Genomic DNA, 71904 nt, shown 5'->3' with positions numbered 1-71904 from the left:
GAGGCTCCGAGAAAATCTCGCCTTTGTGACGGATGAAAGTGTGACTTCTGGCAATTGATTGAAAGCCCCAAGGTTTGGAAGAGGGAGACGCAGACTTGAGTGTGCTGCTCCGTTAGGTGAAAAGTTTTGGCCTTGATGAGGCAGTCGTCCAGGTATGGGTAAAATTGGACACCTTGGAGACGCAGGAAGGCAGCTACCGGGGCTAAGATCTTGGTAAAGACCCTCGGTGCTGATCGAAGGCTGAATGGTAAGACTTTGAATTGGAAGTGCAGCTGTCCGACTGTGAAGCGTAGATACTTCCTGTGTCTGGGGTGAATTGGCACATGGAAATATGCGTCTTGGCGGTCGATCATTGAAAAGAATTCCCCTGGATTGAGAATTTGAAGCAGAGTTAACATCTGAAAAGTTTTCGAAATGATAAATTTGTTCAGGGCCCGTAAATCTAAAATTGGACGCCATTCCCCCGCCTTTTGCTGACTAAGAAAAATCGGGAATAAAACCCCTTGCCGCGTTGACCTTGTGGCACGACCTCGATGGCTCCTTTTTTGATCATCAATTTCACCTGGGCCAAAAGTTCTTTGAGGTGGGGGTTGGGAGGGAATTTTGTGAACTCCAGGGTATGTCCTTTGGAGATAACGTCTAAGACCCATTAGTCGGAGGTGATTTCGGACCATTTGCAAAAGTATTTTGAGATGCGACCTCCAAGATTCACAGGCGGCAAGAGAAAGGAACTGAGACGGTCACTGTATTTTATTGTTTGAGCCACCTCTATAAGTTGTTTTCCGTTGGTATGGTCTCGTGGTGGACTGACGATTTTGGGATTGGTAGGAACCCCTCTGTCGGTTATCGTTGTAGGTGTTGTAAGAACGATATTGACCTGATCCTCGAAAAGTAGAGGAACCTCCGCCTCTACCTCTGCCCCCCGAAAGGGCAGTTTCTTGTACTGGAGGGTAGCTAAGGACTTTGCCGTGTCGGTGTCCTTCTTTATCGACTCCAGGGCATCATCTACGTGTTTGCCAAGCAAAGATTCCCCGTCGTACGGCAAGTCAAGGACCTTTGCTTGTACCTCTGGACGGAAGGTGGTAGACTTCAACCAGCCTTGACGCCTCAAGACTGCAGCCCCAGCCAATTGACGGAAACCCGTGGAGGAGATGTCGAGCGCGCAATCAAAAATTTCAGATGAAATTATCTCTCCCTCCTGAATAATGGCCTGCGCTTCTGCACGGACGGCCTCGGGTATTTGAGGAAGCAGTGCGGCAATCTCGGACCACATCTGGCGGTCGTAACGGACCAAAATAGCTAAGGTATTAGCCGCTCTCACAGTGGTAGCCACCATGGTTGTAAATTTTTTACCTATAGAGTCCAATTTGCGGCCTTCCTGATCAGGGGGAGACGTGAGTGGTGTTGCAGGATTGCGGGACCTTTTCTGTGCTGCTTGAGTTATAACAGAATCGGCCTTTGGTTGTGAAATCAAACAGGCAGGGGAAGACGGAGGAGCCTTGTACTTCTTGTCCAATCTGGGCAAAACTGCAGGTACAGAATTCGGATGTTCCATTAATTTAAGGCCTTCCTGCCAAATATGGTCAATGATTGGTATTGTGTGGGTTTGTCTTCGTGATACGTCCTTAAAATCGTATAAGAAACATTCACTGTCATCTTGTTGTCTTTCGATTGTGAGATGAAAACGCTTCGCAGCACGGACCATCAAATTATGGAAGTTTGCAATGTCCACTGGAGGCGATGCTAGTGGAGAGGTGGGCGGAGTGGAGGGTGTGTGAGCCCTGTAATCATCCCACTCATCCATATCGACGTCATTGTCGTTGTCCCCCGTGTTGTGAGGGTCAGGATCCTCGTTGTCAGTGTCTGGACGAGGACCCCTTGGAGACGCAGGTGCAACAGGTGCAGGTGCTTGAGAAAGGAGTGGTTGAGGTTGAGGAGGAGGAGGTGGAAGCACTGGAGAGGCAGGCATAGATGGTGGGAATCTACGGTTATAATCATCGAGCATGAGCCGCAGGTTTGTGACCAAAGACAAAGGTATTTGGGTAACCGGCTCCGAAGTAAGTGGTTCAGAGTCCTCAACTGGAAATAAATCGTTCCCGTCTTCGACGTTATGCACTTCGTCACCCTCATCACTATACTCCTGACATTTAATGTTCAAATCAGATGGACTAGATGCCTGATTGAAAATTTGCTCCACCTCTGAATCATTTCCGGATTCTTCCTCACCAGGCTGAAACAATTGTTCTGGAAGATGAGTTCCACTTCTCACTGGACTCAGTTGAATGAGAGGAACTGTTCATAAAGAAGAAGCAGTCACTACTGTAAAAGTGGTAGCTGTGGCTAAAGGTTGTTGAGACGACAACGAGCCCGTTGACGTCAATGCGGCAGTCTTAGAAACAACCCGAGGCGTCTGTGTCGTCGTCACTGATGAAATCGGCTCTGAAATCGAAGGTTTTTTCTTCGCCGACGAAGATTTATTTTGCACTGGGCCAGGGACAGACTAATTTGCATACAGCCAGGTTCTGAAACTGGGATGGTGCGATGAGCTAAAAAACGGTGTTGGATCTAGCCCTGATCTCTTGACTGGGTGAGAGTATTCTGCTTAATTCAGAGACTCTGTCCCTCACCACCCCTTGTTGTAAATATTTTTGTCCACCCTAAGCGTGGAAGGGTATACTCAGACATGAGTCCCTTGCTCATTGCACCATCAGGATTCAAGCAAGCCGGGCCGAAGACGGCTGTAATGCCAGAAACCGGTCCCCGGAAGCTTGTTTCCTTCCCAGTGTAAGAATTGGCTTTTGTAGTCTGGTCTGCCCTGTTCCCATGATGCACTGGGCCAGGGACAGACTAATTTGCATACAGCCAGGTTCTGAAACTGGGATGGTGCAATGGCTAAAAAACGGTGTTGGATCTAGCCCTGATCTCTTGACTGGGTGAGAGTATTCTGCTTAATTCAGAGACTCTGTCCCTCACCACCCCTTGTTGTAAATATTTTTGTCCACCCTAAGCGTGGAAGGGTATACTCAGACATGAGTCCCTTGCTCATTGCACCATCAGGATTCAAGCAAGCCGGGCCGAAGACGGCTGTAATGCCAGAAACCGGTCCCCGGAAGCTTGTTTCCTTCCCAGTGTAAGAATTGGCTTTTGTAGTCTGGTCTGCCCTGTTCCCATGATGCACAGGGCCAGGGACAGACTAATTTGCATACAGCCAGGTTCTGAAACTGGGATGGTGCAATGAGCTAAAAAACAGTGTTGGATCTAGCCCTGATCTCTTGACTGGGTGAGAGTATTCTGCTTAATTCAGAGACTCTGTCCCTCACCACCCCTTGTTGTAAATACTGCTATTTTATGTACCGTGGGACTCCCACTTCGACGACGGGGAATATTCAAGCATGTGAATCTATGAAATACACCCCTAATACTGGAGAAACTGAGTCTGTGCCCGACCTCCTCTCCACTAATGTGCAAGATGGGTCAGTGGAGGGAGTTGTGCTCTCTCCCAAGTTGACAGACCAGCAGCACAGAGACTGTAAGCAGGTGCTGGAGCAGTTTGCTGGCCTGTTCTCTCTGACCCCAGGCATCACTGAGTGGTGTCTGCACCACATTGACACTGGTGACAGCCGACCTGTCAAAAATAAACTGTACAGGTCATCTGACCATGTCAGAGCCAGCATTAAAGCTGAGGTTGCTAAGATGCTGGAGCTGGGGGTAATTGAACCGTCTGAGAGTCAATGGGCCAGTCCAGTGGTACTGGTACCTAAACCTAACCCTCACGGGGACCCAAGGAGTTATGGTTCTGTGTGGACTACAGAGGTTTGAATGCAGTCACAAAGACGGACGCTCACCCTATACCTAGAGCTGATGAGTTAATTGATAGGTTAGGGGCTGCTAAGTACCGGAGTACTTTTGATTTGACTTCAGGTTACTGGCAGATTGCCCTCACTGATGGAGCAAAGGAGAGGTCAGCATTCTCCACACCAGAGGGACATTATCAGTTCAAGGTAATGCCCTTTGGATTAAAGAATGCACCTGCCACCTTCCAAAGGTTGGTGAACAGGGTCTTGTCTGGGTTGGAACAGTTCAGTGCAGCTTACCTGGATGATATAGCTGTATACAGTTCTACCTGGGGGGATCACTTAAACCACCTAAGGGAAGTGATTCAGGCCATGCAGCAGGCAGGCCTGACTATTAAGGCAAGCAAGTGCCAAATAGGGCACAGTTCTGTGGTGTACCTGTGCCACCTGGTAGGTGGGGGGCATGTACAGCCTCTCCAAGCTAAAATCCAAACGATTCTGGATTGGACAGCTCCTGTTACCCAGACTCAGGTCAGGGCATTCCTTGGACTGACAGGGTAGTATAGAAGGTTTGTTCAAAATTATGGGACCATTGTGGGGCCCCTAACAGAACTGACTTCTAAAAAGGAGGCCCAAAAAGGTGATTTGGACCGCAGAGTGTCAGAAGGCTTTTGACACACTGAAAGCTGCTATGTGTTCAGCACCAGTGTTACTGGCCCCTGACTACACAAAAGAATTTGTAGTTCAGACTGATGCTTCAGAGCAAGGGATTGGTGCAGTCTTGTCACAGCTGAATGAAGGGGGTCTTGACCATCCAGTTGCCTTTATTAGCAGGAGGCTTCTTCCCAGAGAGCAGAGGTGGAGTGCCATTGAGAGAGAGGCTTTTGCTGTGGTGTGGTCACTGAAAAAGTTGAGACCATATTTGTTTGGGACTCACTTTCGTGTTCAAACGGACCACAGGCCTCTCAGGTGGCTCATGCAGATGAGAGGGGAGAATCCCAAGCTGTTAAGGTGGTCCATTTCCCTACAGGGAATGGACTTTACAGTGGAACACAGACCTGGGGTTGCCCATGCCAATGCAGATGGACTTTCCAGGTTTTTCCACTTAGCCGATGAGGACTACCAGGGTGTAGGTTAGTAACCCATCACCTTTCGTTTGGGGGGGGGGGGGCTATGTTGCAAAGTCATCCTGTGCCCTGGGCACCCCCCAACTTTTTGCTGACTAGAACTGGTGGTAACTGACTCTGACTGACCCTGGGCTGTTTACCCAGGCCCAGGGCCAGTGCCAAGCTAAAAGGAACACATTAGAACACAGTTAACATACACTAGGGTACACTATAGTATGGTGGGGTACCCCTGTAGTTGGCATGACCTACCACCTAAGCCCCTAGTATGTAATAGGGCAGGGGATTGAAACTACCTAGAAGTCTCCAGTATCCTGGGGCATGGCAGTTTAGAGGCCAGCAGATTCTCTGCATCAGCATGGGTGCAGTGCTGAAGCCTGAGGTCAGTTTAAAAGCTGCACTGGTGGCCAGGACAGTTTTTTAAACCTTAAATTGTGCCCAAACTCGACTTTGGGGGTAGGGCCCTTAAAAATTAAAAACCTACCATGTTTTTGCATATTAGGGACACCCAGGGTCACCCCTAGGTATCCCAGGGGTGGGGGGGGGGGGTCAGTTATCTATAAGGAGCGCCCTTATAAAATGAGTTTTTAGAAGCCTGGGTAAAGTGAAATTTTACATTTCACTCCCCACATTGTCTTAAAGAGGTGCTCAAATTCGACTTTGATGCTGGAAGGATTGGGTAAGGGTGATCTGCAATATTTCTGCAGATTCAGAACCCCTGAAGTCTCCCCTAGTTGCACAGGGGGTGGGGGTCCGGTAGAAATTAGGGAAATACTTATAAAATATGGTTTTATAAGCCCTGGTGCTACAAAAGTGGCGCAAGTCATTTCCCCCATTGCAAACCCCATGGCCCATAGGATAACATGGTAGGAAGTGATTGATTAATAAATACTGATAGGAGAGGACTAGCCGGACCATTCAAAGACTTCCCAAAATGGTCGTAGTAAATCCAACGATATTATATTGTTGAATTTCTCCTAAAGTGTACATACAATAAGTTATGAGACTTTCTTGTTTGGAAGTCCAAATTCAGCCTTTCAGTGGTCTGCCCTGATTGGTCAGAGTTAAGTGGATTAGCCAGGCTGCTGGGAGGGAAGTGATTTGTTCTATAGGAATGCCAGGCCAGGAGGTGGCGTCGTAAACTACGCTCTTCAAAGGCAAGAGGGGAGGGCTGGGTTTTAGTCCATTAAGCCTATTAAGAAAGGTATTTGCAGATGGTACTGGGAGGGTCCATGGAAATGGGATATCCCAGAGGGTGTGTTTAGCCAGCTCTTACCTCCTTGCTGGAAAATCAGCCATTATGGATTTGGAAGGATGATGCACTCTGGGTCAAACTAATGCCACACTCCACAGGATGTGGTCATAACTAGGAGGAGTTGCCCTGCTCTCATTGGTCAGCAGTGACCTGGTGCTTGACCCAGAGAATTTTGAACAAGTATCTGAGGGGCAGATCCCGCCAGATCTGCTGCTTGAAACTGAATGAAGCAAGAAGTGCCCTGCTGAAGATTTTGCTGTGTGCAAGGAACTCTAAGGCGTGACCTATGAAGACTGCACCATTTGAAACTACAGCTCTGTGGATTACCTTGCTGCCAAAGGACTCAAGAGTGGAAACTCCCTGAAAGCTACAGGTTAACAGAGCTCACCTGGACAGCCCCACAAAGAATTCAAAGCCTGGAGCACAGTGGATTTGTAAGGGGTTTTGTTCAAGTGGATTGCGGAATTGAAATTTCACACTTTCAAGGACCCTCTTGGAGATTCCAGAACCTGGGATTGTGTGTTGGATACTTTGGGACCTGCAAGCAGAACGCCAGGAAGGTGTTCTAACTGGACCCCGCTTGCTGAAGAAGGCGGCCCACTACAGTGGTGAGAATTCTTCAGAACAATTTATAAAGGTGTGTCCCTGACAGAGAAAACAAAAAGACTTAAAGGGGCACTGTTGGTTTCTAAGCACTAGAAAGTGACTAACCTTTAAAAATTCATATCTCTGGTTCCCTACAGTGGATTATTTTCGTTTTGGTGTCATTTAAAAGATAAAAATATTACCTATTTTTATAAATTGGTATTGGATTTTTATTTTGTGTTGTGTCTTCATTATTTACTGAAATGGTGTTTTTAAATGCTTTACATACCGGTCTTTGAAGTTAAGCCTGTCTGCTCGCAGCCACGTTACCAAGGATTAAGCAAAGGAATACTTTTCTAAGACCTATGCTGAGTCCGATCATGTGTTAGTGGCCTTATTGCCAGTGGCAGACCTACATTTGCCCCTACCAATAACCCACTTTCCAACACCTCAGGAGTGTTTGTTTTTATCTAATATGCACTGCAGCCTATCTTCTTCAGGTCCAACCTCGCACAGTCACTACAGTCCTTTAGGGAAGATAGCTGTGCGTGCCAAAGTACCACCCTATACTCCTGGCCACATCACTGCATACAATTTTGCAGGTGGGGTGCCCACAATGCAAGCTGCACTGTCACTGAATACTTATTTTATTTACATACCTTTGAATAGTGTGCACCGGATGCCTGAATTACTTCTAGGGGCAGAGAGAATTATTATTATTATTATTAAATGTGATTTGTAACCGCGCAACTTAGCCCAGTGGGCGTCAAGGCGCCTAACTCAATATCTAGCTGAATTCACCAGGTGACAGGAGCTTACTGATAGGCCTTAATGAAACACCAGGTTTTAAGGGCTTTCCTAAAGAGATCCAATGAGGGCTGTGATTTGATCTCCAGAGGAAGTGTGTTCCATAATTGGGGTGCCAAGATGGAAAAAGCCCTACTCCCCCATCTGGCCTTCCTAGAGCGAGGGACTACCAATTGGTTCAGCTCTAGAGAGTGTAGACATCTGCTCGGGACATACCGGGTGAGCAAAGACCCAAGAGCATTGGTGTGGCCAGCCATGAGGGCCCTGTAAGTAAGGCAGAGGAGTTTAAAAGACACTCTGGAGGTAATAGGGAGCCAATGGCAGCTCTTCCTTGCCATGGTAGCGGATGACATCCATGGCAGGGCCAACACAAATCGCGCCGCGGCATTCTGCACAACCTGTAAACGCTGCAGAAGCCTCTTGTTGGCCCCGGCATAAAGTGAGTTGCAATAATCGAGCCTTGAGCCAACAAGAGCAATCACGATCTGCTTGCGTGCCTGGGGGGAAAGATAATGAAGGATTCTTTTAAGGGTCCTAATGACACCCCAACAGTCCTGTGGTCCTGTGGCCACAGTCCTGTTAACCTGAAGCTCCATAGAGAGCGAGGTGTCAAAGATGACGCCAAGATTCCTAGCAGATTTAGTGGGAGTGGGGCAGGTGCCTAAAGATGAGGGCCACCACTCACCCGACCACACGTCCTGGTCCTTGCCAAAGACCAGGACCTCTGTTTTGTCGCCGTTCAACTTTAGGGAGTTGAAAATCATCCACTCAGCAACAAGTTGCATGCAGGACCTAAAGTTGGACGCGGAGATACTCACAGAGTGGGTCAGGGACACCATAATCTGCGTGTCGTCGGCGTACGACACCACCTCCATCCCCTGAGATCTTACTAGTCTCGCAAGGGGGGCCACGTAGATGTTGAATAGGGTCGGACTCAATGCCGACCCCTGTGGCACCCCACATTGCAGAGATTTCGCCGGGGAGAGGAAATCACCAAGCATCACACGCTGTTCTCTCTGCTGTAAGAAAGAGTTCAAAAGACTCAGGGCCGACCCTGTTACCCCTGCCTCCCTTAACCGAGATGTCAAAGTAGAGGGAGACAGGGTATCAAATGCCGCTGTGAGGTCCAACAGTACTAGCACAGTGGTTTGGCCAGGTCTACTTTTCGGCGAATGTTGTCTACAACCTTGGTCAATGCAGACTCCGTGCTATGAAACTTCCTAAAGCCATGTTGGGACCCGTCCAGGAACCCAGAAGAGTCCAGGAAGTTGGATAGATGACAGTTCAGATGCGCTTCCAACATCTTGGCAGGGGCCGGCAGAAGAGATATTGGTCTGAAATTCTTCAGGAGACCAGGATCCAGAGTGGGCTTTTTAAGTAGCGGTTTCACTATGGCTTTCTTCCATGCCATAGGAAAGGTGCCCTGTTCCATGGCTCCATTCATTATTTCCAACCGGGGAGGAAGAATGATGTCCCTACATTCCTTTAGAACTTTCAAAGGGACAGGGTCCAGAGGAGAGGCTGATTTCGTTCTACCTAAAAGTAGATTGAGACCGTCCAAGGAAAGCGCTGGGAAGTGAGTAAAGATTTGGGTGGGATCACCCGTCCAAGATTCAAGATGCTTAATTCGAGAGGAATCATTGTCATTCAAGATATTCCTCTGGGATTGTAGAGCCAGGTAGATATCATCCATTTTTTTTATAGAAGAAATCCGAGATGTTATTACATAGCTCCTGCGAACCTACCACAGGGTCAGGTGTCTGAAGAGAGCAGAGGGAGTCCACGATCTTAAAGAGCTCTTTGGATGAAGTAAGAGAACTGGTAAGGTTGGTGAAATATTCCTGTTTCTCCTTAATAACTCTGCTTTTATATTCTCGCAACAGGCACCTGTACACCCACCGTTCTGTCGGATTCCATGATTTGCGCCAGCCTCTCTCCTTCCTTCTACATTTTTGTCTGAGGAGCCTCAGTGTTTCTGTAAACCAAGGGGCTGTGGGTTTCTGTCGTGCCACATATCTGAGTGAGGTAGGGGCTAACTCATCAGCTGCTTTAGTGATAGAGTCGGCGAGTTCCTGAGCCGCCTCATCCACCGCCCTCTGAGATGAAATACTGGTGGTTTGGATAAAGGGGCCAGAGCCTCGTTGGTGATATTTCTGAAGCTTCTTTTAAAGCATTTATTGGTGGCAACTGAGTTACCCTCGATACGGGGAATATTTAAGTCCAGAGGTACTGCTAGATGATCTGACCATACCAGTGGCATAGGCGTACCAACTGTTAGTCTCAGATCATTGGAAAACACCCCGTCCAAAGTATGGCCAGCCCTGTGAGTCGGGCAATGTACCATTTGGACGAAGTGACAGGCTTCCAATGCGTTAACCAGAGTGGATGTATCTTTGGCTTACAGATCATCAAGATGAAAATTTATGTCGCCAAGAATAGTAAAGTGAGATCTCCCAAAATAAGGCTCCAGGATTCTAAATAGCTCAGGACAGAAGTTGGTTCTCGGTCCTGGGGGTCTATATAACAGAATTCCAGTGAAGGAAATCGAGGAGGAACACACAATACAGAAATATAAAGCCTCAAAGGGATCCGAAGGGACCGATAGAGACTTCACAGTACAGGAGAGTGTGGCCTTAACAAGGATTGCCAATCCACCTCCTCTGCGTCGCACTCTATCCTGCCTATGCAGCACATATCCTTCAGGTATAGCCAAAAGAAGATCATGACCAGAGGACTCAGAGGCCCATGTCTCGGTCACAAAGACCCAGTCGGGATGCCTCATACTTACAAAATCGTAAAAAGCTACATTATGCTTAATAAGGGATCGCGCATTAATCAGGAAGCCCTTTCTAAGTTGAGAGGTCGTCTGACAGTGGGAGGAAAGAACAGGTTTAATAAAAAACTGAGTGGTGGATTTAAAAGAGGTTCTACAAGCAGGGCATCCCTGAGCCTGCCGTAGGACCTCAGGAGAAAACCGATGGTAACACGAGAGCACTGGGGGTCTAAGAGACAAAAGTTCCGATAATAAATATCCCCGGTGCAGGGAGAGAGACCCATCAAGAGCCCCAGGGTCCAGCCCGTCCTCAGCGCGGATGGGCGCAGACGGGCTGAACTCTGGCGTAACTCCGGGGTCATTCAGGCGTCCCCGCTGCGCGTAACCGCTGCGCGTTTGCATGACTCTCTTTTATACACGTCTAGCATCCTTCTGACGACTAGAGCGTGTAAACTACCTAATGGCGCCGAAAAGCGGCACCGTCTACTCGCAAGATGGCGCAAGTGCGAGTGAATTACGCCGGGAAGCGGACCAGCCCAACAGCGGTGGTTTTCACCAATTTTAGAGTGCGAGTGGGGGCCAGGCAAATTAAAAGCAAGGAAAAATAAACAAAAAGAGAAATAAAATACAAAACCAGGTAAGATTAAAAATTAGCAGCAGCTCCGGCCACGAACCGCACAGAGCGCTGGTACGAGTCTGGTGACCAGAGAAGGATGCAAGAAAGTGTGGAACATGTTCTTGAAGAGATGTGTTTCCAGCAGTTTCTTGAAAGTGAGCAGGTTGTCTGCGTTGCACAGGTGTGGGGATTGGTAGGGGCGGGCAGCTACTTAGAAGAGACTTCTGGATTTGCCATTGGACTTGGGAATGCATAGGGAGTTCTGCATGTTGGAGTTTAGGGGTTAGGAGAGGGTGCATTCACAGTAAACATATAGCTGTGTAGCAGGGTTTCTGTTCTCCCACAGAGCTGTGCACAGAGGATTGGAACCTCAGCGAATTAGGGTGACCCAAAACTCACCTTAGTACCCAACAAACCCCTTACCGAGCTAGCTACAGTGTCTCATTGGTCATAACAAACTCCCAATGTTTAGACAAACCAGAACATGAACTTACAATACCTCAGGTTAAGTGGAACACATGAGCACTCTTTCGTTATACAATCATTTCAAACCAGAACGTGAAGTAAATGAGGAAACGTGCACATTTGAAATATTTATTTACTAATGCCGTTTTCTCAGGCGCAGTATCTTAGATAATACAAGGAAACATATTATCAGAAGCAAAGTTATCAGCATAGTTACTAGTCCATAGAAAGCAAATGGTGACAGCATGTTAACATGCTGTAATGAATAAGGGTTAACAACACTTATTTCTCACCCTCCCTAACTCATATATTATATTAATAGCTAGGAAGGTCTCTTTGGGTTTTAGCAGGGCGGGCCCATACCTCAGGATCCTAGAATGAAGAGATCACATCAGCATACACCAGCTCTCTCTGCATGCGAACAGCATCAAGTGTGTTTGTGTGCTTCAAGCAAAGCAATATAAAACCCGCCTAAAGCCCAAAGTTGGCAGAAGCTGCACTTATGTTATGTCTATGAAGGCGTGAAGATCAGACCTCATAACAATTCTGTATCGTGTTATTCCTGAAGCTTCAGCACTCTCTGTACAGACATAGTTTATTAAGCAAAGCTGATAGCAGAGCAATAACATATTATTCTCCTGTAAACCACAACGAACTACTAGGTTGAAAGCTAAATCAACAATTAAGTGTCGTGTGCAAAAGCAGCAAAAGGAAAAATGGCGTTTAAACATGTAATGAGCCTATGCTAACTTAACACATTATAAAGATATACAGTAGCTATATGACCCCCCCCATGATCCGAGGAAGGATAAGAGAAGATAAGATAAGATAAGGGCAACTTCAAGAGAGCAGAGTTCAAGAACTATGAACAACGTTATAATCATAAAAAACTTCATGGACCAAATCAAAAAACGTCAATTCCAGAATTCAACAGGACCCAAGTCAATAGGACTGGGAGGTGAAAAAACGCAAAAATATTTTTGAGCATCATCATAAACTAACAAGGGTCATCAAGGCAAGACCGAATATGCAAAATATGCAGCAACAGCCTCCAACAGGAAATCACCGTCTTCATCCGAAAACAGTTCAGCCATCCAATTCAAAAGAGGAAAAGAACAAACGTGTTCTCCCAGTACCGGAGCCTCTATTACCATCAGAGGACAACTCGGTGGGTTTTCAAGAAAGCTCAGTGCCAAGAAATCTTGCACTGCTGTAAGAATGTTCCAAGGACCCATTAGTCCATGCATCGCTGCTAAGGCCATAATCCTGTTGCCAGTACAAACCAACTCGTGAGTAACGATGGGACTCATCAGCTGATTAAAGTCGACTTCAGGAGAAACCGGTCCGCAGAGACACAAATCAATGGACCAATCAAAATCACAGCTTAGGCAGTGAAACACAGGCTGGGCACAGGTGAAGTAGGAAAATCGAAACGATAATCCATACGCCGTGCTTAAAATCGCAAGCGGCAGCGTGCCATAATATTCAAGCATCCGGTTGCGAAACAGCGCCAAGAGGGGCTGGGCGGCTCCTTCCACATGTGGGGCATCCATATTTAAGGAAGCAAACAAACACTAGAATGGCTGCCGCTAGTGCAAGTAAAACCGGGAATCCACCAAACAAACTCGAAAAAATGGAATGGAAGAAAGCAGGGATGAATCCAAAGATTTTTTCAAAGGAAGTTACAAGACCACTGCTAACAGTTTTAAAAAAATGCGCCAGCCCAGTTGTGGAGGACGCGTTAAAGATAGAATGTACCATCTCGCTGAAATGCAACGGTAAATCAGTATTTAAAAGGGCCTGAACCTCAGTCCGTGTATTAGCTATGTGAAGAACGAAAGTCTCCCTAGCCGAACTCAAGGCCACTTCTTTCTGGGACAATAGAGCCCTTATTCTGCTCATGCCGTTGAACTCTGCTGTCAAGGTTGGGATGCGTGGCCAGATGGAAACATCCCTATTTTCATGTGTGGGTGGGTACAGAACATTTCTGCAGCAAACTACACGCTCAGTTACGGTTACCACATAAGCAACACCTCTAATTAACCCGCAACAATCTTCATTATTCAAAAGCAAATAACTTCAGTTTCCCAGCAAGGTAAAAGTCGGGGTGATTGCAGGAACTGGAGTCCCTTATAAAACACAGGCTAAGTTTGGCCGGTCTTGGTTTTCAAGATCCGTGCAATTGTATATGCCTACACATTAGCGAATGGTCTGGTGTTTCTGTACACTCCTCCCCATTCAGATAAACCTCCTGTCCGTCTTTCAAACATCTATAAGTGAAAGGGAGGGACCAGACTTCATGGAGAAACGCACTACCTAAGGGCTCATAGCGACCTATGGCAACATATCTCATACAATTTGTAAACTTATAAAAAGCAAAAGGTAATGTTATCAAACCGTGGATAAGCCACGTTGCAGCGTTGGCCTCTGCCACAGAAAAAGGCAAGGACTCCAATCTCTCAATATGTAACATAGAAAATGAAGCATCTCGCATGGAAAGCAAGCGCTGCTTGTCAGTCAAATTAAAGGGGGTAAAGAGAGAAGAAACATTCATGTAGGGCCATGGCACCTTGCCAGATTTAAGCGTTTGAAGGGTCCATGCAAATTGCATGATAGAACGTAATTGATTCTGACTATGGTACAACACAGACACTTCATCATGTACAATATCCACTACAGAAGACACAATATTATCTAAAGTGTAAATGCGGGAAGAAAGCATGTTAATACTATTATCTACCACAGCAAGCACTTTTTCTAGATTGGCTTGATCTATAGCTCTAAGACGTGTCGCTGCCTCAATCTGTGATGTCTTCCAGATTTCATTGTAAACAGCATATATCCATCTTTTTGATCTACCACTAGCCGGGCCTTTGATGGAATCATTCAAATCTACATAATCATTTAACTTTGCAAGATGTAATTTAACTGCAGACAATTTAGAATGTTTCAGCCAACTTTGACATAATTTGCCCACAGAGTAAGTAGTGACAGAATGTTCAGTTTCAAAACAGGGATCAGGTCTGACCTGTTTGAAGCCATCAGATAAACCCAGAAAACGGTGCTGGCATGAATCAGCACTTCTGTGCCACACCAGCCAACCTTTTGGATCCAAACTGGATATATTAAAGGAGGAATTCAGCAAAAGGGTCTGTAAGTCCCTAATCGAAAACTTAGTATAATTACTCCAGCCAGAATATTCTTCCAACTCAGGGATGGTCGGAGAATTAAATTTTTTAGAAGTAGCCAATCCAAAGCATGTCGTCTGTGAAATAGAAGAATTCAAAAACAACATTTGATTCGGGATGAGACAAGCACGGTGCAAAGCCTCAAAGCCTTGTACCTGCCAGCTTTTAGAACCCGAAACAGATTTTAAGTCAATAGTTTCCTTCCATAATTCATAGCCGCCAACAGCCAGCTGATCAAGAAAGGACTTCGAGTACAATAATTTGGTATCAATTCAATTCAATTCAAAAATACTTTATTCGGATTACAAAAAATCCATAAAAGCCACACATTTACATAAAAATACATGTTTAAAATAATTAAACAATTTCCACAAATAGTTAAAAACCACAGATGTTTTCCAAGCATTAATGTAAACGATCAGTATAGTTCAGCTTCTAAGGTGCAATTCGGTTTACTAAAGTGCAAGGCAGGGGGGACTTTAAAGCACATAAGCATTTCATGGAGGTTCCATTGATTTTCGTGCAGAGAAGATGACTTTCAAAAAAGAACTTACACGAAAAATCAGTTCATCATTTTCTAATTTTAAAAGCATAGAATAAGATTGAATCAGGGAAACTGGTCTTTGTTTTTTGAAATATGGGACTAAAAACCACTTGATGTATCTTATAAAAAATTTACAATGAAAAAAGAAATGTAAGTCATTTTGTCTGCTATGACCATCGCAAGGGCAGGGGCATAACTCAGTTCCAAAATGCATCGTGCTGTGGCCCATTGGAAAGCAAAGTGAGTATTTTATAGTTCCAGCTCTTAAGCGATATAATAACGATCTTTCCCAGTTGGTCATAGGGAGTCTTAGATATAAAGGAATTTGTTGTGGAGATAGGTCGTTGTTTATGTTATTCACATATGATTTGACAGTTTGTTTTTGCAGTTCTATCTCCAACCTCTTTTCCCTGAAAAGGGCATAAAGTTCAATTTGTATATCCTTTTTATCTGTACTCTTGATCTTGGAGGGGTCGTTAAAAAGATGGATTTTGCCAATTTTGTCTAGGCTTTCCTTTATCGCCCGGAGCCACGGGATACTCATGCCTTTGTCACATGCTAGACAATCAGACACAATTTCCTGTGTTAAAATAGCACGATCATTGGTCCAAATCGCCAGCCAAAATAATGTAGGTCGCGTGGCAATAAAATCAGTTATATAAGGCAAATTGAGTTCAGCGTGGCAAATATACCCGGATGAAGAGATTGGGGCTCCAAGAAGTTTTCTACATAACCGATTTTCTTTTGTCTGCAGGCTGGATGGTTTCACTGTCCCCCAAATCTCAGCACCATATGTTGCTACCGGGACACATTGCAGTCTGTATATTTTCACAATTGCCTTGATTGTTTCTGACCTCTTTGGCCGTGGCAGGGAAAGAATTGAGTTTTTGGCCTTTGAGAACTTGCCTGTGGCGTGGGCGAGATGCCCACTCCACAGGCCGTTCGCAGCAAAGACCATGCCTAAGTAGGGGAATGATTTGGTAGAGTGCAGCTTCTCTTGACCAATCGAGATGGAGTTGAGTTGTTTGGCACCTGGCCCGCAGGTCATAATATACGATTTTTTAAAATTCACTTTCAGGTCCAAGTTCCCCATAAAATATGCAAAGTTCTTGACCAGGGCACATAGGGCATTTGATGTTAAGCCCATGATCACCGCATCGTCGGCATACAGAAGTGCGGGTAGCAATTTCCCTTGGATTTTCGGGACATCAGTTGTCATCTTTTTCAGGGAATCAGTCAATCCGTTTATATAAATGATAAACAACAGGGGTGCTAAAACGCACCCCTGTCGAACACCTCTTTCTACCTTGATTGCCCCTGAAATCTCACCCTCCATGCCAATTCGTACCTGGGCTTTAGTGTCCGCGTGTAGATAGGCTAGGAAATATACCAAAGATTCGTCAAGGCCATAGGAGAGGAGTGTCGCCCACAATTTTGACCTATTCACTAGGTCGAAGGCGGACGACAAGTCCATAAAAGCTAGGTAAATAGGTGAAACCCTAGCTATGGTGTATTTGCCTATTATAAGATTAAGATTCAGGCATTGTTCTGTTGTCCCAACCTTACTTCTGAAGCCCATTTGACATCTGTCCAGCACCCCTGTTTTTTCGGCCCAATCATTCACTCTATTATACAGCCCCCGGCCCAGGATTTTCAAGGTGTTGTCCAAAAGTGAGATGGGCCTATAGTTTGCAGGGTCAGATCTTTCACCTTTCTTGTAGATGAGCACTATTATGCTGGTGGACCAGGTGTCAGGGATGGCGCCCATCGGCAAACAATTGAAAACATTAACCAGAATGGGCCCCCAAAATTCTGGTTTGTGTTTGATTAAATCAATTGGGAAGCCATCCGGCCCCAGTGCTTTGTTCCCAAGGCTTTGATTGATGGCTAGAACGACCTCCCCCAGGGTTATATCTAATGGGCTCAGTTTGCCGTGGCTGTAATCTTCTGTAGGGTCGGTAGGATCGGTAGGATTAGCGTATATTTTGGAGAAATGTTGCTCCCAATGCTGGCTAGAAATAGTACAGCTAGTTACTGACAGCTGCTTCCCCATGTCCCGCATCTTCCTTACAGCAGGCCAAAAGGTTGCGCTGTTTCCAACAGCAGCAGAGACTGTTAGTTCATTCCAGTGGTCCTCTACCATAGTGGCCTTCCTTGTCCCTATGGCTATTTTATAAGCCAACCTGGCGGACCGTACATCTACTTGACTCCTCGGTTTGGAATTTAAAGCCCTACGAAGAGCCTTATTTGCCGCTGAACAGCAACTATCGAACCACCTAGGCTCGTCACTGTTTTTTCTGTTAGGGACTGTCAAAAGAGTCTTAATAACATTACAAAGATTTGCAAAGTCTTTGACTATCCTTTGGTGGTTCCCATCAGTAAGTGAGCATGAGTCGACTATTGATTGGTGGCTACTTGTGATTGTGTTCATGATGCATCCGCAGTCCACCCCTTTCCACTTTAGCCTTAGGTTATCAGTTGATGGCACAATATCCCTAGCTCCCAAGGTGCGAGGCGGTGCTTGAGTCGGGCCCAATCTTAAACTAATTTCCAATGCGTTATGGTCTCCGAAAGCTGTTTCTACAACTCCTGCCTGGGTAACTTTATCTAATAGTTCTGCAGACGTAAAAATATAATCTACCGTGCTGGAGAAATCTCTGCCTCTGAAAGTTGGAATATATACAGTTTCACTATTTTTGCAGGTGTCCATTATATTCAGTAGGGTGTGAGTGTTTATAAAATTTTGTAGTTCGTTCCCACGTTTGATTGCCCTATCTGATTGGATTGCGCCTGCTTTGGTTTTCGCCAATTTGGCATTAAAGTCTCCAGCTAGGATAATCCTATTGTTCGCACAGTTATTAGCTGATTCGGTTATTCTTGTAATATTCTCAAATAGCTCTATGTAATTCCTGTTAGGGGTCGAGTGAAAATCGTTATTATAGAAGTTAATAAAATATAACGATGACCTACAAGTAAACTCGATTATTTGAATGTTTGGGCTCTTAGTTGGTATTAATTTAGTAGCCCCCCCTAGAGTTATCCTGAATCCAATCAGCAGGCCTCCCATGGGGCGTCCAAAAACTGGCTTCTGTGCACTAATGCTGTGGCATTCAAAACCCTCTATAACTGTTTCAGAAGTAGCCCATGTCTCTTGTAACATTATTATGTCTCTGTTGGATATAAATTTTAACCATTCCTGGTCCGATACCCGCTGTTGGAGTCCAGCTACGTTCCAGCTGATGATCTTTAGTATGCTGTTAGAATTTTTATGGGGGTAGAGATCTGGGGGGTTAGATGTTACAGGCCTTATAATATTACCAACTACTTGATCTTCACTTGTTACTGACAGCCCCAAACAATTTTGGGCCAGTTGTATACTTAGGCTCTCCTTTTCATGCGCCTCTATGTGTTTAGAAAGCTCAGTTGGGCAACCCTGTTTTGTTCCCTCTAGTTCAATGTTCAGTTGCCGGGGTGTTGGTGAAAGTCAGTCAACCATCTCTAGGGTGCTGAATCTATTGAAGACTGGTATTCCCCAGAAGGCATCTCTACTTATTGTGTTTCTTGGGGGATATCTATGGTTATCTCGCCCCCGCTCACCCCAGTTGTTTCCCACATCTTTTTGCCCCACCTGACACCAGTCTCCATCAGAGGCATGGTCGTACTGGTTGAACCTATCAGAATTCCTAGATGGATAGAAAAATGAAAGATGCCTTGTCTCTATACCTCCACTGTACCCCTCACTTCTCCATGAGCAGATATGTTCTACCGTGCGTGGGTCATCAAAGTTGATAATCACACAGTCGCCATGTGTTTTCTTTGTCTCATGGCCCACCCACGGTACTCTTCTAACTGTTAGAATGTTGCTCCTACAGTATGGGGGTAGGGGTCTATTATTGTTTAGCCAGTAACTGACTTTATTTAATAGAGACCAGGTAGGTTCTTCAGTACTATCTGATAACTCGGGAACTCCCGTCATCACCACTACATATGGACTTGATCCAGGGGGCAAATTAGCAGGAAATCTTCCTTGATTTCCTTTATTACTGTCCTTATGGTTGTTAATAATACCCCCCTTTGGTTGTGTCGGGTTAGATTGTTTCCCCTGCGTGTTTGTATTTATAGTGGGTGGGTTCGGTTTTTTCGTGACTCCCTTCAAGGGTGAGGTTAACTTGGGTGTTTTACTAGAGTCTGTAATTGGTTTTTTCGCGGGTTGTCCCAAAGGTTGTTGAATATGCGGTTTAGTCGCCACTGAGGTTGGTATTCCTTTTGGGGATGGGGTTTTGACTAGGGCACTTAGTTCATTTAGTTGTTTTTCTATATTCCCTAGTCTCTTTTCTATGGTAGCAAGATGGACGCTTATACTTTCCCCAACCTTCGTTATAAGTTGGTTTGTTGAGGGACAATCTTTACATGATGACTCCATGATGGGCAAGTCTCCTTTATGACCCAACCCTGTATTAGATTTTTTGTTAACTTTTTTAGAGTTATTAAATAGGCTTTTCCCCTGCTTTCTCTGGGGTAGAGGGTTTTCCTTGGATGTAGATGTATTTAAACCTTGGGGCTGTTTCTGTTTCTGTATAGCTCCCTCCCTTAAACCTCGCAATACTTTAGACGTAGGGGTTGAGTCTGCAAGTATATGTGCAGTGACCAATTCTCGGGGAGGGGATAAATTAGTAGCCATCAAATCAGGATCTATAATCAGGATCGAGTCAGTGGCAAGAGCATGTGTGGTGTCTGTTATCGGGATGGATAGTAATTGAAGCTCCACAGTAGGTGTTGTGTGCAGGCTCTCAGGGAAGCTCATTGCTGGAATAGAGTTTGTGAGGAGATCTAATTGTGTGTTAAAGTTATCAGTGACATCTAAGTTGGGGGATTTCTCCAAACTCCGTAGTGAGTCTGAGAGTAATTGTGTCACTGATAAATCCACAGTTTTGGGCAGGGTGTGGATCTCTGCACTAACACTAACGACAGGGACACCAACGGCAGGGTTGTTCCTAATCGGTGTGTTAGCTGAGGCGAGAAGGCCCAATGAAGAACGTCTGGCTTCAGCCAGTTCCAGGGAAACTCTGCGTTCCAATAAAGATATTCCATGGTCGATGGCTTCGTTGGCCCTAAGGATAAAATTATCGATTGGGCCAGTAACCTTCCCTACTCCTGCAGCAGTTTTGCTGCGACTGCCCCTTGTGGACATAACTGTATGTTGACAATTAATGGCCTAATGGGGGTTGATCGAAAATATAAAGGGCTTACTCTCAGAGTATCTGATTGCGTAGAAATCAATAGGGTGGCCCGTCCCGTCCTCCGTCGTCCTCGGACGGCCTCAGACGGCCCGCCCTTTGCCCGGGCTTCGCCCGGCACTCCCGCGCGCTCCCGCGGCGCGGGTGAGGCTCGTTGGTTTTATGCGCCTGCAGCGCGCTCTCGGGTCCCGCCTCCTCTTCCTGGACACAGGGCAGCTGGGAAGGGTAGTTCACTCACCCTCTCGGTCCGTTTGATGACCGGCGCGGTACACCCACAGGGGCTCCGCCTCCAGCGGCAACACTGCGACGCTCTCGTGGACCTTTGGCAAACAGCAATCAGGAAAGCACTTTTACAGTACTGGTAAGTCCCCCGCTCTGCCAGTGGGGCTCGTGGGTTTTATGCGCCTGCAGCGCGCTCTCGGGTCCCGCCTCCTCTTCCTGGACACAGGGCAGCTGGGAAGGGTAGTTCACTCACCCTCTCGGTCCGTTTGATGACCGGCGCGGTACACCCACAGGGGCTCCGCCTCCAGCGGCAACACTGCGACGCTCTCGTGGACCTTTGGCAAACAGCAATCAGGAAAGCACTTTTACACTACTGGTAAGTCCCCCGCTCTGCCAGTGGGGCTCGTGGGTTTTATGCGCCTGCAGCGCGCTCTCGGGTCCCGCCTCCGCTTCCTGGACACAGGGCAGCTGGGAAGGGTAGTTCACTCACCCTCTCGGTCCGTTTGATGACCGGCGCGGTACACCCACAGGGGCTCCGCCTCCAGCGGCAACACTGCGACGCTCTCGTGGACCTTTGGCAAACAGCAATCAGGAAAGCACTTTTACACTACTGGTAAGTCCCCCACTCTGCCAGTGGGGCTCGTGGGTTTTATGCGCCTGCAGCGCGCTCTCGGGTCCCGCCTCCTCTTCCTGGACACAGGGCAGCTGGGAAGGGTAGTTCACTCACCCTCTCGGTCCGTTTGATGACCGGCGCGGTACACCCACAGGGGCTCCGCCTCCAGCGGCAACACTGCGACGCTCTCGTGGACCTTTGGCAAACAGCAATCAGGAAAGCACTTTTACACTACTGGTAAGTCTAACCTTGGACATAGGCTTTTGTGTCATTTTGAAATAAAAGGACTCGGGATTAGACTGATTGAAGTCAGTAAAATAAGTGTACTTTCTCAAAAAAGTACTTGAACTGCCTTGTTTAGGAGCTGGGCAATGCTCCCATTGTGTATAATTTACAGTATTCCTTCTGGAAGTCGTTTTGTGTAAGAAGTGATTGCCAAAATGTTGAAATGTATGTATTGCGACTTATATAGCGCACGTATCACCCGAAGGCATCAAGGCGCTTGCCTTGGGAACCCGTCCTGGCTTTTCCCTGTGAGATAACCCCTACTGGGTATCCCCAGGGTGAAAGCCAGGCATCCCGCAGCGGGTGGGCCGCCGTAGTGGAGATTAAGCAACTATTGCCCAGAGTTGCAGCGTGGGACCCCATGATTAGAATAGGCACCGAGGCGAGAATTATCGAGTCCGTGGACATTTTGGGCTCAGGACCCTGCCGCGTCGGGAATTGAACCCTGGTCCCGGGCCAGACCTCTGCATCAGGGTCTGCCGCTCTAATCAGTGAGCCACACTCCTCCAACAAAACAAATCACCATAATTAGCAGATTCTAAGTATAAATCCTCAGTATCAAAGGCAGCATAGTATTTCAAATCAGAAACCAAAGACTCTACGGCCTGAACATCCCAATCATCAGAGCGAATGTTTTGTTTCACTACATCCCCCATATTAACCCTAAGCACATTCGGGACATTAACAACCTCAGTAGGGCCATGAATTTGAAATCTAACGGCATCCCACACTATCCCATCAAGGACAGGCCAAGCAGTGATGTTAACAAAAGTCAAGTCTCTTCTCATTCTGTGTGCAGAATGTGATGAGGAAAGTGGAGCCAAAGTTCCATTGAGATGTCGAATGCATGTTCTTTCTTCGACATAGTGTCCATTCATAAGTCGAAAAAAATAAAACACAAACCCAATTGACATAAAAAGGTAAATTGAAAAAAGCACCAGCCAGATATATGTCCAAGGGGGAATCAAAAAATGTTTTTTAAATAAGCTGGTGTAAACCGCAAAACGTGAGGGTCTTTTCGAGGCATTGGAAACAGTGTCAAATGAAAATCTGGATTCTGTGGCCAAACGGGCTTGCAGGTCAGGCATGGACATGTCAGTGGGGTAAGTATAGTCTATTTCATCATGGTTTGTACCGGGTAAAGTACTTAATAAAGGACTGGAAAGTGCAGGTAATTCGATGGCCACTTCAGTTTCAGGATTAGAAGCAGTGGCCACAACTGAATTTCTCACAATGGAAGGACAGGAAACCGCCGGTGTCATGCTAAGAAGAATCGGCCACTCTGTGTATCTTGACATTGTCAATTGAGATAAACCTGTTTTCCTTACGACCAGGAAGTGGTGGTAAAATAACTGTTCTTGTGCCCTTCACTCCAAGCACTGGAACCGGAGCTCGGTAAGAAGGACCAAATTCTTTCTTGTTATCGATCTTCTCTCGAACCAGTTCTCCAACTTGGGGTAGCCAGCCGACTACCGGGATTTGCAACGCAGCATCCGACGTGGAGGGCAAATGTTCCTTTGCAAGACTGTCTCTGGTCTTTTGTAGATCCTGTAAAACATTACAATGTTCATCTACGTCAAAGGTTGTGGCGCGAGCCACGCAGTCTAGACCGTCAAGGTCAGGGACGTACATCTTGATGCCAAAGAGCATTTCGTATGGGGTCCGCCCACCCAGAGACCTTCTAGGGAGATTATTAAGAGCACGCTGCACGCCATAGAGGTGGGCTAGCCAGTTTCTGCCAGTGCCTATAACTCGAGCTGTCAAAGATTGCTTTAAATCACGGTTCATTCGCTCCACTACACTATTACCCTCAGGTCTGTAGGGAGACGAAAACTTGACTTGGACCCCCAACGAAGTCATGGCATCCTTATACGCCTTAGAGGCGAAAGCCGGACCCTGATCCGAATGGAAGGTACCACAGGCAAAAATCCCTACAAAGATACGCAAATCTCTAATGACAGTCCGTGAATCAGCGCTGCGATGGGGCCAGACCCACACAAAGCGTGTGCATGAATCAACTGCTACTAAGATGTACTTATACGCAGTATCAGAGGAAAAAGGACCGCAGTGATCCAAATAAACACAACCTAGCGGCTTATTAGAAATGTACAACTGTGTCTGTGGCGGACGCGTAGCAGTCGAAGATTTAATCTGCTGACAAATGTCACAAAGAAGGACATAATCACGCGTCTGTTTGTACAGTCCCCGCCACCAGAAACGTTGTTGTAATTGAGTTACAGTGGCCGAGACGCCCGCATGCGCAGACGCCACACCTTCATGAGCCGCTGTAACCAAGTCAGCCCTGCGATCCGAGTTGGGAATCAAACGTTCCCCAACATCAGGAATTTTTACAAAAGGAACCTTTTCGGGACTTAAGTGGTATGTGTACTTCGAAGGGAACCCCGTAGGATGTTTACCTCCCTTCTCAGTGGCAGCAACAGCCGCCAAGATGTCACTATCAATCTTACTTTTGGACCGAGTAACTGCTGCAACTAAGTATGTAGACACCGCTGATTTCGCTGCTTCATCAGCAAGCGAGTTACCGACAGCGTGGACTCCAACACGCTGGTGGCCAAGAGTATGAATTACAAAAACGAGCGGCAACGTAGCCTTAAGCTCCACCACTCGAACCCAGATCATCTTGTGTTTTATTGTGCTACCCTTGGAATCACGAAAGTCATTCTGAATCCAAAAGAACAAGTTTTCATTGTAAGACTGGACACAGTAGTAAGAATCACTTACAATAAGAGTAGTAACACTAGGATCAGCGTACTCCAACGCTAGTAAGAGAGCACGAAGCTCTGCCAATTGTGCGGTGCAATCTCCCAGTGGCAGCGTGTGCACTTCCCTGGATATGAACTCATTGTTCAACATGGCACCGACCACAATGGCGCACGCGGAAACGTAGGCATGTTTAGAGCCATGCGCAACCTGCGCCGAACCATCAGTGTAAATGATGCAATGGAAGTCCTCCAAAGGTCGCATAGCTAGAGGAGCAGGATGAACAAACTCATACTGCAAGTACTCTTGCGACCGCAACGAGGCGTCAAAGATAAACGTGACATCCGTGGACGTCAAGGACCACGCCCACTGAATCCACCGAGGGTGCAAAGCTTTTGAATTTGGTACACTGGCTTTCGTGACTGCCTCCAAATGAGGACAGGGTGTAACAACCAACATGCGTTTCCCCTGTGACAGAGCTCGTTCCTTAAGAATCGCCATCTGCACAGCTGTTAAAACCTTTTCCACAGTGGGAAACCGCATCTCAGCCGAAGTGTACAAGTGCGACTTGTAAGCAATAGGTACTGTGTCTCCTTCATTAAAAGTGAGGTACATGAAACCCACTGTCCCCGGTATTATTCTTATCACCAGGTTGGTATGGTTATCACGAGTCAGTAAGAACTTAGAAGCGAGCAGATCAGCCTGCAAGGACTGCAAGATGGCTGAGTGCTCAGGCAGACAGCATGATTTAGAAAAGGTAGGTTGTATCAAAGCATACAAAGGCTTGATACACTGGGCATATTCCGGAATGTATGTCCTCCCGAAATTTAAAAAGCCCAGTAAAGATTGTAATTTTTTCAGTGTGGTAGGAGCGCGCGACTGTGCGCATTTCTCCAAGAAGTGAGGAGCCAAACCTCTACCTTCATTGTTGATCTCATAGCCCAGGAACAACACAGTGTACTCAGGAATGTGCGATTTAGCAAAGTTACATTTGTAACCCATATCTGCAAAGTTACAAATAATTGAATTTACACAACACAGATGCTCCCAAATTTCGTCGTCTGTGAGATATATGTCATCCACATACGAACAAGCATCTGGGTCGATTCTCTCCAAAAGAGAGACTATGCGCACGGTAAATATACCAGGACTGTTCTTATAGCCCATTGGGAGACGCCGGAATTGTTTTTGGACCCAAGCGCATGTAAAACTGGTCCGTTGGGAGCTAAAGCTGTCCAATCTGTGGGCATAGAAACTGTTGGATATGTCAAGCGTTGTTTTAAAACGCTTACGCACTAGACTATCCACTAGGGCAGAGCCGTGAGTATTCTGTACTGCACAGTTACGGCAATGCGAGTTCAAATGCCGGTAATCCAATACCAAACGATACGATCCGTCAGGCTTGGTCACAGTAAAAAGAGGATTATTCATCGGTGACACACACGTTTCAATAACTCCCTGATATTCCAATTGTTCAAGGATTTCCGCGACGGAAGCCTTGGCTTCACGCCGAATGGGATATTGAGGTTGAGGCTGTGGCTGAGACCGCAATGGAATTTCGTGGCAAGGGGATAATTTGTCCCAACCACATTGGTTACGGTACAGAGCCGGTGCGAAAGCCCGAGCCCACTCTTCTGCAAAATGCTGCGCATGCTCTTTCGAGACAGTGTTCGCGAAACTGGGCAGGATCACCTCCTCCCCTCGCGGCGCCGCGAGCACAAAAGGTGGGGGCCAGTCAGCCTCCGAAAGCAAAATATCATACGTAGAAGAAAGATTTTCCCAAAATACCCCTTTGATGGTACTCTGTATGTCACCTTCAATTAACAGGACTATTACATAAAGTCTTTCAGGGGGAGCAAGTCTCGTATCGGCTGTTTCAATTACAACGTAGACATCAGTCGCTGTCACCCTCAGTAGTGGACGCAGCGCCTCTCTCACTATGGTAATCTCCGCCGCGCTGTCCAGCAAGGTCAGAGCCCACGTCAGATTCCGAAGCCGCGTTCTCACTATCTGTGGCATATCGATGCGCTGTTAAGGCTGCGACTTTCTTTTTCGCAAACTGCGGTCTCTTTGGCGTAGAATCCTCCTGCTTCCCTGCGCCTTCTGTCTGGCGGGGCTGGCCACGTCCTTGTTGGCCACCACGTCCCCGTCCGCCTCCTCCTCCACCGGTCTTTGGGGCCGATGAGTCCTGAAAGGAACGAGGAGAGCGTTGATCAGAAACCTGAAATCGATCAGGTGATTTAATCATCGCGCGATCGCGCAAATCATAAACTCTCTCTGTCGGCGCAGGAACTTGTGGCGCAGGATAAGAATCCTGAGTCTGCTGTTGTCGCTTCCCCTGTTTCTGATTTTTAGGCCAATTTTGTTTTTTGGACTTGGGCTGTACATCTGCCGCAGCAGACTGCCCTTGTGGTTGTTTTTTCTCCTTGATAGGAAAATATTTCAGACCTTTACTTGTGCGACCTATAGTTTTATATGCGGCCACAACAATTTTCGCTAACTGTCGGGGTTTTTCGGCATCGGGTAGAGCAGCCAAAGCATTCGACACCTGAAAGTTCACCGCATCTCCCTTTATATTGGAGAGGATGAGATCGCTAACAATCTCAAAAGAACCACACAGGCGCATACTCAATTCAACCGCTGCTTCCGGTCTGTGATCATCCTGAACACGCTTAACGATCGTAGGCAGTACGGACGTAGACGGGGTGCCGAAACACCTCGTATAAACGGCCGCAAAAGTTTTCCCCCAGCTTTCACAGTCAACAAGTTCAGGAGTTAAATCCTTAGGCAAAGTAATCGTCAAAATTCTATGTTTATCAGCAGGAGTAGAATTCGGAAACACAGCCTCCAGCTGGTCAAATTTCTCGGCAAGCCAGAAAGGGAATTCATCTTTATCATCGGGTCGCTTACCAAAATCCGAATTGACCATAACCGGATTGAGCCTTAAACCGCCATGTTCCGTTTGAACGGCCAGACCCCCCGGAGGACCCCCCCGGGACATGACGACCTATGTATTGTACTAATGAACGAATCACGGCAATCGAGACATGTAGTCTGCGAATATCCGCAAGGGGACAAGCGCCGTGATTCGGGTGCAGGGTGAATCACCCAATGCAGGCCAATTTGTGCCTGGAATGGACAAAGAGTGGGGTAGGGCGCCACCAAACGCGATGCTGCCAATGATCAATAGGTATTTCCAGTGCCCTGTACGGTGTATACTCAGCCGGTACAAGGGAGGGTGTGTAGGTGTGGAACACTCCAGAATTTGCGTCCACTCCCGGAAACGTTACCCACGAATAAAACAGTTCGAAAGGGTACGCCGGATCTGCACACACCACTAAAATCACAGCCAAGCTATCTAACGGGACTTGGAAAGCCTGTAAATGGTTGCGCACCGCAATGCGACTATGCTGCGGGATGGCCACAGCCTGCGCCATGATTACACCGGAACTACTGAAAAACAAAGGAAACTTTGTAGCACAACTGGGTAGTAATTCAAAGAAACCGTTTTAGATAGATTCAAGCTTGAAAAGACCTATTTAAAAAAATAGGTAGGTTTCTCCGACACCAGCGTTTTCCGGAAACGACAGTGAAGGGGTTAAGGTTTGAACGATATACTACTCGAGTGTCATGATATAAGACCACCAACGTATGGGCGCCATGTAGCAGGGTTTCTGTTCTCCCACAGAACTGTGCACAGAGGATTGGAACCTCAGCGAATTAGGGTGACCCAAAACTCACCTTAGTACCCAACAAACCCCTTACCGAGCCAGCTACAGTGTCTCATTGGTCATAACAAACTCCCAATGTTTAGACAAACCAGAACATGAACTTACAATACCTCAGGTTAAGTGGAACACATGAGCACTCTTTCGTTATACAATCATTTCAAACCAGAACGTGGAGTAAATGAGGAAACATGCACATTTGAAATATTTATTTACTAATGCCGTTTTCTCAGGCGCAGTATCTTAGATAATACAAGGAAACATATTATCAGAAGCAAAGTTATCAGCATAGTTACTAGTCCATAGAAAGCAAATGGTGACAACATGTTAACATGCTGTAATGAATAAGGGTTAACAACACTTATTTCTCACCCTCCCTAACTCATATATTATATTAATAGCTAAGAAGGTCTCTTTGGGTTTTAACAGGGCGGGCCCATACCTCAGAATCCTAGAATGAAGAGATCACATCAGCATACACCAGCTCTCTCTGCATGCGAACAGCATCAAGTGTGTTTGTGTGCTTCAAGCAAGCAATATAAAACCCGCCTAAAGCCCAAAGTTGGCAGAAGCTGCACTTATGTTATGTCTATGAAGGCGCGAAGATCAGACCTCATAACAATTCTGTATCGTGTTATTCCTGAAGCTTCAGCACTCTCTGAACAGACATAGTTTATTAAGCAAAGCTGATAGCAGAGCAATAACATATTATTCTCCTGTAAACCACAACGAACTACTAGGTTGAAAGCTAAATCAACAATTAAGTGTCGTGTGCAAAAGCAGCAAAAGGTAAAATGGAGTTTAAACATGTAACGAGCCTATGCTAACTTAACACATTATAAAAATATACAGTAGCTATAAGACAGCTGCAGAGAACCGAAAGTGCACCGTGCATCACGACGAGGCATAAGTAGGGCTGTGAGCCAAAGGGTGTGCATCACGGTGGACTCGGGTGAACTCTGCATTTGACATCTCGCTCGGTCACGCCATCACCTACTCCAGGTCTGGTTCGACAACAAGCAGAGCACGCACTTCAAGAGACCAATGGTGTGGAGTGTCCAACGACGTCACGCCCCTGGAATACTTCACCACTTCATTTCCCCACGACCAGCACCAGGATTTGACACGTTGAGAATTCCCAAACCATATCCAGAGATACACTCGAATATCTGTACATGCTTTGAGGGAAACGGTGTCTACATTGTAATTAAACCAAATATACATAGCTTTTTTAGTTATTTAACCCCTTCGGGGCTGATGACGAGCTGGGCTCGTCATGGCGCACACCGGTCGTGCGTGGATGACAAGGCCAGCTCGTCATCAGCCCCACCCTCGGGGGAAGCGCTGGCGCTCCCCCCGAGGGTCTCCGATCCTGTTCGTTTTGCTGGGGGCGGCAGCGGAAGAGTTTCCGCTGCCCCCCCCCCCCATGGGAATCCCTGATGACGTCCCCACTAGCACCAGGGTTGTTTTTTGGTGCCAAGATGGCGGGCATGTTATTTGTTTACGTTTTGCCCCCCGGGGGGACAGAAAATGCCCACTAGCACCAGGGATTTTGTTTTTAGCTTTTAGGAAGCGACCCCTTGGGCAAGGGTCGCTTCCAGGTGGCCTCACAATTAACTTTTTGTTTTTCTGCCCCCCCTGGGGGAAAATCGGCCTGTTTTTCGGCCGTTTTGCCCCCAGGGGGGGCAGAAATTTCCCACTACTTTGCTGTCTGTGCACGGAGTAGTGCTTGGCTGGCGGTGTGCGTGGAGTGGCACTTGGCTGGTGGTGTGCGTGGGGCGGTGCTTGGCTGGAGGTGAGTGGCGCTTGGCTTGCGGTGTGCATGGAGTGGTGCTTGGCTGGCGGTGTGTGTGGAGTGGTACTTGGCTGTCGGTGTGCGCTGAGTGGTGTTTGGCTGGCGGTGTGCGTGGAGGGGTACTTGGCTATCTATGCATGGAGTGGTGCTTGGCTGGCGGTGTGTGTGGAGTGGCGCTTGGCTGGTGGTGTGTGTGGAGTGATCATTTGCTGTCTGTGCACGGAGTGCTGCTTGGCTGGCGGTGTGCGTGGAGTGCTACTTTGCTGTCTGTGCACGGAGTGGTGCTTGGCTGGCGGTGTGCATGGAGTGGCACTTGGCTGGATGGTGTGCGTGGAGTGGTACTTGGCTGTCGGTGTGCGCCGAGTGGTGTTTGGCTGGCGGTGTGTGTGGAGTGGTGTTTGGCTGGCAGTGTGTGTGGAGTGGTACTTGGCTGGTGGTGTGCGTGGGGCGGTGCTTGGCTGGAGGTGAGTGGCGCTTGGCTTGCGGTGTGCATGGAGTGGTGCTTGGCTGGCGGTGTGCGTGGAGTGGTGCTTGGCTGGCGGTGTGCGTGGAGGGGTACTTGGCTATCTATGCATGGAGTGGTGCTTGGCTGGCGGTGTGTGTGGAGTGGCGCTTGGCTGGTGGTGTGTGTGGAGTGATCATTTGCTGTCTGTGCACGGAGTGCTGCTTGGCTGGCGGTGTGCGTGGAGTGCTACTTTGCTGTCTGTGCACGGAGTGGTGCTTGGCTGGCGGTGTGCATGGAGTGGCACTTGGCTGGATGGTGTGCGTGGAGTGGTACTTGGCTGTCGGTGTGCGCTGAGTGGTGTTTGGCTGGCGGTGTGTGTGGAGTGGTGTTTGGCTGGCAGTGTGTGTGGAGTGGTACTTGGCTGGATGGTGTGCGTGGAGCGGTGCTTGGCTGGCGGTGAGTGGCGCTTGGCTTGCGGTGTGTGTGGAGTGGCGCTTGGCTGGCGGTGTGTGTGGAGTGATCATTTGCTGTCTGTGCACGGAGTGCTGCTTGGCTGGCGGTGTGCGTGGAGTGCTACTTTGCTGTCTGTGCACGGAGTGGTGCTTGGCTGGCGGTGTGCGTGGAGTGGTACTTGGCTGTCGGTGTGCGCCGAGTGGTGTTTGGCTGGCGGTGTGCATGGTCTGGTGCTTGGATGGTGGTGTGGGTGGACTGGCACTCGGCTGGCGGTGTGTGAGTAGTTACTTTCTGTTGGTCACTACACACACTGCTAGTTGAGTGACACTCTACGCAGTCCATCATTTTCTGTAGTTGCTGTGTCAGATATGTGGGCGTGTGAAAGTGATGGGCCCTTGAATGGCGCTGGCGGTGTGAATGTTTTGTATGTGTCACACGTACAAAAGGTGTATGAATGTCCTTACTGCCCCTGTGTGATGGGGGTACTGGTAGGAGCAAAAGACTGACTGGCACCAAAGGGGTCAGGCAGTAAAAAAATTAACCAGTGTCTTGATGTTAAACCTCATCTAATCCCAATTGGTCTAAGCCCTATTTGATGGCCCATCTGGCCGAATTTAAATTTGGGGGGCAAATTTGTGTGTTTTGTTATATTTGTGAAATGTGGTAGTAATTTTTTTTTCTTCTCTATTTTTGTCTTGTTCCAGGCTTCTGCTGTTTGGATTGTTGTAGGTTGCGTGTGTTTGCAGCTTGTGTAGTTGCTTGTGCTTGGTAAGTGAATGTATTTTGTACTACTTTCCCTTGATGTTGTCTTTTTGAAAAAGGTTGTACTTCTAGCAGTTTGTGTGGCTCTGTGTTTTTTTTTTTCAGCATTAGTGTTTGATGTGCACTTTGTTTTCTAATCTGTCATTTCTTTTTTTCTTTCTAGTGGGATATCATTTCTTTTTGCTGTGTCTCAACAGAGTAGGTGCTGGCGAGTGTAGCTATATTTGGTAAGAGTGAAATTGTTTTGGATTGTATTTATCTTTTTGTGAAAGCCTTACCTTCTTTACTTCTTACTTTGCACAGTGTAGGTTGTTGTTCACTTGTGTGTGCAGTCTTCTTGCTTTGTAAGGATAATGGCTAGTCGCAGGATTACTGCTCAGCAGGTTCTTGGTTTGCTTTTTGAGTCTTCCTCTGACCATGGTTCAGAGACTGAGTCCGATTCGGACTCCCAGGTAGGGGCAGAAGATTCAGGCAGTGAGTTTTCTCTTCGCATGGAATCATCATCATCGGATGATGAATCTTCTTCTAGTGCTGATGAAGGGCCTATGGTAGAGGACATTGATGTGCCGGTAGTGGGCCAAGAGGCATCTGTGCTGCTGCCTAGGGCCGCAAGGTTTCCTTTCTTTTTACGTCGGCAAGAGGCATGTGGGCTGGAGCCTGCACCCAAAAGGCTTCACATTGCTGTGGTGCGCCAAGAGGCACCTGGTGCTTTTGGTCTTCCTGCTGGTGTAGTGCAGCAAGAAGCATCTCAGGCTGCTGGGCTTCCCGTTGGTGTAGTGCAGGAAGAGCCCTCTGGGGATGCTATGTCTTCTGTTGGTGTTGTGCAGCCAGAAGTATCTGTGGCTGTTAGGCTTCCCGTTGGTGAACAGCAGCAAGAGGCTTCTGGGCTGCAGGCTGGGGTGGCTGCCCCCCCCGTTGATAGGGATGGCCTCTGGGTTCCCCCTGGCATGGTGCAGCCGGCATTGCCAGAGTTCACTGGTGTTCCTGGGTGTAGAGTAAATACTGAGAATTTTCTGCCAATACATTTTTTTCAGTTGTTTTTTGACGATGTGTTTTTGCAAGAGATTGTTGATCAAAGTAATTTGTATGCAGAACAATTTTTGAGGGCCAACAGTGCCAGCCTTAAGCCCTATTCTAGAGCAATCCGGTGGACTCCCACAAATGTTGAAGAGATGAAGTTTTTGGGATTAACTTTTTTGATGGGCTTGCTAAGGAAGCCATCAATGACTTCATATTGGTCCACTAGTCCCTTGATGGAAACAGCTATATTTCCAGCAGTCATAAGTCGTGATCGGTATATGCTTCTTCTTCGGATGATGCATTTTGTTGATAATAGTTTAGCGTTGACACGCGATCACCCCGATTGTGACATTTTGTTTAAAATTCGGCCTGTCCTTGATCACTTTGTTGATAGTTTTTCTGAGATCTTTGCCCCTGGTAAAGAAATTGCAGTGGATGAGTCTTTGCTGTTCAAGGGCCGCTTGGTTTTTAGGCAATACATTCCTAGTAAGAGGGCACGCTATGGAATCAAACTGTATATGCTGTGTGACACTGATAAGGATTCCAGCATTAACCCTCCTGGTTGTCCTTCTACTTTTGGAGTGACTGAGAAAATTGTGTGGGAACTAGGTAGAGGATTATTTAACAAAAGCCATCATTTATATGTAGATAACTTCTACACTGGTGTGCGGTTGTTCAAGGAGTTGGCCAAAGTGGGCACTGTTGCTTGTGGCACAATGCGCAGTAACCGTAAAGGTTTCCCAAAGGAACTTGTTTGCAAAAGGCTTGTGCGGGGACAGTCTTCTGCATTGCGATGTGGGGAGCTTCTAGCTGTGAAGTTTTCAGATAAGAGAGATGTGTACATGCTGACTACTATCCACGATGAAAGTACAGAACCTGTGCCTGTTTGGGGTCAGGGTGCTGAAGTGCGCAAACCTGTGTGCATTTTAGCTTACAATAAGTTCATGGGTGGTGTTAACAGAGTAGATCAGAGGTTGGAACCTTATGCTGCTCTTCGAAAGGCTTACGTTTGTTACAAGAAGTTGGCTATCCATCTGTTCCACTTGGCATCCTTTAATGCTTTTGTTGTGTACCAGAAGTCTTGTCCTGAGAAGATGCCTTTTGTTAAGTTTCAGGAGTCTATAATAGGCAGCCTTGTACTTGTGGAGCAGGCAAGTGTTCCTAGATTTGGAGTGGTGGAGGAAGTGGCTAGATTGAAAGATTCAGAAACGGGGGTGGTGATGAACAGAGTAGAGTGCCTGAATTAAGCAGACCACTCTTACCCAGTCCAAAGATCAGGGCTTGATCCATCACCGTTGATGCACTGGGCCAGGGACAGACTAATTTGCATATAGCCAGGTTCTGAACTGGGATGATGCAGTGAGCTAAAAAACGGTGATTATCAAGCCCTGATCTGTTGACTGGGTAGGAGTGTTCTGATTAACTCAGATACTCTGTCCATCACCACCCCCTTTTTGTAATTATTGAAGATTGAAGAGAGCCACTTTCCTGAATCTATTCCTTCCACTACCGCAAGAGACTTTCCGACTAGAAGATGCAGTGTCTGTTGGCGAAGAGGCGTGCGGAAGGAGTCTTGTATATACTGTCCTGACTGTCCTTCTAAGCCTGGATTGTGTCTGTCAGCTTGTTTTAAGTCGTACCACACGCAAAAGAAGTTTTGGGAGTTTTAATGAGCTGTAAAGTGAATTGCCTGGTCTGCATTCTGTAAAAATTTTTAGTTTGTTTCAAGGATTGGCATTAGTGCAAAGTGTTTAATTTGTGTTAGCCGATTTGTAGGTATTTCCATTTGTTTAGTGTTATTTTGAAAAAAGAATTCTAAGTGTGTTTGTGGTGTGTGCCGGCTGGTGGTGTGTGTGGAGTTGCGCTTGGCTGGTGGTGTGCGTGGAGGGGTACTTGGCTGTCTATGCACGGAGTGGTGCTTGGCTGGCGGTGTGTGTGGAGTTGCGCTTGGCTGGTGGTGTTTGTGGAGTAGTACTTGGCTGTCTGTACACGGAGTGCTGCTTGGCTGGCAGTGTGTGGGGAGTGGCGCTTGGCTGGTGGTGTTCGTGGAGTGGTACTTGGCTGGGGACCAGCTTTTGCAAGAGGGGTTACCTGGGTTTTTGGCCCCGTGCTAGACGGCCATCTAGGGAAACCTACCAAACCCACACGTTACTGAAAAGTAGACACCCGGGGGATTCCAAGGAGGTATGGCTTGCGTGGATCCTCCAATGTTTCTTTACCCAGAATCCCTTGCAAACCTCAATTTTAGCTAGAAAAAAAAAATCAGTTTTTTCACACTTGTGTGGGAAAGCGTGGCATCACTGGGCTCACACAAATTACCTCCCACCCAGTGTTCCCCCAGGTCTCCCGATAAAAATGGTACCTCACTTGCGTGGGTAGGCATAGTGGCTGCAACAGGAAAAGGCCCAATTCGTACGGTGGAGACCTAAAAATTACCTTTAGCAAAACTTTTATTTTTTGAGGGGGTCCACCTGAGTTTTTGGCCCGGGGCTCGGTGGTATTCTTTGGAAAGTACCAAACCCAAACAGTTCTGAAAACTAGACACCTGGGGGAGTCCAGGGGGGTATGGCATGCGTGGGTCCCCCAATGTTTTCCTACCCAGAAACCCCTGCAAACATTAAATTTAGGTTAAAAAACCCACTTTTCCGGGTGGGATCTCGCTGCCGGCACAAATGTCCTACCACCCAGCGTTCCCCTTGTTCTCCAGAGTAAAATGATACCTCACTTGTGTGGGTGGCCCAAAGGCCTGTGACGAAGTAGGGGGGCTTAATTTGTAAAACTTAAATACTACTTTTTTCAATATTCATTTTTAGCCTGTTCTGCTTTGGGGCACCCACACAAGTGAGGTATCCTTTTACTCGGGAGAACAAGGGGAACGCTGGGTGGTAGGACATTTTTGCCGGCACGGAGATACCACACATAAAAGTTTGGAAAAGTGATATTTTTACCTAATTTTAAGGTTTGCAAGGAATTCTGGGTAGGAAAACATTGGGGGACCCACGCATGCCATACCTCCCTGGACTTCCCCGGGTGTCTAGTTTTTAGACCTGTTTGGGTTTGTAGTTTCCAACGATGGCCACCGAGCCCCGGGCCAAAAACTCAGGTGCCACCCCCCCCCCCGCCCCCCCAAATCAAGGTAGTTTTGCAATAGGGTATTGTAAATTCACCACCGTACGATTTGAACCGTTTCCTGTTGCAGCCACTATGCCTATCCACGCAAGTGAGGTACCATTTTTTTCGGGAGACCTGGGGGAACGCTGGGTGGGTGGAAATTTGTTGATCCACGCAGATTCCAGAACTTACCACAGAAATGAGGAATGTTTTTTTTGTCAAATTTTTAGATTTGCAAGGGATTCTGGGTAACAAAACCTGGGGGTGGGCAGACGAGTCACCCCATCTTGAATTCCCCTGGGTGTCTAGTTTTCAAAAATGTATAGGTTTGCTAGATTTCCCTAGGTGCTGGCAGAGCTAGGGCGCAAAAACAAAAGGTAGTCTTTGTCCAAAAAGCGCAAGATTTCACTGGGAAATTGAGGTGCTACCACGTTGCGTTTTTCGCTGTTTCATGTCGCAGCCACTATGCCTAACAACGCAAGTGAGGTACCATTTTTTTCGGGAGACTTGGGGTAAATCAGATTTGTAAATCAACTGTTACCAATTGAGCTCTCATTCATTTCTCCCTTTCAATGAAAGGGACTGTAAAAAAAGAATTTTTTTTGAAAAATGACCAATAATTCTCATGCTAGTATGAGTATTCCCAATTTTGAAAATGTGCAATTATATACTGTTTCTGAACTCTATAATTTGTACCCAATTCAGAAATACATAGGTGTCTTTCATACATATTTTTCCATGTATACATTTTCCAAGACAAAGTGCTCTATACCCAGTAAATGAAAAAATACCATTGCAAGTTGCTGCTCAGTTTTTGGATCTGGGTTTGTCGGGTTCTTGGTGAAACTACAAGTCCTATATATCCCCACAACCAGGAAGGTCTAACGGATGTAACGGTATATTGCTTTCCAAGAGCTGACAAAATTAGAAAAAGTTACAAGTGAAAACATTGAGACAAAAGGCTGTTTTTTTCAACAAATTTTCAATTATTCCAATTAACTGTTAGTTTCTATAAAGAAACCTTCATGGATTTAGACAAATGACCCCTTTCTGAATTCAGAATTTTGTCTACTTTTCGAAAATGTACAGCTTTCCAGGATCCATTATTGCTTTCAAACTCATTTCTACCATTAACTGGAAGGAGGTGGAAAGCTCTAAAAATAGCAAAAATAGGTCATGTCCCAGAAAAATGCCAAAACTGTGAAAAATGTCGGTTCTCTGACAAGACTGTCATTCCCTAAAAGCTGAGAAAATGGAGATTTCAGCCCCACAAACCTTTTGATAACATTTTCAGGGAAAAACCCAGAGGCTTTTATTTGCAGCCCGTTTTTCTGAAAAAAACTAAAATATCACTATATTCTGGTTAATTTCTAGGACCCCTCCGAGGGAATCCTCCACATGATGTTGGAAGAAAAGGACGCAAATTTGGCGTGGATACCTTATGTGGTCAAAAAGTTACAAGGGCCTAAGCGCGCACTACCCCAAAACGCCAAAAAAATCCTTAGCACAGGAGGAGATAAGGCCTAGCAGCGAAGGGGTTAACATGAAGCTAAGATAGGTTTGTTGTAGGAAAAATGGCCAAATAAAATGCTGCAAAATTTCCATATTTGTGCCGCAAAATTTCCATTTTTGTGCCGCTAAATTTGCGAATCCATGCCGCTATATCCTGGGGGGTCTGCCTAAGCAGCAAAGGAGTTTGGCTAGAATCTACCCAAGAAGAAATTATATAATATATATATTTTTTTTACTTCGCGCTCTGCTAGTTCCTCCTTTTTGTGGTGGCCCCTGGGTTACTGGGGCTGTCTTTGGGGCGTGGGGGAGGCGGACTTGTGTTTCAGCTAGAAAATGGGTTGTGCCAGAAAGAAAGTATCTCCTGCAGAAGGAATGCATTCAGGAAGACGGAGGTAATGTTACTCTCTTCTAGTAAGGGTTACTGTCCATACGCAAGGTTCCATATGAAGCGCAACCATGCTACCCCAGCAGCACTGCTGGACGGAGTGGTTGAATACATACCAACTTTCCACGAGCCAAACTTAAGTACAAAATACATATAAGTAAACATATGTGAAGAACAAATACACTGGGTTTGTCCTGCGAGCAGGTGAAGGTGATATGTGCAAAGCTCTCTACCCCTCCTGTAAAAGCAAGCAGTAGCGTCTGAAGCCCATCAGAGTGGCTGAAAGGATGCAGAAGTACTTCAACTACCATGAATCTTTTTAGATAAGGGCTTACACACCACTGAGGGCAAAGGGTACGGACTCGACTGTCAAAAAGTAAGGGAAATCAGAGCAATAATGTAGACTTGAACCAACTTCCCTAGCGTTGCACCACCCCAGGTAGAACTGCAGGGACAATGGATTTCATACATGTGTCAATCTTTGAAGATCAGCAGCGTGGCACCTTTTCTCAAGTTGAGTGCCAATGCTCCACCATTAACCATGCAAGCAGCAGCAAAGTTAGGAAATAAAACCTCGTTTATTTGAGAATAAGCGTATGTACAAGTCCAGAGTAGGCACATCAAAGCCACAGCGGCGCCACAGGCACCTTGAAAGGGCAGACCATGGGCTGGGACAGCACAAGCTTCCATGTACATTCAGGCCTGAGCCACAGTTACTCCACTGTGGGCACTGGGCAGCCTTCAGTTCTGAGATGCAATGCCTGGCACTGCTGCCGCTACAGGGTCAGTCACTGGGGTACTGCCATTTAATCAGTCTCTCGAGATTTCTTCTTTTTTTTCTTTTTGTCACTTTTGGGCGTATCTTCTGGGACAGATTTCTTCTTTTTCTTGGACGGCGTTTCCTCCACTTCCTCCTCAACCCCATTTTCTTCTAACTCCACCTCTTCGTGCTCCTCTACCTGCTTCTTTTTCTTCTTTTTTTTCTTTATTACAGTCACTTCGGCATCCTGAAAGGTGAAAAGAGATGATCAGAAAAATAGAATTGACACGAACACTGAAATACGGAACTAGGGCTCGTGTGGCGCACGCCTCTGCAGCCCGAACAGTGCGCCCTTTGCTTTGGAACAGCTCTAGACGATAGTTTGCTAGCCTAATACTGCAGGTTTGGGGCATTCAACCGGTCCGTTTAGATCTAAAGTTGAATTGTTCTAGTGTAGATCAGCTGAAAATCTGACCTGGACCGAAGCTGGATATAAATTTAAGTAGGATTAACAGTCTGAAAAGCAGGCTGGTCGCTTTCCTGACACATTTATATTTTATTTCTATCCATGACTTGTGGATGAATTTCACAGACTTAAGGAGGCCTTCAGCCACAGGGAAAGGAGTGGTTAAACTAAAGCTGCGTCCACCTTTGTGGTCATCGCCCGATACGTATGTGAGATGGGTTTCACCATCTGAGCCACCTGGAGTTTTTGCTTTTGGAACACCCAAATTTGAGCGTTTACTGTGAGAGAGCCTCATATGCGGTGATTCCCACAGTAAACTCATAAAATGGACTGCATGTGCGTTCCCTCAGCGTGTGCCTTGAGTAGGCCGCTGTGATGCAGCCAAGGTAAGGGGCACAGGAATGTTTACATGTGACACGTGTGCACCCGTGTAAGGGCTGTGCAGGGGAGATGCTGGTCGTGTGCAGCCCAGGAGCTGGGTACAGATAGGGACTATGCAGGTTGGGTGGTGACATGGAATAGGCCTTATAATATGAGGAGACACATGTAAGTGCTTTACTGTTTGGTGATGTTTAGACTACACCGAGGTGTGAGGGGCTGAATATGGATTGTCTTAGTGTAGACATCCTCTCGGACTGGACAGGTGCAATTACACAAGAGGTGCACTTATGGAAGCTTGTTCCTTTCAGGGACTGGAGGTCACATGGAATGTAATAAGTAAACTGGAAATATGTTGCCATCATCCTTGCCAGGGTGCCTGGTTGTAATTGCATAGCCATGTCATTAATGTGATGTCTTCTAGGGAGTGAATTGAATTATACATGTTACCAGATATGAGGAGTAGCCCTCGTTCCAAGGTATGCTTCGACATGTGTTCTTGCTGCTGCATTCGTTGAACAGCTAGACTGCCAGCCACAATGATTTAAGGGCATATAGTGTATGACCAGTAATAGGTGCTCTCAATCAGGGTTATGCGTCACTATGGCAGGTGATCCATTAGAAATGCTGGTTGAAAAAACAGAATGGGCAGCCGCTAGGGTGGTGGCAGTGGGAAGGGCCCCCACTCCGGATTATGGTCTACCCGTTGCATTTGGGGGCAAGATGATCATACGTGTGTGGCAGTACTAGAAACCACCCCCCCAGACCCCTTCCTGCGGGAGGGGTGGGAATGTTTACAAAATGTCAAGAATTTATCAGCTTATGTATTTGTAAATTGACACTTTGCATTGAGTAGTGTGCGTGTAATAAATTTACTCTTTTATAAAGAAAAGTACAGACTGGGCAATCAATTGAGGGTTATTTCTGCGTGGTTGTAAATGGCGATTAGGCCACACCGCCTCCTTTCAGTAAGCCTCGAGTGCTCTGCAAGGCTACAATCCAAGAGTCAGGCGCTACAATTGGGCGTTTCTTTCCAAGTGAAGGACAAATGTAGACACATTCTTTGTGCAGGCCTCAACTAAGGTCTCATTTCCCAAAAGTATGGAAGGTAATTTTGGCAAGCATGCCAAGTGCTACTTATCTATACTGCAGTTTGCATCTTATTAGCAGGTTGGAAACAACTAGAAATCGGGGGTGGGGGGCATGAAGTCTGGTGGAGCAGGGAGCTGGTGTGCAGTGCAGGTGAAGTGTTAAAGTGCTGCAATGATCCTGCCAGCAGTCCTAGTCCTAGAACCACAGTTGGAATGGGTCTAGAGTACATGAAGCCAGGATGGGGACAGCTGCCTCGCGGGTAAGGGCGTGCACAGAAGCGAGCCTAGTACACAACGCTCCCATCGACCCTAAGACTGTGGGAGCGGTCATAAATTCCAGGGTTGAACCAGCTAAGCTACAGTTGGTGCCTCCTTTAGAGCTGTACTCCGGAACCGTGCAATGCAGACATTTGAACAGGGGTGCCAGCTAAGGAACACCGACCACTGCCACCAACCAGCGATCAAAAGCAAAGTATTTAACTCCTGCCACATACCTCCTCCTCCTCCTCAACTCTGGCCTTCTTGGAAACCGGCTCCTCGTCGTCCTCGGCCTCCCCTGCGGCGGCCGCCAGCGCCTCCAGCCTCTTCTGCTCGCGCCTCTTTCGTTTCTTCTCCCTCTTTTCATGTTTCTTCTTGAGCGCTGCGGTCACCTCGGTGGCCTGGTGAGGGGGACAAGGAGAGTGGTTAAGAGTCTGCCGTGAGGGCGTGCAGTGCGCCGTGCGTGGACGGCACTGCCGGGATCAGTCTCATTAAATCAGTTTGCCTCCAGCTGTGAGTCAGGAGTAAAGCTCACATCACTTCCAGCAGGCGCGTGCAGCACGCAGAGGACCCCCCACCCCGGCCCCACCCATGCTCACCTCCGCCAGGGCCTCCTTCATGACGTCCACGTTCTTGCGCGGGGCCTCCCCGGTCTCGTAGAAGGACAGGCGCTCCTCCACCTGCTCCCGCAGCTTGTCTCCGTAGACACTGGTGGGGAACTCTGCGTGGAGGAGAGGGACAAGTCAGAGCTGCACCCCGCATCAAAATGGAGCATGATAATCAATGACAGTGACACGGCATCAATGTGCAGCATGACAACCCAACAGCATCCTCGGATAGCCTGTCCACTCTGCGTGGAACTGCACCACCATGGTCTACAGTGTGGCAAACCCGGAAACTAGTTCTTAACGTCTCGTAATTCTTTCAGTGGGGTTAATACATGCACATCAACTTTATCAACTTTCGTTCAATACGACCCCTGCACAACCTCTGCTACTAACCCTCACTGTTGCTACAGCAAGGGACAGAACCTTAGCAATACTGGCCCTGCCCTGCTACTACTGCTGGAACCTGGGACAGACCCTCCCCCCTACTACAGGCTGAGCCTTGCCATTACGAACCTGCCCACTTCTACTGGTGAAACCAGGGACAGACCCCTATCAATGGTCTCTGCAAATACGGAGGGTCCCCCGCTACTTTTAAAACGCCCCCCCAAATCAACGGCTTCGCTCAGATAATTTTAATCAACATTCACTTTTGGTGAAATTCTGTTGACGAAAAATAGTTCCATCATTGCACAAGCCGTGGCGCGCTGTGTCTCGCCTCCCCTCAGCCCAACTACACCCCCTCCAAGTATGGCTTAACCGTCTCTCAGGCACCTCACCCTACTACTCATTCTCCCCCACCTCACCGTTTCTCACAGCACTTCAGCCCACTAACTCCACCTCTACCCCCCTGTTCCAGTCTTACCCGTCCCTTTTCCCCTCTCCATCTGGCCAACACCACCTTTACCCCTACTGATCTCGACTTTACCGTCTGCCACCTCAACCTAAAACTACTGCTCCCCCCCACCACTATCCTTACCTCCTCCCATTTGTCCAGCAACTCGACCTTTGCCTTCCACTGATCCTGACTCTGCAGGCGCTCAGATCCCCCCCCCCCCCAACCATTTATTTATTCAAAGTTTTATATAGCGCGAACAAGATCTTTACAGATATCAGTGCGCTTCACAGGGGGCATCGGGAGTGGGCAACAGGAGGGTGAATAAACATAATAATTGGGTACAGTATAGTAAACGCTAGCATGCTAGAATAGCAATCATGTGCTGTTATAAATATATAACAATATAAGGCGGGGCAGTCTTTGATCCAGCTACAATGTAGATCAGCAGGTACCAATAAACACATAAAATAGACAATAATATAAAATGGTGCAGAGTCTTTGATCCAGCTGCAGAAGGAATCAGGAGGGCTCAGGCTAAAAGGATATCTATATAACTTACTTAGAGATCCAGAGAACAAGGGGTAGGGGCATCAGGGGGAGATTCAGCAAACTGATGTGCACCGTATAGTAATGGGTGGTAGGCGAGTAGCATAATAGGATCACAGTCATGCACGAGTATAAAGTTATTGGACCATCAAATAATCAATGTTACAAAATCGATGCAAAGTCTCTGAACTACAACAGTACGGTTCAGGTGAACTTGGCCATAAGGATGGCTTTCACTTCTTTCTTGAAGAGTGCAGTGGAGGAGATAAGCCTCGTTTCCGGAGGGAGTGCATTCCAGATCCTGGGTGCCATCCCTGAGAAGGAGCGTTTGTAAGTTTTTTCCTTACAGAATCTGCGAGGTTTCAGGAGCAGACTTTTTGCACTTCTATTGGATCTCGAGCCTCCGGATATAGACAACTTTTGAGTGAGTTAGTTGGGTGCCTTGAGGTGTATGGCCGCGTGTGTCATAACGGCAATTTTCAGCTGCATTCTGGCTTCAAAGGGCAGCCATTTCAGGGATTTCAAGTCAGGAGTTATATGAGAGTGTTTCCTTGAGCCAGTAAGGAGTCTCGCGGCAGCATTCAAGGAGGCTCTTAGGGGTGCGGTTGTTAGAGGGAGTCCGCTGAGGGCCACAATTCCGTAGTCTATGCGGGGGATGACTAGGGCTTGTACAGCAGTTTGGAAGTCCTTGGCTGGGAGGAAGGGTTTGAGTTTCCTCAAAGTGTTGATTTGAAAGTTAGCTCCTTTCGTTGCTTTGCTAATGTGCTGTTGCATATTGAGCTTTGCGTCAAGTGTGATGCCTAAGGATTTCGCAGAGTCCACGATGGTGGGTTGGACATTGAATGCTGTTAGGTGATTGAGCCAGATTTGGGTGGTGGTAGTTTTCGCAGGGGGGGATATCAGTAGGAACTCAGTTTTCAGCGCATTTAGTTTGAGGTGATTGTCGGCCAACCACGATTGGGTGTTTCCGAGTGTGTAGTTCAGAAGTTGGATATCTTCCGGGGATTGTACCTTTAAGTAAAGTTGAGTGTCATCGGCATACATATGGAAGTATACATTGGATGCTTGGAGCAAGGAAGCAAGTGGTTCCATGATGAGGTTGAACAGCGTGGGTGAGAGGGAAGATACTTGTGGGACGCCTAAATCTACTGGCACAGGTGAGGACAGCACATTGTTGATCTTGAACTTCTGAGACCGGTTGTGTAGGAAGGAAGTGAACCATTTGAGCACAGTCCCTGAATAAGCCCATTCTGGTATTTAGGAGCTCCAATAGGTTCTCATGTTTGACCGTGTCAAATGCTGAGGAGAGGTCCAGGAGGATGAGGAGACAGGAGGCGTTGCGATCAAGGATTTGGAGGGCGTCAATTATGTGTGTCATGGCCGTTTCCGTGCTGTGTTTCGCTCGGAAGCCTGATTGATGAGGGTCGAGGAGTTCGAATCGGTCAATGTGTTTTGTTAGTTGGAGTTGCACACATTTTTCCAGCAGTTTGGCCAGGGTGGGGATATTGGTGATAGGGCGGTAATTGTTCAGGTCATGACCATGACCTTCTCGGTCCCCCCCCTCCATCGACATACTCTCAGATAGAGCACCTTGTTTTATCCCCGACCAAGATTACCCCCTCAATCGATCCCAAATACACTAGTACTCACTCTATTTCCTCAGCACATCTTCAATTTGGAATCTCGTGCCTGACCCCAAACTGTACCACATCAGCCGTACAGCAAATCAAATCTGACATCCGAACCCTATACGATCTGATCTTACAACAACCCAAACCCTCGCAATAAACAGGAACACAGATATTTTCCCTCAATCCAAGAACTCTAGTCACATCAGACATCTACCTGCAAGTTCCCAGGTTTAGGGGTCTCCTCGGAGTACAGTGCTGCACCCTAATGCCTCATCCTGCCCCAACAGGATAAGCCCTCGCTCCATCATAGAAGTAGATGCCCCCCTTAGTTCATACGAGCTTCCTCCCCCTCCACTGAACACTGGGGGGATCCTGCTATCGTTCTCACAGAATAACAAATTCAATATATCCTTAACACAGCCTCCAGACACATATCCAGAGGCATTGTTAATAACCTCACTAGAATTCCCCTCACAAGCGAACCCAACAGAGTAACAATCAAGACGGGACTAAAGTGTATTCTCCTGGTCCTCTCCTTAACTGCAGATCTGCATCTAGACATGCAGCGGAGATAGACTTACTCACCAACGAACTAGACATTCCGATCCCAACTGAAACTTGGTTACATGATACTTCCACTCCCATCATGCACATTTTGTTAACCCCCTAACTATGACATCACCAGACACGACAGAACAGACAGACCAGGAGGTGGGATAGCCTGCGTACGCACTATATAAAACCCTCAAAATAAAATAAATCACCTGAGAAGCAGTCTATCCGCGACGCGATCGAGCACTTGTTGGCCAAGTACCGAGAGATCCGGCCCTTGTTCTTGGCTGCAGCTCGACCGATGAAGGTGGAGTGGAAGATCAAACCGTATTTGGGGGTGTTCCCCCTAGTCTTCAGAGCCCTGAAATAGAAGAGGGGAGTCAGAACAGAGAGTCCCGCCCACCTCCCCATGCTTACCAGGAAGACATACTCTATAATTAAAGAGGAGCCCCCACAGTGAAACAATCTATCAGAAAAGTCATCCCACGGGGGCCTTGAGCCAGAGAACGAGCCATCAGCGAGACATTACATCCTAGTCCAACCCTCAGGGTCTCCAGAGCCCACCCGAGGCTGGGAATACCACACATCCCTGCTGAAAGACAACCCATGCATCATTTGTCTAACCTGCTGTGCTCACGGGGCGCGGCCACCAAAGGCCCTTCAGGTGATAGACGGAAAGGAAAGCGCAGTGGTCGCTCAGAGTCTGGGGCCGGCCGTATCACCCACGCAGCCAACACGTTCTGGACGCGTCCCGCCAGCGTGTCAAGGCCAGCGCCCAGGAGCCTGCCATCACCGTGACCACACTGCAGATGTACCTGAAGAGGGCCTTCTCCGCCCCCAGAATCTGGACGGTCGACGCCGGGTACTTGGCCAGGTTCGTTAAGCTGCCTGCGTGGGATATGAGACGAGCACCAACCTGAAAGACAAAAACAAAGCAAGGAGGTGAGCAAAATGCACTCAAACGCTCCAGTGCCCAGACGACTAAAGGTACCCCATCGGGCTGCAGCACTCGGGAGGAATGCAGGAATACTTACCGAACACATGAGCAGCTCACCAGGACTGTAAACTACTCGCCACCCCGACCCTCAGTGGCGCCTGGCCTGCTGCTCATTAACAGCCTTCAACCACCACTCGCAGTAGGGGACCTACGCACCACCCGAATCTGTCTCCTGAAGAGACTTCAGACTAGACCCCTCACATCACACCCCATTTCAATAAACTACAGACTCCAGTTCAAGATGCTGACCCACGCCTACAAGGCCCTGCACAAAGGAGCAGGATACATAAGACTAATTCCTGACCTTCCACCAACCGGACACCAAGGATCCGCTGAACCGACAGCAGAGGATGCTCCTTCTCACACCTAGCCGCCGCTACGGCATAAAACAAACCCCCCCTCTGCACTGCCCTCCTAGCAAAGGCCGGGCGGGTGAATGATCTTTCCACACAGCAGACAACCTCTCCAGCTTCACTGGTACCTTCATGCGCGATATAAATATTGGATGGACTAATTTGGCCTAGGAGGGCAACGGTGCACAGATCAGCAGTGAGGGTTGTCACTCAGTAGTTCAGAGGATTGACAGATTCACGTGATCATCATGTCCATGGCACCAATAACGCGCCACTCACGACAAACACTTACCACTTCCCCGATCAAGGACGACAGGCTGGGCGCCACCTGGCTCATCTTGGAGCGCAGGTACTCCTGCAGCTCCTTCCGGTACTCCGACAGGGAGATCACGCGTGCAGAGAAGCTCTCGATGTTGATCAGATCGATGGGGGAGATGTCCATCCCTGTGGAGGGCACAGCAGGAAATTGTCAAGAAACGCACTTTCCACAAAAAGGGGCGAGGGTCTACTATATACAATTCAACCACCCCGAACCCCCAAAGATACGTAAACACACAAAAAGGGGTGAAGAGAACGAAAAGCACATATAACAGACAGAAAAAAATTATAGAAAACTGCCCTCACTCACATACCTGCCTGCGCGGTGATCCGGAAGTAGGCATTGGAGAGAGGCCAGTCCTACGTAACAGTTGTGTTCCTGGGAGGCCTTCCTGCCGGACATCATTTCAAGTTTGTATACTATATAAACGTGTTTGTTTCCTATTGTATTGGGAACTTTCTTCACATGTGACGAATGGAGCCAGGATCTTTTAAGACTGGCTTTATCGTGGGATTTTGACCCAAGTACGGTTGAGCCATAAGTGTTACTGGGAACGACATTCGCCCTGAAGACCGGGGTGACCTCTCGAGGCAGAGTAAGTTGGTCAAAACATGTTGGCACAAGCAGTACCAGGAGGGGTGTTTTGAGAACCCTAAATTTCTCTTCAAGAACACTACCCATCCTATTTTCTTTTAACCCTGGTTGTGGAACCTAGTAATAGAGGTTGGTTTGGTATCCTCAAACCATTTTCAAATCACGTTCATCAACTGCACCTTTGTCGTTGCACCAGTCTTAATCACAGGGTGATATGCACTGATATATCACTATGTTACGTGTGTTTCGTGTTGTGTCTTGTTAAATTATTTTTACCCCCTCCCTTATGCTCCGCCCTGTGTGTGGCTACACCAGGGCATTTTTTAAGCAGACCCGATGAAGCATGTCACATAGTACTTCGGTATGTGAGTGAGGGCAGTTTTCTAAAACAGATGAGCGTTTGTCTGATGTCAAGAAACGCAAGCATGCAACGGTGGTCTTCACAAGCACCCTCACAAATAACTAACAAGCATTTGCAATGCAATAGGTCTCGCATTAGGAAAGTTTGAGCTATTGGTATTGGAAATGACAATTTTTTTATTTATGTGTTGGTTTTGAAAATAGCTAAAGTAATAGCTTTGTCATTTACAATGCCAATAGTTACAACTTTTGCAAATGTGACACCTATAGCATTTATAATGCAATATGTGTAGTATTTACGTGACTTACAAATAATGGCTTTTCATTTTTTTTTAATAATTAATACTTAAATAAAAGTTATTGTAATTTATAATGGCAATAGCTTAAACTTTTGTAAATAACTTTTGTGAAGATTATGTTCAGTGTATTTTTTTGCCACTACTTAACAGTTCAGCACGAAACTTGCCAACAATAACCCAAAGTGAGGAACTTAAAGTTTTTAAAAAACGTTTTGGTGGAGTTTTGTTGAATGGCGCCAAACTTAAGAAAACTATAAATGACTTTACTATGGAAAGTCTGACCTAGCCAGAGGTGAAATGACCCAAGTAAGAGGGTCTGTTGCTATGGGCGTGACAAACACGCCCAAAGGAGGGACATATGACACCCTTCACCACACCAAAAAAAGCATTTGGAAAGGCATAGGAAGGAACAAATTAATAGTGGTGGGCGTGGCCAAACTTATACTGAATACAGTGTGATTCGCAGCGCATGTGCGACGACTGTATACTCGACCTGAAAGTATAAGAGTGAGAAAAGAATTGTGGAAAGAAACCGACAGTGGCATACCACGAGAGTGTGTCGGAAATAAAGATTTTTGAGTGCGCCGGAAAAAGATCACGCTCGATGGAGACTAGAAGGCAATAATTACACAACCCGGAGTGGTAGAAAGCTCTATGAGACTCCATAATTAAATATATGCCTGAATAAAAAGAAAAAAGGAAGCGCCGTTTGTCAGGTGTAGTGGAAGCAGAAAGCCACGGAATGGAAAGAATAGGAAACGCTTGGCAGGGCTCGGATCAGTATTCATGCCAGGAACCTCCATGCGCACTCGAATGAAATGCACCCTACGTGAACTCAACTTGGCTCCTGCACACAGCGCTCGCGCTTCCTGCTAGGAACATGCACCACAGAGCGCTCGCGCCGTCCCAGTCATGAAATGCGTTGTACAAAGGTGCAGCTACGAGTGCTTACCCCGGTTAAACGCCTTGGAAATGCTTTATGAATCCATACGAGCCTACTCGCCCCCCAGGGGCGGAATATCATATCTAGAGGGGGGGGGGGGGGGGGGGGGAGTTCGCAAAGAGAAATTCGCCCTCAACACGGTGCGTGGGACCGGCACCACATATAACAATGAACTCGATGTGTGTGTATAAAAGGTTTCCGCATGGAGGGAGAGGTGTGACAGCTGGCACAAGCGTGCTGTGCATTCCGTTTCCGCTCCATGTGGAGCCCCCGGTGTAAACAGCGCCGCACGCGCCCCGTGTCATCGCAGGCCTTTGCGTGGAGCCGCGGCGAGCTGGGCCGGCTGCCATTGGTTAAGAGCCGAGCTCAACCTCTTCCTGGTACACGCGGGTGCATGTTATTCATGAGGCGGTGGGAGGGGCCTGCCGCCTCTCCAGGAAGGAGGCTCCGCCGGGCGATGGCCTTGTCTGTCAGCGCCGATGACGAGAAGTACGATTAGGAGCAGGTGAGAGGCTGCCTCTTTGTCCCCGAGCTGTGCAGGAGGGTGAGAGACCGCGCTGCCGGCAGGTGTTACTAGAAAGCTCCCGGGACATGTGAGCGCGGGGGGGGGGGGGGGGGGGGGGGATCGTAGGGACGCCCAAGGGACCGTTGCAGGTCTCCATTACCTGTCCGTGCGGGATACTACCAGAGAACCGGCTGCCCGCATGGGCGAGGCGGCGTTCAACCAGCAGCTCTGGTAACCATGTGGGCGGAGCCTTGCTGGGCGCCCACGAGGTACAATCTCGGCCAGAAAAAGCTTGTGACAGTCTGCTGTCCACATTCCCCCAAAAGTAACTACATAAGTTGTCTCGCATAGACAGCAAAAGCTTTGCTTTCGTGTAGCGAGACCTAAAAACCCTGCATGACCATTGCTAGTGTGCACCAACTGAGCTAAGAGCAACCCAGCATGTTTCACGCAGTCTCAGCGCGAGTGGAGCTGATCTAGCGCCATCCTTTGGAGTCAGTGGTCTGACGCTCCGGGAACACTGCTGTTCTGGAGACCCAACCACCCCCAGCAAGAAACCGAACCAAAAACTCCTAAAACTGTGCAGGTTTAACTCCAGTGTGTTTATTGTACCCGAGAACCTTTCGCTACGGCTCAGAGATGCGCCCCCCCCCCCCCCGAGTTAGTACTGTCGCTAGGGATGATAACAAGCCCACCACTTTTGCATAAATTAAAAGTGCCGGCTTGAACGGCTCGCCATAGGACTCACCCATGGAGGAGCGCGAGGCCTCCAGCACCTCCTGCGCCTTGGCACTGTCCATCACGATCTCCTCCATGCCCTCCAGCTGCTCCTCGCTCAGCTCCTTGCGGTTCCCGATGAACTTGGCCATGCGGCAGTACGTGTAGTTATCAGAGACGATCCGGATCAGCTCCGGGAAGTGGTAGCCGTACCATTCTCTGCGGAAGAGGAAACGGGGCAGTTGAGGTGAAGAGTAGACGCTATGGACAAAAGAGGACCCTTGCGGTGGCCAGCTAAACACGCAAAGATGCAGCCTGGCAGACACCGTAACATGTATGTGAAATGCACACATTCACCCTGAACAGATTTGTTTCCCAACTCAATGATGCTCATTTTAAAAATCAACATCGGCATCGGATGAAAATCTGAGTGGACCCACCTGGATTGAAACCTGTGACCCATGAGAATACACATTCCTAACCAGAGAACGCACTAAAAGCCTCCCAACCCAGCCTGGCTCAGGAGGGAGCGATGACATTTGCATTTCACACATTTCTAAACCCAGATCCCCCTCCCCCCGCTTCCTTGCTCGGGTATTCGTGCGCACCCAACACGTGCCAGCTCTGCCAAGTGTCTCCCCGATAACAATACAGCCGTGGTCTCCATTTACCAGGCTGTGGTGTATACACGGGGATGTTGCTTTTCCTCCACTTTCTATACAGTCAGCACAGGGAGAGCGCTGCTGTGGTAAGCACTGGGAGGGAGAAGGGACCCCAGGACAGGTCTTGGTACCCACCTGACCCGCATGGAGAAGGTGTTGATGTCCTTGTCGAGCTGGTCCAGCAGGCTGATGGACTGGATGATCATGTTATCCACCCGGTTAACATTAAACTTCACCTTGGCCCTGGAGTAGCTGTGGCCAAGGCCCAGCTGAGCCTTGGAAGCGGACTGCGCCGTCAACCCCTTGACGAGGGAATGGAAGTGCAGGCGGATCCCTAGAAACGACAACACACATTAGGTCAAGCCCTATCCTGTCAAAGAGCTGAGACAAACAAGACAACACAAGGCACACTGAGCACTTAAAACGCTACCTTTGTAAAGGCCGCCGAGGGAGAGGTCTCAGACTCGTCATTGTATGCCGTGTCACACTAGTGACTTAGATTTTTAATATAACACATTAGGCAATATGCTCACGTGACAGCCTGCTTCTAGACATAAGTGTGAGTGATTGTATGTCCTCACCACGAAGAGTAACCCCCCCCCACAAAAAAAAGATATGCCGTATAATCGGACTGTTTTCCGGTACATCGGGACCCGAGAATTTAAGGTGGCCAAAGGTCATACCACCAAAACAGTGGCATATACAATGTTTATATGCCACAAGAAGATAGTTTTTTGTCCTGACAAATATAATGGACTCGAGCAAGCCGGTAGAAACAAACTGAGTGGCGATGGGGTTACTTGTCCACTCTACTCCACACTAGTTTTAATACCAAGGGGTACCCCACTATGATGAAGCGTGACTGACACCTGGTGGTGTAAGAGGACATACAATCACATTTGTTTGGGTCTAGGAGCCGTCTGATGTATTGCATTATAGATTAAATCTATAAAGATTAAACTCTGGTGGCTGGTTTGTCAGTTTGACTGCCGGACGAAAAGACATGCAGTGAGCAGTGCACATCTATCTGCCATGGTCCCAGCCCTCCCGGCACACGCTGGCTGAGCCAGCAGCTGAACAATAAAACTAAAAAGGTGAACGAGGGGGGCACGTAGGCAGGCCGATAAACAGGCCATTAGAACAGGCAGTTATACCGCGAACCTGCCACCAGATGTGTGAGGACAAACAGGAGCGGGGCGTTAAGCTCCTCCCACGTGTTCTCAGTTACAGGTGTTTATCCCTAAAGAATGAACCAGGACACGAGAGCACGGAGTAGGGTGCGGTTAGTGCTCCCGGTTTCCAGTGTGATATGGGTGCATTACAGTAGACGTCACTCCCCACCCTCTATGGTCATCTGCCCACCTCAGACACTCACCTCTAAGGAGCTCAGACACTACGCCACCAGTCTGGCATGGGTATCCCAATTCTTCCTGTATGGCAGCCCCAATTTTGGCATCTCCCACTCCCAGCAAAGCCTTTTTCTTTTTCGCGGGCATGTTTGTCTCTAGAAGCAGCTTCAAGTCCTCGTGAAGTATTCCTGTTGAGAAGAGGGTCAAGAAGTGAATGCACTGAACAATGCACGCACGAGTTATTCACTATTCAGAGTGCTTTAGAAGTCTGTGTGCTCAGTCCAGAGTTTGACATCACATCGGTCAGTGGATTGACAGATTAATTTTAACATCATGGCACGTCAGACGCTACCCGGGAGCCCCGAATACCAACAAGCAAAAAGGTCGCACTTGTCACGTCCTTTAGAATCCGCACAGCAAACACGAATGTTCGGGCTATAAATATTTAGTTAACAAAAGACTACATGCTTTTCATCCGTTTCTATATTTTATACGAGGAACAAGTTGAACTCACCTTCAGAGATGGCATTTATATTCTCTAGAGCACTTTGGGCGGATTTAAATGGGGAAAACCCCGCTAATCTGACAATGTTGTTAAACCTCCCGATGTTCAGCACGCTCTCCTCCACCTGGAAACAAAAGATGCAAAATGAGCATAGAGCGTACACCCGTACTCTAACAGTACGCCCACAACAGTAAACTTGTATGCAATCTAGTTGTCGAAATATACTATTTTAAAGTTTCATATATCGGTAGCTTGACCCGTAGGTATCAGAGCGCTTTACAAACACACAGTAAACAGAAGGATATTACATTACATAGTAGGAAGCAGAACAAGAATGCAGCATGGTAGATAAATATGCACTGGAGAGAAGGGTGACAGACTTAGCCGTCACCACTATTCTTGAATGTCCAGATGGGGAGGAGACAACTTGATAAGGAGGACTAGGTTAGTTGGCCATGAATCTATTTGTTGCGGAGATGGAGTGTCAGGCCCCTTTTGAAACAGGAGACGGGGTTGCATCTGAGGACCCAGGGAGAGCGTTCCAAATCCTCTAGTTATCTGGATTGACCTGCTCTCAGTTTGTTATTTAAGTAGTTGGGCTCAGGAGAGTGAAGGGTTTTGTGTGTATACATCTCCCTTCCACGAGGAGCCAATTGAGGCAGTTGAGAGCTGGGGTGATGTGTTCAAATCTTTTGACTCTAGATACGAGTCGGGCGGGCATGTTCACCACTGCTCTTTGAGGGGCTAGGTGAGCTTGTGGAGTCCCAGTAAGGACCTAGGGTAATTACAACTACACACGAATAAGTGAGAAGGTTGTGCTTCTTCATGAGACGAGATGTGATCACATCATTTTGCGCAAATAAAAGTCGAGGGAGGGTAACCCTAACTACAACAGACTATGGTGCTTTAGAGGCCTAGTTTCGAGCCAAAATATTAGTTTACGATAAAACACGGGGCACGTTTTTTTTAAAGCGTCAATACTAGTCAGTGTGCAGCATTTCGGAAACTAGAAAATGTCTGATTGGGCCCATAAACTACAAGGATGTTAAGAGTAGAAAAACAGGAAATGCAGCTGATAATCATGGGAGTTCCGCACGCAGAGGGCCTTCAAGTAATATTTAAAGGGGTACCATCCAATAAGTAGACGTTTCACTAGCCCATTTCCACCAAGAACCTGAGCAGACTCGTTAGACAAGCATGGCTCTGCAGGACCTCGCCCCTGCAGACAAAATGGTGAAGTTGAATGCGGATAAAGTCTGTGGCAAAAAGATTATGTGTGGGATAGAACCTGAGTAGTTACACCGAGGGGACTGCGTCAAGAGCACTGTACTGCATTGGGAAGTTGTATGCATTCAAAATAACTCAAGAAATCGGTGCAAAGCTCACAATGAGGCCTATGCCCTCCACTGCTATGGACGTCGGGATCACGCCCATGACAAGGCCTCGTCCCCCTAGAAAGCAGTGCCAGCGCTCAGATTGAAGTCTCACATCAGGCGTCAGTGGATTGACAGATTTGAGGTCACATCACAGCACCGGCTGGGGGGGGGGGGGACGGGCGTCCAAGGCTGGCGGGGGCGGTGGGGGACACGTACCTGAGGCAGCAGCATGCTGATCTCCTCCACCTCGCACACGGCGAAGAGCGCGTAGCCGGCCGCATGCTCGTACAGCACGTGGAGCAGCACCTGGAAGCAGAGGGAATGGTTAGGAGGCGCTACACACCAGACAGAATGCAAACAAATCCTAAGAGGCTCATGGAACAAGGCCAAGGGTGCACGTGACTATAAGCAGGTGTCTCCAACGAGTAGATCGCCAGCTACCAGTAGCTCTCCTGTGTTCAGCCCAGCCTACTAATATAGAAGCCTTTGCTTGGTTGAATTATACGAACACTAACATTTAAAAGCATGATCACAAGATGAAAATGTGTCTATTTTCAGAACTCATAAGATTATGTTTGGCAAAACGTGTTGCGTTTTTAAAAACGTTTCAAAGCTATCGAGTGGGGGAGGTTTATTGCTTATTCTACCTTCGTGCCAGGGGATTGCAACTGTAGATTTAATACACAGTAATTTCAAGTTCTGAAAGATTTTTGACTTCATTAATGCTGGAAAGCCTGCCTCATACCCCGATGAGATCACTGTTGACAATCTTGGACGGTCACTATTACTAGTAGCACGTTTTCCATTGAATACAAGTAGCTCCTGTTACAAAGTGGGTTGTGTATATTTTTTACCATGAAGTTTTTATGATAATTTTTATCGAAATAAAGCCTTTTTGACTTGACAAAGTGGGTTGGAGACCGCTGCTTTGGAGGAACTGGCAGCGGCCCCTGCGCAAAGACAAGCAAAGTTGCACCCTGGAGCCGCGAGCCACCAGAGCAAAGTGTCAGCAACCCCCCTCCCCCTAAAATACCCTCGAGCAACAGCATGCGTGGGCGCAGCGTCCACTCTCAGGAACACCACAGCACGCCCGCAAGCATTAGTGTCCACGGCGGCCCTGCGCCCTCCCCCACCACCGACGGGGCGCTCACGTGCGAACCGAAGTCCCGACAGCCCCCTCGCATGAACAGCACGGAGTCACACCCGAGTCCAACATGTCAACTGCCCCCCACCCCCATCACCCCGTACCCCAACGAACAGAGGGCCCTGCACCCCAACCCCCTCCACCACACCGGCCCCTTCACCCTCAACCTCCACACCGGCCCCTGCACCCCCAACCCCCTCCACCGCGCCCCATTCGTCCTCCGCCACCCAAAGAGTCTCTCCGGAGCCCCCAGGCCCCGCCTCATCCATCCAGAAGGGCCTGCAGACGGGGCCGCTCCCCGCCGCACACGTGGCCGCGCCACAGGCTCTCGGGCTAGGCCTCAGCCGTAGAACAGCCTCGCGCTGCGCGCGCCCCACACAGCACCCCCGCCAGCTGCGACTGTTCGACCAACGGCCCTGAGCGCGCGGGCCGCCGACGCCATGCTGCTGCGCGAGCCCCGCACCCACCATGTTGACGGCTGCGCGGCTCCCTCCAAACAGACTGAGAGCGGAAACCGCCCCGGACCCTAGGGCTCAGCGGCCACGAGACGACACGCCCCTGGCTCGCTCCGCCAATCAGTACAGACGCTGTGACGAAGCACAACCCTGTTAACGTGGCGACGCTAAGGACGGTGGGAGCGAGACGTCGGAGCACGCGCTCGGTTCAATCTCCAAAGTCGCTCGGCTACAAGGACGATTTACATGACAACGAAAGGGCCGCTGGGAAAGGGTAGAAGGACGCAGCCATCTTGGAAAGTGTCAGCTGTCCAGGGGTGCAGGGACCTAGACCGGATTTGAGTGGAGAGACCCGTTCTTACCGCCATTACCGCGAATGTGCTTTGTTCTCTGGACACAAAGTGAGGCATCTTTTGATGTGTTAGCCTGCCTCAATGATGTTGAACTCAATTTTGTGCAGACACTGACTGCAAAGCAGAGCTCAGCTCAGGCGCTGTAAATTTACTTACAGGGCAGACACCTGGCTCAGGAAGTTAGATAAAATATCTCTGTGACACTCACTCCCCCTACTTACTGCTGTCTTTGCTGTACAGTCATCACAGACTCCATCAAAGGCAGGTTATTCTATTCAGGCGCCTCCCCCTCAGATAACTGAGCCAGCTGCTGGTGGCAAGTCTGCGGGGAGCAGCAGACCCTGTGCGCTAGCACCATAGCCAATTTCAGAAGCTATGGTGCTAGCTTTTCTTTAGTCATTGTAAATGTGTCACATATATGTATATTTTGGTTTGTACATCCTGTGCTTGCTGCGTTTGATATTGTGTTCCTTTTGCCTGCATTGTTTTGATTCTATGGCCTGCTATTTTTCGCCAGGAAGTTCCTTAGTCATTGTAAAATTTGTCATTTATATTCATATTTTTGCTTGTACAGTCTGTGCTTGAGATTCACCCTGACCTCGCAATCATCCCCAGCGCCCCGACTAAGCATGACCAAACGTACTGGGGTTGTAAAACCTTGTTCTCGTTTTTGGAAAAAGGGGGTGGTGATGGACAGAGCTTCTGAATGATGCAGAATACTCTTACCAAGTCAAGAGATCATGGTTTTAATCCATCACCGTTTTTTAGCTCACTGCACCATCCCAGCTCAGAACCTGGCTATATGCAAATTAGTCTGTTCCTGTCCCAGTGCATGATGGGAACAGGGCAAACCAAACTACCAAGCCAATTCTCATACTGGGAAGGAAACAAGCTTCCGGGGACCGGTTTCTGGCATCACAGCCTTCTTCGGCCCGGCTTGCTTGAATCTTGATGGTGCAATGAGCAAGGGACTCACGTCTGAGTATACCCTCCCACACATAGTGTGGATAAAACCGATTTTGTGTGGGAGGGTATACTCAGACGTGAGTCCCTTGCTCATTGTTTATTGCCCCCACACGGCAGGACTTGTATGAACAGAAACGCCTGATCTAATCAATGGCGCGAACCCTTGAACCTGACCAATCCCACGCATATACAGATTCTGTCAAAATGTCCAGCCACGAGATATTGATCATTTGTTAGATCCGGGTGGGGGACGATAACTGTTGGGTCTGTGTGGGAACCTGCTGGAGGCGGGAATTCCGAGGATGTTTGAACACCAATAAACTGATGTAAATGTGTATAAAAGACAGAGCAGCGGAGAAATGGTTAGAACACCCCCCGAAGACATTCAGTGTGTCCGAATTGATGTGTTCTCCTCTGGAGCAATAAACCTGTTCTTGCCTTCCAGGTCCAGCGCCTGCCTCTTTATTTTGGTAACTAATATTGAAGGGAATTAAAAGCGTCTTATGCCGAGCAGCTTTGTTAATCGTTAGAGAGTGGCTGCTTTTTCCACACATTTCTGTAACAGTTCTCTCATGTAATGTAACTGGTTCTATTGAACAGTGCTCTGACACCTTCCAGTAAAGTCTGCGCTTTATAAGAATGCATTTAATAAATACAAATAAATAAATAAGTGGCATTAAAAATGCGTGACAGTCCATTTCAGTGCAGTGATGCGGAACACCACACTGAAATGTGTTAGTCACATGTGCTGCATGATACCTGGCAGGCCTGTTCGAGTGCAGAGTATTACATTTCATTCGCTTACAAAATAAACAACACTAATTACCAGTATGCATGCAGGCCTACATTTTAGTGGCAGATTTTGAATATAAAACCAGTGTATTTTCCCCATCAACCTACAGTTATACCTGAAACAAAGGCAATTCTAAGCAGGAAACAGTTCAAATAAAGCCTTCAATCTCCTGTGCCTCAACAGATCAGTAGATCTTTCTCCTGAAATCTGAATGGCATCCGTCAGATTTCCTTGGAGTCCCAGTATTTCACATTCCAGTGCACAGTCCGCATGCACCACCTGGTGTAGCCGACCAGGGAGATACTGGAGGCTAAGAGGCCAAGAAGTACAGAATTGCTTTTCACCAAGATCCAAGGCTTAAACACTGGGGTTTCGCTGCAGTGGAAGGAAGGCCTTGAACTGCGCTGTGTGCAAGAGAGGTTCAATGAATGGCATGCTCTGTGAACGAGTCAGGTCTGACTTCGATTAAATATTTGTGAATCCCAACAATGTCAAGCGGCTTGCCCAGCGGCGGCCGCTCCATTAGGGCGGAGGTGCGCCACGCCTCCCCATGCCACCACCTGTATTGTATTGTAATTGCATTTATATAGTGCTTACTACCCCTGATGAGACGTTGAAGCGCTATATTGTATTGTAATCGCATTTATATAGCGCCTACTACCCCTAACAAGGCGTTGATGCACCGTTTAGGCGAGTAGCACGCTACTCCGGAAGCGACAAAGGATTAGTGGTGAATTAGTATAGTGAAATATGAACCTAATTTGAGCGCTGGATATGTTAGTCTGTTATTTGCATTGAGAAGGACAGTGGAGGGAAAAGGTTTGAATTTATATAGTGCTCGCTACCCCTGATGAGGTGTTGAAGCACTTTTAGGTGAGTAGCACACTGGTCTGGAACCAATAAAGAATTAGTGGTGAATTAGACGGGAGAAATATGAAATTAATTTGAGCGGTGGACATGTTAGTCTGCTATTTGGATTGAAAAGTATAGTGGAGGGATAGAAGAGGGTAGGGTCTAGAAAGTTTTTTTTTTACATCTAACCACACCTTTAACAGTTTAACAAAACATATTGATGCATTAGTATGCATTTTGGAAACTGGGGAACGAGGGGGAATAGTTTTTAATCATGGTCTCCTGATGGGACTAAGTTGCGCAATATTAGACATTCATTTTCGGTCTTTGGTTATCATTACAAGATTAGAAGAATTTAGAATTCGGCTTGGAGTTTGTAGAAGTGGGTGATAATAAAAGTGGATTGGACCCCAACACATGCTCATTGGATATTATGTCTTGGAAGAAGGAACCCAGTACATAAATGGATAATAAATCAGATTTTAAACCCATTTTATCGTTTTATTTTAATACCCTGGACTGGCCACCCGGACTCTGACGAGTCTTGGGGGCGGGTCCAGGGGATGACACTGCTGGTGGGGGAGGGATGGGCACTCCCTTCTCTGAGCCTGGTGTTTGACCGGCCGTCTCAGCTGCATTGCTGGGACTGGAAAGAACAAACAGAGGCTCCCAGTCTGACTGGGAGCACACGTTGCCAACTCTCAGGCTAACCCTGAAGCTGCTCTCATGTGAGAGCAGCTTCAGGACTGGGTGCAGGGCAGGCTGGGAGCCTGTGCCCAGCCCCAGACCCACAAGCAGGAAGATCCAATGCGCGGGATATGGCGGCGTCGGCAGCATTAAGGTATTTTTTTTATGCCCTAATGCTCCACTCCACCCTCCTTCCCACCTCCATTCTCTAACCCGCCCCCCACTTTGGCACAGGACAGGCCACTACTGCAACTGCCTGTAGGGGAAGAGTGATATATCCCTAACCTCTGAAGGTGTGCTGCAACCACCACCATCACTTCCACGAACACTTATGGGGCACTTGTGGAGCCAAAGAGGAGCACTGCAAACTAGAACTACTCCGGGCCTACCTTAACCCACAGTTACTGTTGAGTAAAATCTTTATTATGTCATTGCTCTTGTGTCCTTAGTGTAATGTAAATGTAAATCCAGTACTTGTATAGTGCACGAATCACCCCCTAAGGGGTATCTCTGCGCTGGGGGCCATTGGGAAGATTAAGCGAGCTATTGCCCAGAGTCGTATGGTGCTGGGCAGACCCCTGCCGCCGTAGCCAGGGATCGAACCGTGATCCCCAGCGTCCAGTGTTAGTCGCCCTGGCCGCGGCACCACAACTTTGTGTTGCTAGGTCACGAGTTAGAATGTGCTAAGGATCATTTTGTATACTGTGCTTACTGGTGCTGGGGGTTCTCTGTTCTCCGCACTGGTGGGTTTTAATTTGTTTATTTCTCAATAAACATTCTACATATTTACTTCGATGTGAGACTCATCTTTACATTGGCGATGACTGGGATCACACCCACTATGAAGGAGGGAACCGAGACTGACCCTCTGCACGTCTAGTGATGCGGAATTATTTTTTATCTACCTTCTACTGCAACTTAACACTATGTAAACCTCTGCTGGTGTTCCTGGAGGATTCTACTGGAACCACTGCTGTTTTTGAAGAGATTCCCTACGTTTAAGGTACTTTTCTTACCTTGGGTAGTTTGCTGTGAAGGTTGGCATTCGGAGCGGCCTCTGCTGGAGCTCTTCTAGTTTACCCCCACCCCCTGTGCTAGCGATTGATTTTCTTCAGCACGTCAATCCTTCCACATCACACGCTGCCTCCACAAGACCTAATTCCTTTAGAAATTATACGTCACAAGACGTACGCGACAGCCATTTTTAATTGGTCTTGTTTGCGACAGTATCTGCTTTTCAGCTGCAACGTAACCAGCTGTTCTTCACGCAGTGTATCAGTGATAAACACACTTTAATTTCACGAAGCTCCTTTTCATCTCACTGCATACCAGCTACAGTGGACTTCATTTCCAAGGTATTTATTTTCAGGAGTGCATATTTTGAAGCGGATTTCTTCTACTTTACATTTACGCCTGCATACTTCTGGATTAAGTGTATTTTGTACTACAAGTAATGCGCTCACTTTGTAATTGGTGCGTATCAACATCAGTGATGCGCACACTTTGAATTTGTACTTACCTTTTGACATTCTACGCTTTCATTTTTAGGTCGAGCTAGAGTTGCGCATGCATAGCATGCGGTCTAGCTCGACAACTATTGTTTTCAGTTTCCTGGGAATCTGAGACAGCGTTCGGACATGCGCCGATTGCACCTCGTGGGCACGCACGGCCGGCACATATCCTATCTCAGATTACCAGGAAGTCAGCCATACCGCCATGCAGTGACGCGGGGGGAGAGTCTCAGTGTCTCTCTCTCTCTCTCTCTTTCCCCCCCCCCCTTTACCTCACCAGGCTCTTTTCTTGCTGGAATCCCTGTTTTCTTGTGGGCTCCTTCTGCCCGGCTCCCAATGGATGGATGGGCGGGCGGGGGCGACGCGGCCAGGGGCTCCAGTGCTGCTACGGTGGTCCCTGCGGTGCACGAGCTGGGCAAGATGGCGGCTGCGCAGGATTCGTAGCACCTGCCCTTCGGCCGCCTCCGGAACTCCGCCCTGCTAGCGTGCCATTGGCTGAGTGCCCCTCAACGCTGGTTATTGAGAAATTGGTTATTGGTGCTTACAGGGAACGATTAATACGTATTGCATGGGCTTTGTAGGGCTTGTTAACTTAGGTTCCCCACTTATGTACCTTATTGAATTCCTATTTACGTTATTCTTGGTACCTCTTTTAGTCTTTCTTCCCTTTTTATGCATTTCAAGCCTCGGATTGAATCCCTAGTTCGCCGATGACCCTTTTGTGAGCCGCCAACCCCCCCCCCTTTTTTCACCCCGCCTCTTTGTTCTCTCATGTGGGCCCGGGTTAGTTCTTGCCTCCCCTATCAACTGCTCCATTCTTTAAATAACTATAGCCGGCGTCCCGCTTCATTCGTGGAATCAACCCGATTGCGGATCAGACGTTTGCGGACCACTACGTGCTCCCCTTGCGACCCCCACGACAGACCAGACATCTTATCTTATCTTATCTTAGGTGCCATTTGTAGAGCGCGCTGACGCCGAGGCTTCCTGGCGCTAGAAGACAGACAGAATAAGTGAGGGGAAAGCAAAGTAGCGGGGGTCTAACGAAGGGAAGGGAAAAGGTGAGTTTTGAGTGCTTTTCTGAAATTCAGAAGAGAGGATGAGGATTTGATGGAGAGAGGGAGGGGGTTCCAAAGTGCAGGGGCTAGATAGGAAAAGCGGCGGCCGCCAAATTTCTTGGTTTTAATTCTGGAGGTGGCAAGTAGGAGGTGATGGGCCGAGCAATTCCACTCTCTTTGCTAAGGTGAGTGACCGCGTAGCTATTTCTCCCGTGTCCGCTCTCTCTACCCGCCATAATTGTAACTAATTCCTTTTGTTCTCAATCTTTTTTGCAGAGTCCACTTCGTGGTCCCCCAAACCCAGGACGATCCCTTGCGGGCCCCTCGGAGGGCTGCCTCCCCGAGTCCCATCCACTAATCTCCTCGCCACCTAATAGCCCGCTGTACTCCCGCTCATCCCTACCTCAGGTAAATGCCATCCCGACGGCCTGTTCCTTGCCGCACGTTATCCCTCTGTGCTCTTGACTCGGCCAAACCCTTATCCGTGTTTATTTATATATAAATTGCACCGTTGTCTGTTTCCATTGACGATCTGACACGGAATTTTTAAAAAACTTCTTCCTTACGAGAAGTCTCCGACTCACCCAGCGGGCTCTCCACGCTGCCCTTCTATATACCAGTTCACCCCCGAGGCAGCGACCCTTCCCTGCCCCAGGTGGGTTATTAAGCATGTTCTTTCCTGATGTTTCCTCCCTTCCTTTCTTTTTTCTTTTCCCCCCTTTCTTTTCCTCTCCTACTTCCCCTTTTCTACTACCTCTCCTATTTCCCCTTTTTTTCTCTCCCCCCCTTCCCTCCCCCTTTTCTTTCCCCATACCCATTCCTGTCGTTCCCGGCCCCCCCCTTTTTCTCTTTTTTTTTTCTTCTCTTCCTTCCCCTGTTTCTTCCCTGATAGCCTTGTTTCTTCCCCCTCCTCCTTTTCCCCCACCTCCTTCTTCCCTTTATCAGCGGCTTCACGAATTCATATATGCTCACTTCCGTAGTCTTCTCCTGTTTCAATACGTCTATCTATAGGAACCTTTCCTGCTTCGGCAACTAATTACAGATCGGCCCACATCTTCTTTGAGCTTACAGGTATGTGTAGCCTGACTCTAACTCCCTCCCGTCATTTCTCACTGACTTCACTTCATGTGCACTTGATCATGTTCAATCTCTTTAAAACCTACCCAGATCTCCCTATTCTCCTCACGGGTGACCCTTGACTACTAAGGGTGATGTACCTATCTTTGACGTTTATCTGGGCACATCTCTGGTTACGTTCACGTCTTGGTTTAACCTGAAACTCTTGTTCCGCTATTTCATCTTTATTACATCTTGTATACTCCCCACTTCCGAGTATACACAGTGCTATGCACTTTCACTGATCCTCTTCCTCCGGCTATTTCTAGTGTCTCTTTCTCACTTTTATTCATGGTTCATTCATTGGTCTTCCCTTCCACTTAGCTATATACAAGGTCACCTTTTGTCCTAAAGAAAGGCTAAAATATCTCATAATTTTGTCCATGTCGATTAATTTAACCGCATGCACGCTAGCGGTTTTCCCGCTGCGATTTTAAAAAAGCTGCGTTACATGACGAGCTCAGCTCGTCATCAGTGTGCGAGCGGCGCAACTCATGACGAGCTGAGCTCGTCATCAGCGCCGAAGTGGTTAACTGGATCTATTTATCCATATACAGATACCCCCACTTCTGTCAATCCATTGGTTTGTGCCCTGATGAAGGTGAGACCCCGGTGAGGTCTATCACTGAAACGTACTTCGGCAACACGTACCTACTTGGCGAAACCTATTTGATCGACTGTTTCCCTCAATATCGTTATTGCTTTTCATTGTGGAGAAAGACACTCCCCATTGTTAACCCTTATATCGCCTTTTGTGACAACAGTTACTTTAGTTTGCTAACTTTGTTTAGTATGTATCTTTATTTTATTAATGTAAAAACACAATATTGTACATATCAACAACTGTTTTAGTTATGTCACTGTTTAGACCATTTTTGACTATTAACTCAACCCTAGGTATTCGCCACCCTCTGTTATTGTTGACCGTTCCCAAAATTTCTGTCTTCATGGATGAATGTACCTCTGTAGTAGTTGGACGTTTGTGAATGAATAATTGAGAGTGATTGTTAGTGTTTGAAGGTCCTTAATGTGTGTATTACCTTATTTTTGTCTTGACTGTTCTTTGTTATTTAATGTTTCGCAATGTATGAATTATGTTCCTTATGAATTGTGATTAAAACAAGTTCATGTATCCATATTTTTGTGTCCCGTTGTTGATCTACTGTTTCCTGGGAGGGAGACCGTTTTGTATCAAGTGACTTTATATGCACTCATTGATTTATACAGGTGGAGGTTTTGTGTTTTATTGCACTGCTGCATTACTCACACTGCTGCATGCTGCACACTGCCGCACGCCTCACACTGCCGCACGCCTCACACTGCCGTACACCTCACACTGCCGCATACCTCACACTGCCGCATACCTCACACGGCTGCACTCCTCACACTGCTGCACACCTCACCCTGCTGCATGCTGCACACTACTGCATTACTCACACTGCTGCATTACTCACACTGCTCCATGCCTCACTGCTGCACAACTCACACTGCTGCACAACTCACGCTGCTGCACGCCTCACACTGCTGCACGCCTCACACTGCTGCATTACTCACACTGCTGCACGCCACACACTGCTGCATGCCACACACTGCTGCACGCCACGCACTGCTGCACGCCTCACCCTGCTGCACGCCTCACACTGCTGAACGCCACACAACACCACCACATCACTCAGGGACACCACCATATCACTCTAGGACATCACCATATCACTCAGGGACACCACCACATCAATCTGGGACACCACCACATCATTCTGGGACACCACCACATCACTCTGGAACACCACCACATCACTCTAATACACCACAACATCACTCTAATACACCACCACATCACTCTAATACACCACCACATCACTCAGCCCAACCACATCATCACTCAGCACCACAACAGCATCACTCAGCACCACAACAGCACTGTCCTTGCTTCCTACCAACAAGCATTGCCATAGCCAATAGGACTCGCATTAGGAAAGTGTAAGCTATTGGCTTTGTTAATTTATATATTTTCAAAGCCAACACATATTAAAAGAAATTGTCATTTACAATACCAATAGCTCACACTTTCCTAATGCGAGACCTATTGCATTGCAAATGCTTGTTCTATTTGTAGGCACAATGTTTACATTTCTGAATATATATATGATATTTGCTTACAAGTTTATTACTATTATTCGGTCATTGCTTCGTCACAAATATGCAATCAACCATCAATATTTTTAAATGTACCTGGAAAACCTACATTAATCTGGAAGAAATGGTACAAAACTTTTGAGAACTATATTTTGGCAATTGATGGTAAAAAAAATTCTGCTGAAAGGAAACATTCGCTCTTTTTTATTTATTTGGGATCAGCTGCCATTGACATTTTTGAAAATGTACCCCCTATTGCAGCACCAACAGGAGCAGGTGATTCTTGGGATATTTTCAAGGAAGCTGTTGCTAGGTTAGAAAAACAATTCACTGAAGAACCTAATGTATTAATTGATCATCATTCTTTTCACAAGAGGTAACAATTTGTGGATGAAACTGTTGAACAATATGTAGCAGCATTAAGGGTGCTTGCGGCCAATTGTGAGTTTGTATCTAATGTTGATATTTGTATAAGGGATCAATTTGTGTTCAATTGCGAGTCTAAAAAAATACAAGAAAGGTTATTTGCTAGTCGTAATCCCACGCTAAATGAAATTTTGGATATATCCAAGGGTATTGAAAGATCTATACAATCATCTAAAGTGTTATCATCTGAGGAGAGTGTTGTCAACAATCCTATATGTGCAAGTCAAGTTGGTAAGAAAGTGTTTAAAGCTAATAACATTGCTTACGTCTATTTAACATTCTTGTTACAGGTGTGGATCCAAGTTTCATCTTGCTAATAGCACAGACTGCCCAGCTATTAGGAGAAGAGGCACCAAATGCAATAAAATTGGTCATTTTCAAACTGTATGCAAAAACATAAGAAGTAGTACTAATGTAAGTGTGAATTCTGTAAGTGAGGTGACTGATAATCTGGAAAATATGATTATTACTTTGTATGATCCCATGATTAATGTCAATATGGTTGGTGTTAGCTTCAAAGCACCTTTAGGAGAAGTCCATATTGGTGATATCAGATTGGAAGTGATGGCTGATTCCGGCTCTCCGATTACTGTAATTTCTGATGTTACTTTTGAAGAAAAATGGAAAGGCACACAACTTAAAGTCACGGATGTCAATCCCAAAGCTTTTGGCAATTTTGACATTGAAATGGTAGGTTTCTTTGAGGATAATTTAAATTTTCAGGGACGCTGCATTTTCACCAAAATTTATGTAGCAGTCAATGGTAAGAACATTGTTGGATGGTATGATCTGGGCAAGTTAGGTATAGCCAGGTACTGATACTCCAATTAGATTAGGGGACATTTCTGTTAATCAAATTGTAACTCAAAATTCAAGTACTGATATAATTTTAACAAAACACAACACTGTGTTTACAGATAAAGTTGGTCACATGAAGGATTTTACTCATCGCATCAAATTTAAAAATGGTGCCATACCTGTACGTATGGTATCATTAGGGGTTTGTCAAAACCTTAAAGAGCATCTTGATAATTTATGTACAGAAGACATATTTGAAACAACCAACTGTTCTGAATGGATTTCGGCTATTGTGATCGCACTTAAAAATAATGGCGATTTACGGCTGTGTGTTGACTTAAGGTCGCTCAATAAGAGCATTATCATTGACAGTCATCCCCTCCCCAGGATTCAAGAAATACTCATGGCTGTCAATGATGCTAAATATTTTTCTATTATCGATCTTAAGTCGGAGTACCATCAGGTAATCTTGGATGAAGACTCTAAAGATTTGACAGCTTTTGTCACTCCCTTTGGAGTATATAGGTTTTTGAGAATGCCTTTCGACCTAGCTTCCGCAGTCAGCGTTTTTCAAACATTGGTTGATGTTTTGTTTCAAGATCTAATAGGAACACAAGCCTTCCAGGATGAACATCCTTATTTTTGCAAAGTCTCATAAGGAGCATGATACTATACTAGATAAAGTTCTTATCAAATTTGAGGACAGAGGCATGACTGTTAGCAAAGAGAAATGCATTTTTTTTGTGAGAGAAATTGATTATTTAGGACACAACATTTCTTGTGAGTAACCCTGGGCGTAGTTTGTGTAGTAGTGCTACACGTAGCTACGCGAAGAGCAATTTTCACTACAAGAGCTATGCGTAGCTACGCGAACTGCGTAGTGCATTGTGCAAAATGCTGCTCGCACTGATTACACAGTGCCGGATGCTTGTCCGCACTGTGCAATCAGTGCAAACCGCATCTTGCACAGTGCAAGCGGTTGTTTTCTGCCACTCAAGTAGATTTCCACTCGAGCGGAAGCTTTCTCAACGTGGACTGGTAGTTTCTCATCGCGAGCGGTCGTGAGCATACGCGACCACTCACAATGAGAAACCTCACCTCCTCGCGTTGAGAATCTCGCCGGGAGGTTTATTTTCCACACGCCCAATCGGCAGCTTGTTGTTGCTGATCGCGAACAAGGAAAAAGTCTTGCCGGGATGTCATTTTGCCCGCTCGCGGTCGTCAACTTGACGTTGAGGACCTCGAGCAAGCAAAAAATGACCGCTACGCTATGCGTGTCTGCACTGTGCTACGTGCAATTCGCGTAGTGCGAAGTAGCGCAAACTTCGGAAACTACGCGAGCGTAGCCTAGTACTTCACCCAGGGTTACTTGTGAGTGCATTTCTCCTAAGGTTGATTTAATCATCGCTCTTAACAATGCTATTAAGCCAGATGACAAAGATTCCTTGAGATCCTTTTTAGGACTTGGAGAGTATTATGCCAGATTTGTGCAGGGATATGCTCTAGTTGTTGTACCTTTGAGACAATTGCTTAGGAAAGGTGTATCTTTTGTATGGACAGAGGAACATAATAATGATTTTGGGAAAGTCATAGCACTCATTTCACAAGCTCCTGCTCTAAAAACTTGTGGCCCTAATGGAGAATCTGTTGTAACTGTTGATGCCAGCTCTATTGGATTTGGAGCTGTTTTTAGTCAATTTGTAGATAGTAAAGAGTGAACCGTTTCTTTTATTTCTAGAGCTCTGAGGGGTGCCGAACTACTTTATAGTACAATTGAGAGAGAAGCTCTTGCCTGTGTCTGGGCTGTGGAGAAATATACGATTTTTTAATGGGGAAAACCTTTTAAGTTGGCCACGGATCGCAAGCCATTACTGTATATGATGGATGGCGTGTGTTCTGGAAAAGGTTCTTCTAGACTTATTCGACTCAATGCCAGATAGCAAGAGTTTAATTCAACACATTTCTGGAGGAAAAAAATTACAGCCGATTGTTTATCAAGGTTGCCAGCTAAAAATGTAAATGAAGATTCCAATATTGATCATCATGAGTGTGTAGTTCCCTTGGTGCACGAGGGTAAGGTTTCAGAAGCTGAGTGAATCAAATTTTCGGAAGAGGATATTTTGCTTAATAAAGTCACGCAATTTCTTGTCCAAGGGTGGCCACCTACTAGGAAGCTTGATACAGGATTACACAGTTATGCACAGATATATAGTGAGCTCAGTATTGAGAATGGTTTTTGGTCAGACATAACTTATTTATTCCTCCAATGGGTCTTAGATCTAAACTTATTGTATTAGCTCATTATGGTCATAATGGTGTCTCTAGCACTAAGAGATCCCCTAGACAACACTATTGGTGGCCTGGAATGGATGCCTCTGTTGACAAATGTGTTGATGCTTGTGAGGTTTGTGTGAAGTCGGATAAACATTGTAAAATTTCTTTTGAGCCAGTTGGTTTACAAGAGACCACCAAAGGACCTTGGAAGAAGGTATCCGCTGATTTTTCAGGGCCTTATGATACTTTAGGCAGACAACACAGATTTTTGATTATTTTAGTTGACAATTTTATAAAATGGATTTATCATACATTTGTTGAGAATCCCAACACTGATGAAGTTATCAAATTTTTGGAAAAGGTTTTTCAAATTGAAGGTTTTCCCAAGTTACTTATGTCTGACAATGGAATTCAATTTATTTAATCTAAAAATGGTACAGTTTCTTTAAAAATGTGGTATTCGAGCTGGAAGGGCTCCTTTATATTGTCCAAAAGCAAATGGTCAAGTGGAAAGGGCCAACAAATTCATTAAAGAGGGCATACAGTCTGCTCTTGAGAGTAAGAAGAATGTTTTTGATTTTCATTAAGAGAAGCTTTGGTCCTATCATACCACACCTCACTCTGTCACGGGTGTTTCTCCTTATTATTTGATGAGGGGGAGAGAGAGTTGTGCTCTTATTTCGCCTTGTTTTGATTTTACTGTTCACAAGGATTTTGAGAAGGTAGTAGACAAAGTTAAGAAAAGTTTGGATGAAGCTGCTTTAAAAAAACAAAGCATACCATGATGACCTACATAGAACCAAATCCAAAATTACATGTGCGGGTGATTGGGTTCGCATCATTAAGCCTGGTTTACAATGCAAAGGTACTTCTAAATTTTCTGCTGCTGTGCAGGTAATTCATGTTCATCCGATTCTGTTAAATCACATGTAATTCCTGCTTCTCATGTTCATGACGTTTCTTACTCTTAGGAGTTAGCTCTTGAAAATGTCAAATCTGATACTTGTTTATAAAGAGTAGTTAAGTTACCAAAGAAATTTGATGATTTTGTTTTAAAGTAATTTCCTTTTGCCTTTATTCTTCTCTTTCTTAATTTTTTTTGTTTTTTTTCTCTTTCTCCTCACTCTTTCCTACTCTATATCTATCATATCCCTCTCTTTCTTAAAACAAAACCTTTCTTTTTAAAAAGGGACATGTTGAGTGGAATCTTTATGTCAATGCTCTTGTGTCCTTGGTGAATGTAGAACTCTGTGTTGTAGGTCACAAGTTAGAATGTGCTAAGGATCATTTTGTATGCTGTGCTTACTGGTGCTGGAGGTTCACTGTTCTCCACACTGGTGGGTTTTAATATGTTTATTTCTTAATAAACATTCTACATCTTTACTTTGATGTGACACTCATCTTTACAGGTACCACCTGTGGGACTGAGGTACGGATGTTTGAAAATAAACATCCTGCAGGGCACCACCCATTATGGCGCACATAAGACCGGATATGTACACTAGCGCTACCCCAATTTTGCACTTACACTTTTAGTATTAGTGAGATTTTTGACCCTTAATGGATTATAAAGAATAGTCTTCACAAAATGGAATATGCAACTTGCATCTTTATTTTAAAGCCACAGTGCATGTTGGCAATATTAAACATAAAGATAAAATGATAACACGTGATGCAATGCGCTCTGCAACATTTAATTTCTTAATAAATAAACATTTGATAAATATGCCATAAATTAGTTATTATAATAGCCGATGTGAACATTGTTTAAAATTCTAACGTTTTGGTAAAACAAAGCAGTTGTCACATTTTCCTGAAGTAATGAGGGTGCTTGTGCTTACTGTAGATACTACATTCAAAATTCCTTCTCAAACCCTCGGCCAGCCAAACACAAGGTGCAGGAAGAGACTGTCATGGTCTTAGGTCCTATTTTAACGTGCCTATATCTACAGCAGGGGGTGCCGTGGCCCTCCTCCCCCTCCTTACAAGCTAAAGTGGGGTGGAGGTATTGGTGGTCCTTTTTTGTCAGCAGTTCTGCAGACAAAGGCTCTTAATTAACGTGAAATGGTGGATGAGTGAGTGAGTGAAAGGAAGCATGGATGGATGGCTGGATAGTTGAGTGAAAGGGTTGATGGGTGAGTGGAAGGATGAATGGCAGAGAGAAAGGACTTCTTTGGCCTACAACACGGCAGAAAAAGGCTCCTAATAATCGTAAAAGGAAGGGTGGATGGGTGAAAGTGTGAAAGGATGGATGGGTGAGTGTAAGGGTCGATGGATGAGTGAAACTGTGTATGGATAGATGTATGGATGAATGAGTGAAAAGATGGGTGCAAAGATGGATAAGTGAAAGAATGGGAGGATGAGTGAGAGGGACGTTGGATGTGTTGTAATTTGGCAGCGATGGGGTTAGCATTAGCAGAAGCCATCCTGTATTTAGAGACTATCTTGTCCGTTTTGTGGAATCCATTTTGTATTTCTGTCAGCCATTTTGTTTGCCATGTGCTACCATGTGCTCACCATGTGCTCTGTCCTACCTTCCTGTTAACTGCTCTTGAAATCTGCCTAGAGACGAGATATATTTAGCCTTTTCTGCTCCGCACATGCTCAGTTGAGCTCGCAGCTGTCCTTGCAGCTGTCCCCAGTCTGTAACTGTCAGGATATGTTCACTAGAATTAGCAACTGCTAGCTCCTCCCACTTGTTGACTGTGCATTTTCTGTATGACCTTATATGTACCTAAAACCAGCATTTTGTACTTGTACCGCCTTCATTTGAGCCCATGTGTGGGTATTAAAAGGACCAAGCTCCTTCCATTCAGTGTGCTACTTCATACATTACCGAAGGGTGCTGTGTGAATGTAGTTCCACCTCATGAGGTTTAATAAACTCTGTATTATTTTATTCCAGCTTCTGTGCTAACTTCTTTCTATTGGTCTGAGGACTCTGTGCAGAGAAGGGAGAACCCCTAGCACTGGTAGGCCTTGCTGAGGCCCACTACTACAAATTGGCAATCCAACGCGGGGCTCATCGGCGACTCGGATGCCCAAAGGACTGGTCGAAACAAAGGATTGGAATCTCGCTTTGGATGTGATCGCTGCCTGAGGAGACCCGAGTCTTGGCAACCACGGCGTTTTTCCTTTTTTTCTGATCTGACCATCAGGTGGCACCGGTCCTCGACTGAGATCTCTTCTGTTGGCAGTTGGAACCTGGACACCATTTGATTGGTAAGAGTCGTTCTGCGGCGCTTGCTGTTGGTTTTTAATGCCTTGGATTGGTAAGGTAGTTTAGTAACACTTACTGCGGCTTATGATTTGCATGACTGGCCAGTATTCGTATTTGTATGTATGTGATATATGAATTGCAATTTATGTAGGCAGGTAATGAGGAGATTTTTCTCTATTTGAATTTGTTTGAACGGCGCAACATACGAAGAGTACCTTAAGCGCTACTTTGAATATAATACTGCATATTTTGCACTATTTTTGGCATGCCTGTTTCTAGCACACTTCGTAGGATGTGTTGCTTTTGTAGCGGTACCAGTTTGAGACTCGATGAAGCACAACCGGCCCCACCGGAGGGGACGCCTAATAGGGACATGTATATTAAGTATGGTATTTCTTCCATAATGTACAGCACGTTATGGAATAAATACACTTGTAAGGATCCGGAGTTGTGTTGGCCTAATCATGGGTCATTTGATTTGCAAAAGATTCAGTATGTGGAACAATGTATGTTTAAGCGAAAGACTAGGCAAGATATGTTTGACTGTGTGCGAATGTGGGAGAAAGAAGTGC

General features: G+C 46.9%; 1 protein-coding gene and 3 non-coding genes across 4 annotated transcripts; all 4 read right to left on the bottom strand.

Annotated features, from left to right (window-relative positions):
- Positions 1-37999: 37999 nt before the first annotated feature.
- NOP56 (NOP56 ribonucleoprotein) lies at positions 38000-55243 on the bottom strand. Its single transcript, XM_078678738.1, has 12 exons — positions 55156-55243; positions 53761-53850; positions 52178-52292; positions 51690-51851; positions 50450-50648; positions 49684-49871; positions 46208-46359; positions 45381-45481; positions 44778-44926; positions 40993-41114; positions 40630-40794; positions 38000-38447 (listed from the first exon to the last, which is right to left on the bottom strand). The coding sequence occupies exons 1-12, from the start codon at positions 55156-55158 to the stop codon at positions 38247-38249; spliced, it is 1647 nt and encodes a 548-aa protein (XP_078534864.1). The 5' UTR covers positions 55159-55243; the 3' UTR covers positions 38000-38246.
- On the bottom strand, positions 40873-40938 carry LOC144822006 (small nucleolar RNA SNORD57). The gene has a single exon (XR_013608518.1). It is a non-coding gene; the product is annotated as a small nucleolar RNA SNORD57 (small nucleolar RNA).
- On the bottom strand, positions 41620-41692 carry LOC144822007 (small nucleolar RNA SNORD56). The gene has a single exon (XR_013608519.1). It is a non-coding gene; the product is annotated as a small nucleolar RNA SNORD56 (small nucleolar RNA).
- LOC144822008 (small nucleolar RNA SNORA51) lies at positions 50282-50417 on the bottom strand. Its single transcript, XR_013608520.1, has one exon. It is a non-coding gene; the product is annotated as a small nucleolar RNA SNORA51 (small nucleolar RNA).
- Positions 55244-71904: the final 16661 nt, after the last annotated feature.

Source organism: Lissotriton helveticus, chromosome 2_2 (assembly GCF_964261635.1).
Source record: "Lissotriton helveticus chromosome 2_2, aLisHel1.1, whole genome shotgun sequence".
NCBI classification, from domain to species: Eukaryota; Metazoa; Chordata; class Amphibia; order Caudata; family Salamandridae; genus Lissotriton; species Lissotriton helveticus.
Note: the sequence above shows the minus strand (reverse complement) of the source record. Positions and strands in the feature narration are given on the sequence as shown.

Bases quoted from the DNA above. Each gene is read 5' to 3' on its own strand.
- NOP56 (XM_078678738.1), bottom strand. The intron at 45,482-46,207 runs GTAAGTGTTTGT...TTTGTCTTTCAG, and splicing joins CGTCCTTGATCGGGGAAGTG to GTTGGTGCTCGTCTCATATC. The intron at 44,927-45,380 runs GTACATCTGCAG...CTTCTATTTCAG, and splicing joins GCGGAGAAGGCCCTCTTCAG to GGCTCTGAAGACTAGGGGGA.